At 40.5% G+C, this 60948-nt stretch overlaps 1 protein-coding gene and 2 long non-coding RNA genes across 3 annotated transcripts; 1 reads left to right on the top strand and 2 right to left on the bottom strand.

The window, feature by feature from the left end:
• Positions 1-3257: 3257 nt before the first annotated feature.
• Positions 3258-10420, bottom strand: LOC309715835. Its single transcript, XR_014279322.1, has 3 exons — positions 6894-10420; positions 6750-6808; positions 3258-6671 (listed from the first exon to the last, which is right to left on the bottom strand). It is a non-coding gene; the product is annotated as an uncharacterized lncRNA (long non-coding RNA).
• A 428-nt stretch (positions 10421-10848) lies between these two features.
• crx (cone-rod homeobox) lies at positions 10849-14327 on the top strand. Its single transcript, XM_082549260.1, has 3 exons — positions 10849-11301; positions 12190-12341; positions 12543-14327. Exons 1-3 carry the CDS (start codon positions 11205-11207, stop codon positions 13179-13181), a joined length of 888 nt encoding a protein of 295 aa, XP_082405386.1. The 5' UTR covers positions 10849-11204; the 3' UTR covers positions 13182-14327.
• LOC309715836 lies at positions 13379-18434 on the bottom strand. Its single transcript, XR_014279323.1, has 2 exons — positions 18248-18434; positions 13379-17591 (listed from the first exon to the last, which is right to left on the bottom strand). It is a non-coding gene; the product is annotated as an uncharacterized lncRNA (long non-coding RNA).
• Between the last annotated feature and the right edge of the window lie 42514 nt (positions 18435-60948).

The following is a 60948-nucleotide window of genomic DNA, read 5'->3' as shown; positions in this document are numbered from 1 at the left end:
TCAGTTTGGCATTAGCTTTTTTCACAGTGAATTTGTTCATTTTGTTGTTTGGTGCTTAGCAATGATCCCTTTCATGAGTTTCAGTATTATTTTTATTTATTTGTTTCTCCTTAAATCATTATTTGAGGAGAAACGGAAAGTTCAGAAAAGGTATTACACTGCAAATTCAACATTTTATGAAATGCTTTGTTGCGCTCACCAACTTTACCTCACTGGCTAGAACAAATACAAAGGGTTACCTGAGGACGCTTTGTTGTAACATCTAAAATTCCTTTGAAAGTCTTCATATCATTACAACGATGAACAATCTTTAAGAAGAAGACAAGGAAGAAGAAGAAACAAGCTTTATTGGTTACATACACAATCATACAGAGTACAACATGCAGAGAAATGTGTCGTTTCCAAGCTGTGGACAACTTTAAACTTTCTAATATGGATCACAAGCACTTACTGTAGGACTTAGAAATGCTTGGAAAGTAATAGTTCACAACAGAAGTATATCTGTGGGTAACTGACATCAATACACTGTTAAAGTGTCATATGGGAGAGTAGAATCACTGCATCTATAGATGAATGCCTTACTGACTTATATTGGTTTTGTTTCAGTTCTAAGTTTGGTTGCTCAGTTTGATTTCAATCTAAATGGAGAAACCCAGAAAAAAGAATCCTCAGTGACCTTTGTCTTTGTTGTCAGATCCTTGGACAGTGTGTGCTACAGTGTCCTGTGCATGTTGTGTTGAGGTGAAGCAGATGGAGGTGAGGTCCCTCATGGAGGTGGCAATGTGCTACACCCCCACTTCTCCTAATGCCACCTGCTAATCCACCTGCAGGATTACTGTCCACTGTAATCACTCATCCTTCACTGTGACACACCTCACCTCACAGTGCAACTCCTGAGTCATTAAACACACACACACACACACACACACACACACACACACACACACACACACACACACACACACACACACACAGAGGGAGACGTGTACCTTGCTTAGGATGTTTCTTATGGCTGTAGTTTTATATGGAATGTAAAACGTGTTAATCAGGTTTACCATCACTGTGTGATTTATCACTTATTGGATTTGGTTATAATAGTGACTTTCATGCACAGTACCTGGACAAACTATTAATAAGCATCGATCGCCAATATAAATATAAATTAACAAACCATTTGTGTTAGATATACAGACAAAGCAAAAACCAGAAGAGATTAACAATAAAAACATGAAGGAACAAGAAGCACTCTGAGAGCACAAACCTCTCCAAGGCAGCTCACTCTATGGGCAGTACTGTATGTACTTTTAAGGGGACAGTATCGTGTTTTCATTTTGTTTACTTTGATCTTTTTAAACATAATTTAAGAAGTTTTAGTGCAGTAAAAATCAGATAAGATTAGCGTGACAGATGTTACTTTGACCCACCAACATTATGTGGGATTCCAAGATTCTTTACTTGTCACATGCATAGTCATACAACACACAGTGAAATCTGCTCCTTGACTGTGCAAAACATTAAAAACAACAAGTCACTTTAAATAAAAAAATGGAAATTTTAAATTAAAAAACTGAAAATGTACAATGAATGTTAAATTGCTTTGTGCCATATTAGCACAGCAATGTACTGACTGAGCTTAAACTAAATGACCAAAGTCATGTAAACAGAGTGATCAGAGCAGGCGATGGATAGTAGGTGTGGATTTGTAAACAACTGGACATGAATAACTTGAGCTTATTACAGTGGGGCAAAAAAGTATTTAGTCAGCCACCGATTGTGCAAGTTCCCCCACCTAAAATGATGACAGAGGTCAGTAATTTGCACCAGAGGTACACTTCAACTGTGAGAGACAGAATGTGAAAAAAAAAAAATCCATGAATCCACATGGTAGGATTTGTAAAGAATTTATTCGTAAATCAGGGTGGAAAATAAGTATTTGGTCAATAACAAAAATACAACTCAATACTTTGTAACATAACCTTTGTTGGCAATAACAGAGGTCAAACGTTTACTATAGGTCTTTACCAGGTTTGCACACACAGTAGCTGGTATTTTGGCCCATTCCTCCATGCAGATCTTCTCGAGAGCAGTGATGTTTTGGGGCTGTCGCCGAGCAACATGGACTTTCAACTCCCGCCACAGATTTCTATGGGGTTGAGGTCTGGAGACTGGCTAGGCCACTCCAGGACTTTCAAATGCTTCTTACGGAGCCACTCCTTTGTTGCCCGGGCGGTGTGTTTTGGATCATTGTCATGTTGGAAGACCCAGCCTCGTTTCATCTTCAAAGTTCTCACTGATGGAAGGAGGTTTTGGCTCAAAATCTCACGATACATGGCCCCATTCATTCTGTCCTTAACACGGATCAGTCGTCCTGTCCCCTTGGCAGAAAAACAGCCCCATAGCATGATGTTTCCACCCCCATGCTTTACAGTAGGTATGGTGCTCTTGGGATGCAACTCAGTATTCTTCTTCCTCCAAACACGACGAGTTGAGTTTATACCAAAAAGTTCTACTTTGGTTTCATCTGACCACATGACATTCTCCCAATCCTCTGCTGTATCATCCATGTGCTCTCTGGCAAACTTCAGACGGGCCTGGACATGCACTGGCTTCAGCAGCGGAACACGTCTGGCACTGCGGGATTTGATTCCCTGCCGTTGTAGTGTGTTACTGATGGTGACCTTTGTTACTTTGGTCCCAGCTCTCTGCAGGTCATTCACCAGGTCCCCCCGTGTGGTTCTGGGATCTTTGCTCACCGTTCTCATGATCATTTTGACCCCACGGAATGAGATCTTGCGTGGAGCCCCAGATCGAGGGAGATTATCAGTGGTCTTGTATGTCTTCCATTTTCTGATGATTGCTCCCACAGTTGATTTTTTCACACCAAGCTGCTTGCCTGTTGTAGATTCACTCTTCCCAGTCTGGTGCAGGTCTACAATACTTTTCCTGGTGTCCTTCAAAAGCTCTTTGGTCTTGGCCATGGCGGAGTTTGGAGTCTGACTGTTTGAGGCTGTGGACAGGTGTCTTTTATACAGATGATGAGTTCAAACAGGTGCCATTCATACAGGTAACGAGTGGGGGACAGAAAAGCTTCTTACAGAAGACGTTACAGGTCTGTGAGAGCCAGAGATTTTCCTTGTTTGAGGTGACCAAATAATTATTTTCCACCCTGATTTACGAATAAATTCTTTACAAATCCTACCATGTGAATTCATGGATTTTTTTTTTTCACATTCTGTCTCTCACAGTTGAAGTGTACCTCTGGTGCAAATTACTGACCTCTGTCATCATTTTAGGTGGGGGAACTTGCACAATCGGTGGCTGACTAAATACTTTTTTTGCCCCACTGTATATAATTATATACTACAGTATGATATAGAATATGTGTATCCAGTATATACACATTCAAGGTTTTCTGACAATTCACAATCTTTATATATATATTTGTTTAAACAGCCAAAGACTACAGTTTCTCCAAGGAGAATGAAAACGTCAGAAAACATCAGGTAAGCAAAATATCAAAAAACTGTCTATGTTCCAAACAGCTGCAGATGCACCTGCTGGAGACAGGAACAAAAGCATCAGTACAGACCAAGACAACAAATAAACAATGAATTAATGTTCAAAAAGTCTTGTTGGAACACATTATACAGGGAAAAAATCACACAAACATCAACTTGAACATCCCAGAATGACCAGTGAAGTTCTGGGAGTCTGTTTTAGACAATTCCAGCAGTCAGACACAATTTATCCTGTTGTCACTGTGTTTTACTGTTAGAGCGCCTAGATTTGACCCTTGCAGCGGATACTGTGACATGCCGGAGCTCTTTGAAGAAGAATGGGATGCTCTCAGTGTGTAAACAGTAGCTTGGTAATAACCGACTTTTCTGTGGAGGCTATAATCCCAAACATACGCCCGGGTCAACCCAAGGAGCAAATCAATCCAATCCAGGAACAGTTTGATGGGTTGTTTCAGTCTCTAGATGTCAATCCCCTTAAAAGGTCTTTGGTGGGATTTGAGGAAACAAAATGTATATTAGTGGGATGGAAACTTTACTAAATGATGAATGGGCTGAGACTGCAAAAGAAAATCTTTTAGAATAGAGTTTGATATTTAGTGATCGCATCATTAAGATTACTAATTATATTGCCAATCTTATCATTATGCCAACACCTGGTTATCATGTTACCTGTCTTACCTTAAACCAAGTGTGCAGTGAATAATATGAAACATAACACATATGATAATAACTAATTAGTCCAGTAACATGATGTACAGTCAGAAACCTTTTGTCCGAGGTGTATTTTTGAGTTTTGTTCCTACCACAGCTTTGTCCAGTATGATATATGCTGACTTCACTGTGCTCGATTCTTCAGGCTGGGATTTTATGTCACGATCCTGGGTCTTATGACCCAGTGTTTTGAGTTTTAGTTCATTTTGATGTTTATAGTATGTTTAAGCTCATTAGGTCTCCTATGTTCATTTGCTTATTAGTTCCCCCTTGTGTTTCCAACCCATGTTAAGTCTCCCTTGCCCTTCGTGTGTTTCATGTCTGTGTCTTACGTTGTCAAGTTCTGGTTGTCATGTCTGCTTCTCATTATGTTTCCAATTTTATTTTGAAGAGATCTCGTGTTTTTATATTATGGATTATGTTTTGAGTCCTTTGTTGTACTGTTTCTTGTTTCCCTAGGTCTCAGTTATGGTTATCATAGGTTTAGTTCTTTGGCTTTGTAATATGGCTTCCCTGTGTTCCATGTTGTGTCTACTGTGACGTTTTTGTACCATGTTTCAGGTTCCTATGTTCTGTCTCCCCAGTTGCTGTTAAGTTTACATGTCTAGAGTTCAGTCAGTGTGTTTCCTGTTTTACTTTGAAGGTCCGTGTCTCATGTCAGTGTTTCTAGTTTTGCTTCCCTTGTCTCGTCCAGCCTGATTACTCCCAGCTGTGCTCTCCTTCTGTGTCTTGTTCCCTCGTTATCCCTCTGTGTATTTGAGCCCGGTGTTTCTCTTTGTCAGTGTTGTAGTCTCCCTCATGGCTGTGTTTCCCTGTGTGTCAGTTAGCCATGTCCCAGTTTAGTTTTCCCCATGCCATTCTGCAATAAAGCAGCTTTTTGAGTTTAATTTCATTGTCGTGAGTTTTGCGTTTGGGTCCTTCTCCTGCCTGTACACAGCCGAAACATGACATTTTACTCCATTTGAAGTATTTGTTCATTATTTCATTGGAAATTTTAGCTGGTTAAATGACCTTGCACTGCAGTTTCTTGTTTCAGAGGGTGAGTATTCCTCAGTTTAGGTGTAGAAAAGGAGAAAGAGACAGCGACTAAAATTTAAGCTGTTGTAACTGTATGTAAGGACAGCGCTCTCACTGATATATGAATATGCTAGATTTCTCTTTGTCTGTTTTTTATCATTTCAGTCCTATAAGTGAATTTCTACAAATCTGACTTGAATCATAACCTCATCTCAGAGTTGAACAGATTAGATGTCAGTGTTGATAGTCAGAGGCCTCAAAAACAACAAAAATAAACTGATAACATCTACATAAATTCCTTCAGAGTCTTCAGTAAATATATTAATCTATAGAAATGTGGATGCAAACTTCAGCTTGACAGGATGACATACAACACAATTTTCTGCAGAAGCATGGGACTGCATGTCAGCTGTGTTTTGTGAGTTAAACACACTTAACTTTGATAGTGTTGCCAAATTGGACAAACTGTGACTGTGTACAAATAAAATAAAACAGCTTGTGTAGATAACTACTGACTCAAGCTTGATTCTTTCTACTTTGAATATAATCTATACACAGATAGCAAATCAGCAAATGAAGTCAATGTTTCAATCCTGCATATACTGCGTTGTGAAAAAAACCCTTTCTGATTTCTTTCTTTGTTTTCTTGCATATTTGTCACACTTACATGATTCAGATTTTCAAATAAATTTTAATACTAGACAGAAATAATAAAACGAACTAAAATAATTCTTTACAGTATTGCTTTGTCTTGATACGTGCTCAATCATCCAGGTAAGTAAATCCCAAAAGGTTGATTGTGTTCATCTGGCCGTAGTGTTTTCAGTGGGAGAAACGTTTCGACTTCTTCAGTCTCAGCTAACTGCAGGTTTCCCCAATCATATAAACAGGACATTTGCATGACTGAAACCAGCTCAGCTCAGTGGACCAACACCTCAAATTCACCAGGGAGGATATGAAAAGTGGCAGGTTGGCTTCCATAGAAGCAGAAATTGGGGACATTTAAAAATTGATGTGTACCGTAAACCTACGCATACGGATCAGTATTTAAGGTTTGACTCTCATCATCCACTGGAGCATAAACTGGGTGTCATCAGGACGCTACAACACAGAGCGAACACCAGAAGAACATCACATCAAGAAGGCCCTGAGTAAATGTGGTTATCCCAGCTGGACATTTGTCAAAGCTGGGAAGGTGCCTAAAGAAAGCTCCAGCCGATCCAGGGGAGAAGGACAACTGCTGCGAAAACTAGTAGTGAACCTGTACGTGTCAGGAATATTGGAACAGTTGAGACACATTTTTTTCTAAACACCGCATCTCCGTGGCTTTTAAACCCCAAATCCTTGGTGTAACTCCGAAATGACAACACAGGCACGGCTTCTTCAAGACGGGCGCTTCGCTGCATTTATTGAACGCCGTGAAAACTACAAACATAAAACACAAAGACTTTAAGCGCTTCAGTCTATCAAAATTAACACTTGTGCTTTAACAACGAAAATTACCTCGTGGCCGCCTGCCACTTCGGAGGTCCTAGAAGAATAGCTTTACAGTCTTGTGCATTCTAAATTAAAACATAAAATAATTAGAACACCATACATTACAAATTTTTACAATATCACAATACAGTTATGGCAAATGACAAATACCTTGTACCGCTGGTAGACTAACCAGGCCTTTGCAGATAGCTCGCTGGACTCCTTAGCGTGATTATTAAACGTGGGCTCACAGCCTATACTATCACGCCCAAACCTCGTGATAATAGCGGTGTAACAAAACTTGTTCTTTCTGACAAGATAAACACACCCTTACAATATTGGCCACAGAAACGTACAAGCAAGAACATTTTAACTGCTGGAACCATCTATTAAACTTCTTTATACATAAGCCATTTCTGTGACACTTACACTTGGGGCTCCACCCCAAGGATCGGGTCCCCCGACACAAACATAGTAACATAGTGTACGCTGTTAAGTGCCAGGAGGATTGCCAGGATTTATACATCGGGGAAACCAAACAATCTCTGGTGAAGCGGATGGCACAACACAAAAGAGCTACCTCGTCAGGCCAGGACTCCGCAGTTTATGTACACCTACAGGCCACATGACACTCTTTCAATGATGAGGATGTACACATCCTGGACAGGGAGGAACGCTGGTTTGAGTCAAGGAGGCCATTTACGTGAAAAGGGAAAGACCATCTCTGAATCGAGGAGGGGGCCTAAGGGTACATCTATCACCATCTGACAATGCTGTGATTGCAGCCATTCCCCAACTCTCTGTGAATGGGACTCATGGCCATTAATCAATGATCAGTTTACCTTGATCAGTGGTTGCTGATCAGTGGTTATGACAATTTGCATGTTATTGATCAAGGACCTGACCTCACAGCCCATTGTACCATCTTTTGGAATTTACAGTACTGATTTGATTCAGCTAAACTGGACACTTTTTGCACATGAATGGTCTGTTGGACTATTTTAGGTTATACCAAAGCATCTCATCATTGTTTTAAACCCCAAAATAGCATATATCAATAAATCAGAATCATTTGGAACCAACAGTCTTTCTGCAGTTTCCATATAATCTAATATCCCCCTATATGCTAGCATGTTTACATTCAGGTAACCATGTTGTAAGAGACAGGCCTGAACGTTTAAGGCAACAAAGTGTGACTGCAGAAAATTAAATAATAGGTTCTGAGGTCGTCAGAAGACGCAATAAGAGGCACAGCTTTCCAAAGTCAGAGTGATTAAAAATAAATAGAAAAAATAAAAAACAGCAAACACTGTGGCTCAAGTAAAAAAAAAAAAAATCAAAGTTGATATGAAAAAGACTAACAGACAAAAGAGGAAAACAGCTGGAAGTCAAGAGCCAAATTCTCCCTGTAAAGAACATAAATCCATTTTCTTCAACATCTATGGGATAGTGCCAAGAAATTATAATATAGGTGACAACATCTAATAATGACAGAAGGATTTTTTTGTTCAATTATTAACACAGTTAAGATATGATATGATGAGATAAGGGATAGTGTTTTTAATATAAATTAAAAAGGTTAAAGCTCACACCTTTACCTTTAGTATTTATTTATTTATTTAAATTCAAATTTTAATTAATTAGTCTTAGCAGTGAGTCATGGAGTTCCACAGGGTTCTGTGCTGGGACCAACATCTTTCTTACTGTACATGTTTCTCTTAGGCAGTTAGTAGAACGTTTTATAACTAGAACACACAGAAGACATTTCCCCTGGTATGCAGATGAGTTATACTGAAGCCAGATGGCACAAATCAGTTAAACTATATTCATGGTAGGACATTCAAATTCACTCACTTGTAGTCATTCCCAGTACTCACTTGTGCCTCCCCTTCCTCTTGGGCACAAGTAGCCTTGCCTAAAAACCCCATCTTTGTAAACTACCATCTCTGACTGTCTGTTGCGTCGTGTCACCACATCCTATAGGGACACATCTCTTATTAATAAAATCAGGGGAAATTGACCTTAATCTCGTCATTCTGCATTTTTGAGTCACCTGTTCTTGTTGAGTTTAAAACACATCCCATGTCAGGATGATGATTTCTAACTTCCAACTCTTAGATAAGTGTAATCCCCTATTATCAGGATTAAAATCTCTATCATTGGGTTTTTATGTGTAATATTTTTTTCTTGCTGCAAGGTCTCATCTTATCTTTAGATATTTACTTTCATAGTTGCAATATATAATTAAAATTAAACAGAATTAAATTAATGTGCAACCACGAAAGAACTGGGTGAGACAAATGTCTCTGACAGTACAGTGCTCCAACGGGTGTGAGTCCCAACTTGGCTGGTAGTTGGGGGCGGGGGCTGGTGGGCTGTTTAATGGCGTTCTGTGTGGAGCTGCTGGTGGCACCTGGTTTGCACAGAGGAGATTACTAAAATGTGTGTGTGTGTGTGTGTGTGTGTGTGTGTGTGTGTGTGTGTGTGTGTGTGTGTGTGCAGGGTGAGTGATTGGTCCTGACAGCAGTCTCTGTATTGCTGGCTGGCCTGCAGATTTAGCCGACCTGTTTTAGACACTCTAATCTGGATTAACTGCAGCAGTGTGTCAGTTGGGACGAGGACCGGAGCCTCCCCCACCCCCTGCCCCTTCACCTGCTTTTCCTCTCACTTCCCCTCCATCCACCCATCCATCTGTATGTGGGTCTTTTCTCCCCGCCTTCCATCCACCTGGATACCTGGTCTCTGTCTTCTTTACCATCTTTCTGAGCTTTAAGGCCTCGTTCAGCACACAAATCAGAAAATGTTCAGTTTCATATATAGACGTTGGCTCACTTGATTCACTCTGAAAATGTCTCTGTAAGTCCTGTCTTGGGGGGAAGGGTAGGGATTAAACCAGCTCAGTCCTCTTCCCTATTTCCCTATTTGTTGTTGCAGCCGTAGGAAGAGCTGTCCCACTGATGAACAGAGAGCACATTGCAATCATCAAGCGGGCAGTGTTTGAACACCACTTCTATTTTAAACAAACATAAATCAGTCCGAAAAGATTAGCAGTGTTTAATAAAAAGAACATCACTATTCAACAACACCAACGCCCTAAAAGAAAATAAAACAGAACGATTACATAGCTAAAAGTAAAACATTACTCTTTAATAAGTCATGATTTAACAATCTAATAAAACAACAACAAAGCTCGTCGAGGCCAGAACCCTATAAGCCTGTAAAGGTGCCTGTCAGTCACACATGTACAGTATGATACACTCACTCCTGAGGATGATTCTTTCATCACTGGCAACAACCTGCTCCACAAGAACAGTTTGGGACTAACGCGACCCCAACTGTGTGTTTTTAATCCATTCCCATGTAAACCCAAGGTGCCTCCTTCAGGTGCAGCAGCTCTGAGTTCTCTGTTGTGCGCTCTCTCCTCTCCTTCCAGTGCATCTTCTTCTCTTACCTTTTTTGGTTAAGTTTACCTGCTGACCCATCCAATTCACACCCCTGCAGTGCTGCTGCTGTTGTTCCATCCCGCACCGCCACTGAACGGATTGCTCTGTCTTTCCTCTCTTTATCTGGAGATAAGATACTTACTTTTGAGATAAAGCATATTATGATAAATCAAATGAGCTTTATCGCTTTTGTGCATCTGGGTGTTTGTGTGTGTGCGTGTGCGTGTGTGTGTGTGTGTGTGTTAATACAGCTGCTTTGCAGATAGATATAATCTGTGAATCCATGAAGTGTTGCAGATGTGCCCCAGGTTCACTGATCAGGGAGGGAAAATGACTGAGCATGATCTGTGGGAACTAACTTCTTGTAGGCATCATAGTTTTTATTCTAGAAATTATTTTTTATTTTGATAAACTACACAGGTTAGGATTGTGGACTGTATGTTTAAAATATACAATCAGACTGAAAATTATATATTTAATATGGTAGATTAGAAGTTTGGGGGAGATATCTATATTATTTATACTTGGAGGACTTTCTTTGTATGTATTCAGGTTAGAATAAATTGTTCAGGCAAAGTATTGCGCGTGCCTGCCTCTGTGCGTGCGTGTGTGTGTGGGGGAGGGGTTTGTTGGAGACACTTGCTCCCTCTAATTAGCAGTCTGCGCCGGTAAAGAAACTCAGTAGAGCGACCTCACCAAGGCGCAAAGGCATCCGAAGGCCACTTCACCTGTGTGACTTTGACTGTGTGAAGTTGGACAGAGAGGCGGTCCGGATGCTCGCTGCTCTGCGGTGTGCTGCCCAGCTTAGCTGACAGTCGGTTACAGCTGAAAGAGCAGTTTAAGAAAAAAGGAAAGAGAAAGAAGAAAAAAGCACTTTGACGCTTGTCTTGTGAACTCCTGCGCGCCCCGCTTATCCGTTCAGCGCCTGGCCTCGGACGCACCGACTTGTTGCCCCGGCTGAGCTCTGAGGGGGCCACGGCTGCTGCGTTGCGTGTCCGACCTACAAGTCAGCGAGAGGACTTAAAAGGCTGCTGTAAGGATGATGTCCTACATAAAGCAACCCCATTACACCATGAACGGGTTAAACGTGCCTGCCCCTGGGATGGATGTGCTTCATACAACCGTCGCTTATCCACGTAAGTTTGAACTTTTATAGGAAAAAACAAAAAATACGCATTTCTGTCCTCACAGTTTCTAGAATCACGTTTGTCAGAATGGTGCGTAAAACGCGCAGGTTTCGATGCTTTAGCAAAGGAAAACATTCTTTTCTGTTAGTGACCGATGCTGAATATAGTCTCTAATTATTACGCTGGACTGAATAAAATTGAATATTTCGGAAGAACTCTGTAGTAAGAGATATTTTGTCCGTCGGCCTTTAAACTTCCACATTATGCGGCTCTGTGGATAAATTTATACGTGAGATTTATTTTTTAATTAAATGGAAAACTATTAGTTCTGAATTCAGATGAACATAGATTGTTGTTGTTACCGTTTTGTTAACTTTTCTTAGCGGCTTCATTAACGCTCAGATTGGTATTTTATATATTAGAAATTCTAATATATAAAATATTTGTAATAATTCTTGTTCTTCTGCAAATACAACAAGGCAGTTGGCTCTATGCACCATGAAGGGTAGACTCACAGTACTTTTAATGGAAATCCTATTTTATGAAATAAAAAGTCGCCGTTTCTGCTTTTCAAAGTAAAGGGAACTCCTCTAACAACCTCTGACTATGATACTTCATTTTGAGACTTATTCTATTTATTTTTTGTCTTTTTCGTGGGGAAAACATATTAACAACTGGCATGGCATAATACTGAGATATTTCTATTAATACTTTTTAGTATTTGTTGTCATCCACGCACATAGCTGGAAAATAAAACTGTCCAAAGAATCACTTGAGCGCTTGTTGTGTTCTTTTTCTACAAAGATGATTCAAATCACTCACATAAAAACTCATAATTCATGCCGCCCCTCTGTTGATGTTAGCACGATAATCCCCTCTCTATGTCATTTCTTTCAGCCACTCCCAGGAAGCAGCGCAGGGAGCGCACCACCTTCACCCGCACACAGCTGGACATCCTGGAGGCGCTCTTCTCAAAGACCCGCTACCCAGACATCTTCATGAGGGAGGAGGTGGCCCTCAAGATCAACCTGCCTGAGTCACGTGTCCAGGTACTGGAGAAGTAGGCTACTGCCAAGATGGAGGCCACTGTGTTCAGGCCTTGTGCGTTCCTCATAGTGTGCTGTGTTATGAACTTCTGCATAGAAGTCTATGTCTATGCCTCTGTAACCCAAACCTCTGATTATTAATACGTTATGACATGTCTGCATGACTGGTAACATGTTGAATCTATTTTGTTTTGGTGACCTCAGGTTTGGTTTAAAAACCGCCGTGCCAAGTGCCGCCAGCAGCAGCAGCAGAGCAGTGGCCAGTCCAAGCCCCGGCCTCCCAAAAAGAAGGCCTCGCCAGCGCAGGAGCCTAGCGCTCCTGATCCCGTTCCTAACCCATCTGGCTCATTCAGCCCCTCCTCAGCCCATTCTGGCCCCAGCCTGGCCCCGAGCTCCAGCACCGGAAACACTGCCGTGTCCATTTGGAGCCCAGCCATCTCACCCCTGCCAGACCCCTTGGCCTCCTCCTCGGCGCCCTGCATGCAGCGGCCCTCACCTTACCCTATGAGCTATGGCCAGCCGTCAGCCTACACCCAGGGCTATGCTAGCACAACCTCCTACTTCACTGGCCTGGACTGCAGCGCCTATCTGTCCCCCATGCATTCACAGTTGTCAGGCACCGGAGGTGCTCTCAGCCCCATTGCTGTGCCCTCTATGGGGGGCTCCTTAAGCCAGTCCCCAGCATCTCTGTCTTCACAGGGCTACAGCACTGCCTCTTCCCTGGGCTTCACCTCTGTCGACTGCCTGGACTACAAGGACCAGCAGGCCTGGAAGCTGGGCTTCACCACAATGGATTGCCTGGATCACAAGGACCAAAACTCCTGGAAGTTCCAGGTTCTCTAGAAAGGGTGTCAACATGCCACGTGCATCAGTGAATCCCATGTAAGATAGGGCAAAGCAGTTCTCCCAGAGGACTTAACATTGATTTCTCAGTTTGTCATTTGTAAGATTTTCTGTAGGAAATGCATTTGATTTAAAAGGTTTGGAGATGAACAAATGAATGAGTGTCATCGATGCTGCCTGACTGCAAATCATGTCTGTTTTCTTCTTCGTGTTATCTTAAATAAGAGAACAAACGCCTTTAAACAGTTTGAAGGAAAAGACTGGAGAAACAACACAAGCTATCTCTTTCTCTCGCACACACACACACACACACACACACACACACACACACACACACACACACACACTTTGTGTTCCATTTGCATAGAGTGAAAGGAGAGCTTTTTGTCCTGGAGGAGCTCCTGTAGGTCCTCCTTCAGGGTTACGTTATTTTGAGCTATTTATTATTATTAATATTATTATTTGAAGTTCCATTTGAATATCTAATTTGACTGCATTTAGATCTTTTTTAGCTTTCGTGTTAAGTATTACAGTGTTCACCTTTAGTGTCATCATCCTGATCTGTTTGATGGAGAAAAAAATAGATTTTCTGTTTTAAATGTGACACATTAAAGTGATCTATTCTTTACATGTTTGCACACTGATGATCTTTGGGATGAGTTCCAGTTTGAAAGTGTAGCTTTAGCGGATTTGGAAGTCACAGTTAGGGGTCAGTGTGAAGTGGACGTTGGATGTAAAGTGGCCATGTTGTAGCAGTGGGCTCTGGAGCCGCCATGTTTGTCATAAGGCCTGCATGGCTCTCACTGTTCCATCTTGGTTATTTTAGCTTATCTGATTCTGGGAGTGTTCCAATCCTCTTAGAATCCCTTCAGCAATGCCCTAAGTGAATTAGTTAGGATTATTGCCCTACCTCCCTCTGTCTGTCACCTACCTCAGCCTCTTCTTCCACTTCCATTCCCCTCTTTCTCCTGTTTCCCTCCATCTTTTCTGTCTATTCTCTCTCATCAGCTTTGCAGTATTACTTTTTCCTCCACCTCTGGCTCTTAAAGCCTTTTCAGTTTAGCTGCATCTCTGTTGTCATGCACATCTCCCAAAAACAGCTGTCTCACTGACCACAGTGCAGTTTAATAAAGTGCTTTTTGCTTACAGTTGTTTCATTAATTGTGTTAGCTCACTATCAGCTGAGCGGTTCCACTTATTTCACCGCTCCTCTGACAGTCCCAACATGATTACTGCAACACCAACTTACTGCTGACATCACATAGGAGCAGTTTGTGTGTTGCAGTAGGTTTGGTCAAATGTTTTAAATAAATTCCACGTTTTTACCCAAAAATGGAACAGTTTGCCATTTAAGCTGAGTATCACAAAAACTGTTCATGTCAGCCACACTAGCATAAAAGGTTTGATGACACATTTCTGATGCCATTCTGATATTTACAGTAATAAGTAATACCAGTTTTTGTTGCCATGCAAATGGTCTGATCACAGCCCTTGACTATGAAAATGTAGCGCAGCGAGAGTAGTGAGCGGGTAGCAACGGACATTTCAAAGCATTTTTCTGCACTCGACACTGACCTAATCCCACTCTGTGCTCTGCTTAATCCCTCTGCCCTCCCTCTCTGTGGTGCAATTGGTTAATCCCTGCATCTGTATGCCCTGATTGGTTAACCTCTCTTAGATGGAGCAGTGCACTTGTAATCTCCCCCCTCAGCACAGAGTGTTTCAGACAGACATTTGCGCTGTAATCCCACAGAGGAGCAGATGTGATGGGGGATGGACGGCACTGAGCAGACCTTGAGGAAGGTGAATACGGGAAAGCTAAAACACCACAGACAGACTGCGAAGGAAAGCTTCAGGCTCTGAAGAAGAAAGAAACCTAATCAAGAAGTTCAAGTGTTATTACAAGTAAACGTTACAGGTTAAAAACATAACAGAAACTAAATGTTAAATATCTAGAGCCTAGAGGTCAGCCGAATGTACCTTCATTTCCAGTTGGTGCGCGGACTAAACTAGGCTTAACTCGGTTGTTTTAATAGAGTGGAGAAAATACAACACAGCTAAAAGTAAAAAACAAAAATAAAGATGATGATTATTAATATCATTATTATTTTATATCCGACGTTTTTTAACTTCAAAACAGAGGTCAGATTAAAAAACATCTCCATGGTTTTATCAGGTGTCTTTAGTCCATGAACCAAGCTCACTGTGGGCAGAGGTGATATAAGAAACTCTACTCATAACCAACACATCAGATTTGTTTTCAGGGAAGTTTATAAAATGTTGGCATCACTCAAGAATTTAAGATAATCGATGTTGCTTTTGGATAGCAGTGAGGACTCTAACGGTGTCATTTCCATAGCATTGGTGGGGAACACTATCAAAGATCACATTTTTCCTGGCCAAAATATATTTCAAATATATGGTAAATATATGTTGTATTTGTGATGCTCAAAAATATATATTTTTGAAATTGAAAATATATTTTTTTCAAACCAAAATGCATTTCAAAAGATATTTCAGAGTGAAGAAAACACATTTCCAACCTTACAGTAAAATGTATATCAAAGTATCCTTTATTGAAAATGTATTTAGTGCAATAATGATGATGATAATAATAATAATAATACTAAAAGTAACAACATGTTTTATGTTCATCTGCAAAAAACAGTTGGATTAAAAAAAAACAGAATCAAAGGTTTAGCAAGAATTAGACAGTTTATTTATTTGCTTACAGTATTTCACATTACACAATATCTCACTATAATGTAGCGTTCACTTGACTTTGAAATTATCTGTCAGTGATACAGTAAACAAGATACAACAACTGCTATGTACGCTTTAGTTTGTGACAATATATACAACATAGTACTTAAAGGAACACACTCCACTTTATTTTGGAAATAGGCTCATTCTCCATCTCCCTCAGAGTTAAAAATGCAGCGTCTTCTTTCTAGATCCGTACGTTAATAGGGCTCTGGAGCGTGATCTTACTGGATGGGCGTAGCCAGGATTTTTGGTTGAGGCGCCATATTAGCAGGCCAAACAAATGCTTGCTGTGTGGTCGGTTGTAATGTTAGATTGCACTACCGGCAAGGGAATAAGCTTGAAAACAGGCTCTCTTTTCATTGTTTCCTCACCTGGAAGCATCATGAGGGAGCTTATGTGTTGGATGTTACCAAAAGAAGGCGTCTAGCCTGGATAGCAGCTGTGAGACGAGCTGATATTCAGATCTCTACCAGCCACAGATATCTGTTGGTGTGTTTCAGTAGTTTCATTCTGGTAAGTTCTAAATAAGTTCATATTACTCTTTTTATTTTCAATGCGCTCTGAGGTCATAGCAAATTAGAACAAACATGCAGAACTACCTTTATTTCTAAAGTTGCTAATTATTTGGCATTATTGCAGGCAAACCAGCCTATGAAATGAATGAAACAAATCCTGACTGGGTTCCAACACTACACATGGGGCACTACGAAATCTTTGTACATGCTACATACCATGCTACATACATACTACATGCTACATACCACCATGCCAATCAGATTACTTCTTCCATGTGAGGGTGAAAAGGTGACCCTCCTGGATAAGATGGCAAAGGTTTGCTGCGTTTTGGTGAACATGTGCCCCAGTGTGGTAGTAAAACCAGGGAAAATGCTCTTGTTAAATACTCTTAAAAGTCTTGTGCTGTTTATGCAGTGATACATTTTCAAAAGAGACAGTAAATTACAGAATTACAGAAATTGGGTGATATTATATAAATGCTGTCATGATTTTATGTAAACATTTTGTCATTTGTAAACTATACATGACATTGACTCTACATTGTAACTGATGTGATGTTCTATAAAGTGGTTTTAATTAAAAATAGGTAAACATTTGTTTGTTTCTTTATTCAACTTTTGAACAGTGGTAATTAGTAAGTACATAATCAGTAAATGCAAATTATTTACAGGCCCCCCTAAATTAAAACATTATGGGCTATTCAGAACAGAACTATGCTTGGAAAAATATTTTTCCCATCAGTTGATCCAACTCCTCCACAGTAGCAGGTGGAATTTTTCTGTTTTGAGGACGGCTTCTTTTACCTGTCACTACAGATGGTCTGTTTATGTTTTGATTGAGAGCCTTTTTTTGGGCAGCTGAAGAGGAGAAGTCTATCTTATGGCCAACCTCTGGCTGTATCTTGGTCATATTACCCAGCAAAATCAAGTATGCAGGTTCATCTGTAACAGTCCTTGTGCCACAGATCCACACTGTTGCTTCTACTTTAAACAGAAGAGCAGAGACATGGGTGCAGGTCTCCGCGACTCTGGCCATACAGCTGCAGTGGGCGGCTTCAACCTTCCCTGTGATGCTCACAATGACCCATGGCTGCAATGCTGGTTGATTCAGTCTTTGAGAGTGCAGTACCTGAAACACACACAGGCAAAGTTCAAGACACGAACTTTAATAAGCCAATAAGCCGACACAAATGTGTTGTGTCTACGTTCAAATACATTAATCATAAATGTAACAAATAAATTGTTTTTATGTATCCATATATAGAAAGCTGCATGTTATATTTTAAATCTGCATGTTTCTTTTTAGAAACCTATCAGCAAAAAACTTAAGTATGTAATGCAAGGATGTAATCACTTTCAAGAGTGAGAAAGCATAAAGTTCGACTTTAAGTGACAATTGTGGACACTTAATATGATAAGGCGATTCTGCAGGTCATTAATCAATGTATAAAACTAAAATAAAATGTGTCACTAAAATGTATTTAGTGACACAGCACACAAACACGGAAGCAAGATGTGTAATTAGGATTATTTATAATAAATATGAATTAATTAGTGTAATTTCATTAACCATAGAGAATAACTAAATCCTTCAGGACAATGTCACATCAGTGCACTGAACTCACTATGGCATCCATCTAACAGAGCTTCCACATGTTCTCACTGTAATTTCCCCTCATGAATGAATTTATGCTGCACTAATCTGAATGTTCGGAGGGAAATCAAACGCATTTTACTCGTAGTACTCAAGCTGACTTCACTTGGTTTGAATGACGGCGTACTCACAATTGCACCCAGTCCTTGGTGAATTGGATGTGCGCCTCCAGAGATTTATGACGGCGAAACTGGTGCGCCGTGTATGCGCTGACTTTACAGACAAGGTACGAGAACAGATCATGCTAAGTCAACAGCGGTTTGGTCTTCAGGGTTTCTACTAGCGGACGAACTCTCCTTTCCAGCACCCTGGCATAGACTTTCCCAGGGAGGCTGAGGAGTGTGATCCCCCTTTAGTTGGAACACACCCTCCGGTCCCCCTTCTTAAAGATGGGGACCACCTCCCCGGTCTGCCAGTGCACAGTGATTTTAAAAATAAAGATAAAATGAAAAGTAATTAATAAAAAGTAAACATTTAAACATTCCTACAAATGTGCAATGAACGTGTAAAAATTCTGTTTAGTAGTTGTTGCTGTTTCTTTCTTTCTTTCTTTTTCTTTTTTCTTTTTGAAAAATAACGACGTCTCTGAGGCGCGAATTACTACGTGAAAAATGGCGTCATCTTGTGGCCCCTTTCTGTCACTATAATTCATTCAAGGCTTTGTGGGAAATGCTTCTCCTGTAAAAGTTTCAGTCACCGGCGACATTTTTTCATCAGCAGAACGTTGACCGTCATCACAATGAACCAAATTCGATGACGTCACAAAAGTCAGCTCAAAGCACAACCAATCAAAATCTTGACTTTGATCTGAAAATCCTTAAATAGCCGTTAGTTCGCAGTGTTCCTCACAGCAATCAGTTGCGATTAGTTCACATTTGCTTCGTGTTTTTAAACAGTTTCCTAAAGAGATTTAAACTCTTTTTCAAGGACATTTTAAAAGTTCTGTACCAATCAGCTAAAGTTTGACAGCTGTACCGACCAGTTTCCTCCAGTCTATTAAAGCAGACTGTTTTCAAAAAATGGATAGAGGAGACGGCTCACAAAACCATGACGATGGTGAACAAAACCATGTTGGTGTAGGACTAGCAGTCAATGAGCTGCTTTTGGCACTGCTGCAACAGGGAAATCTTAGAGCAGTTGACAGGATGTTCCCCTGGATTGAAATCAATCAGTTGCGTGGTTTAGTTGATAATCAACTGCCACAACAAGAGGAGGCAGTTGATGTTCCGGTAGGAGGCATCGAAATAAATCCTCCCCAGGAAATAGCAGGACCCTGGGAAAATTTTAGAGCAGAGATGGGAGTAGGCGATGGCATTGAAAGAAATCTACCCCAACAAATAGAACAACCCTTGGTCATTAATGGAGCAGAGATGGGAGTAGGAGATAACATAGAAAGAAATCCACCCCAACAGATAGAACGACCATTGGTCATTAATAGAGCAGAGATGGGAGCAGGAGATTACACAGAAAGAAATCCACCTCTAGAAATAGAACAACCCGTGTACAATAATGTAGCAGAAGAAGATCCAATTATTGATGAAATCAGGTGGTGGGAAGATGAGGGATCTGAGAGCGACACTGAAAGTGTTCCTGATAGTGACACAGATGACGATGGAGACAATGGCCAGGATGCTCCTGTGCTATTGCCCCCCAACCCAGTACCAGGCGGTTCGAGGAGGAGACCAAGGGAGGAGGAGGATGAAGAAGAAGAAGATGGGAGAGCTAGGAAAATGTCTAAACACTGAATTTTGAGCTGAGCTGGACAGTCAATGTTGCACCCATCTTCCAAAGCTACATGTGTCCTACATCACTCTACGGCCTAGAGCGTCCTGGTGCCACGTGCACTTATGGACACTCTTATGTTCGAACAGGGTTGCTGCTGCTGGTTTGGTCAATATTGTTTGGAGAGAGATCAAACTAACAGCTTTAGAATCAGTGCAAAAAAGACGTAAACACAAAGCGCGGACCCGCCGAAACATCAGAATCAGCGAGCTGTCAGCTTTCAGCCCCGACCGTGTCCGTGCGGTCGGGTGAGAAAGGCCACATCTCACTGATTCTGATCTGCGGGTCGCGCTTTGTGTTTACGTCTTTGTGCAGAAGCCGTGTACCTGCTCTCATTTACTGTTTTAAATGTTTGGTGGTCGTCAAAATTTTGTGACGTTTCACCTGAGATTCTGGAATTTTGGGCAAAATACATTTATATAAAAAAATCGATTCAGGATTTTAATGAATCAATGTCACGTTATCCAATCCAGAATCGATTTTAATCGATGAATCGATTATTAAAACCCACCCCTACTTCCTATCACCATTGTGCTAACGTAATTATACAATAGCATTTACAACACCACCATCTTCAAATAGAAAAACACATTATGGAATGCTATCAGTTGTGTATTGGCCTCCCCAAACCCTGGACCTCAACATTAGTGAATAGTGGGATCATCTTGACAGAGAAGGGAAGGAAAGGCAGCCAACATCCAAAGAAGAGCTTTGAATGCATGTCTTTATCCTGTCTTCCTTCTCACCCCAACCGGTCGCAGCAGATGACCGCCCCTCCCTGAGCCTGGTTCTGCCGGAGGTTTCTTCCTGTTAAAAGGGAGTTTTTCCTTCCCACTGTTGCCAAAGTGCTTGCTCATAGGGGGTCATATTGTTGATTGTTGGGTTTTTCTCTGTATCTATTATTGTACGATCTACTGTACAATATAAAGCTCTGTGAGGCGACTGTTGTTGTGATTTGGTGCAATATAAATAAAATTGAATTGAATTGAATTGAATTGAATTGAATTGAATGTCCTTCAAGAAGCCTGGAGAACTTTTCCTGAAGACTACTTTCGCTATAATAAAAAAAGGAAAAATTAAAGCAAAGGTAATGACTAGTTTGGGTGTTGTAGTCCTTTAATAATCAAGGAAAAGTAGTAAATCCACAATTTAAAAAAAAATTCTTTTATTATAAATAATCCTGGTGTGGATTAGTTACTTACACATCAAACCAATGTTTTACAGGCAGAACATTGCTCATCTGAGTTTTTACAGACCCAGAGTGAAATTCACACAAGTTCAGCTTTCATTACCTGATCAGTGCGCCACTGAAGCAGACCCACTCTGCTCTGTCTTTGAAGATTCACCATGAGAAATTGGCATTCCTTGCTCTAACTGTCCACAATATGAAAGTCACAGGAAAAACCGACATGTCTTTTTTTTATGTTTGTTTGTTTGTTTTAACCCACTATGGTGCCACTTAAAATCCCTGTGTTTGAACAGTACACTTCAATTCTGCTTTAACAGCAATCCTTGATGTGCAGGGAAACATCAGGGTTAGCAAACTCACAACGCGAGTCTTCTTTCTCTGGGCCACATGTGTAATATTTATGTTTTTGTCCATCGAGCCACTCCATAGAGCTTCACTGCAAGTCATGTTTAATTGCAGCAGAGAATAAACACCAGCCTTCAGACCAGCTGCAAAACAGAAAAATAAACACGTGGACAAAATGCATAAATTTGCTGTAATGTAAGTTAATAAAGTAAGTTACATACCGCAAAAGCCAATAGCTCCTCCAGTCACACAACCACTGTACACAGCGTTCTTCCAGTCAGATATGCCTCTGTGCTGTAAGTGAAAATCAGGTACAAAAAAAGACAGTTATTACAAAACACTTTCAGTTATCACACAGAAAGTGTTTTGTTTTTCATCTGCATGGCAGGAGGTAGTAATGGCAGATAATCAATTAATCATTAATCAGCATATATCTGTAAAAGTATTCTCATATAAATTACCATCACTTTGTTCGGTACTTCTAACGATTTGTTAACCTATCCTTTAACCACTTCTGCAAACAGCCTGTGCCTGACTTTATCATAATACATTACATGGTGACAATTGAACAAAGCATATACAGTGGGGCAAAAAAGTATTTAGTCAGCCACCGATTGTGCAAGTTCCCCCACCTAAAATGATGACAGAGGTCAGTAATTTGCACCAGAGGTACACTTCAACTGTGAGAGACAGAATGTGAAAAAAAAATCCATGAATCCACATGGTAGGATTTGTAAAGAATTTATTCTTAAATCAGGGTGGAAAATAAGTATTTGGTCACCTCAAACAAGGAAAATCTCTGGCTCTCACTGGCCCCACTGTAATTACAAAAACAGGTAGCAGTGGGAATGTGAGCATGATTTTGGAAGAAATCATAGAATTCTAGGAAAAAAGGATGGAAAAATGTTAGCAGCTGTTTCTGTCTTCATTCCAGCTGTGTCCATTTGTTGGTGACAAATGTTGCTGGATAGTGATGTGGACATAAGCATACCTAACTGAGTGTGTGAGGCAACATTTCCAGCAGTGCTTGCAGTTGTAAAAATACTATATGCAATGCTAGATGAATATTATAACTGTTACTGTTTTAGGAGCAATAGATTATTATTTTTACTCCTGTTTTTTGTTTCCTGATTAAAACTAAATAAAGAAAATGTTGGACTTTGATTTGTGGGGAATATATTGTAGTGTTATGGCTAAATATCTATTTTAACGTCCATCCCCCTTAAAAAAATAAGCAAAATGCTCTCATTTTGTCTGTCTATGCTTTAAGAACTGCAATAGTCCTGTATTCCTAGAAATATGAGTATAATATTTTAACTAGGGGCAGCACGCCCATACGGTAAAAGAACTGGCTGAGTAGCAGCATATCACTGAAAATAAAAGCGAACCGAGCCCTGAGGAACGCCACAAAAAACATAGACAACACGGACGCAAGTGTTATCTCTGTCTGCAGAAAAGGTAGCCATTAGCTTACCCAGGGATCTTTTAATTCAAACCCAGTGTAGTGGCAATTCCTTTACTTTTGTATGATCAAACGTCCCACAACTTAAAGTCCACAAGCCACTGCTGCACTGAGGTAATATTTCGTACGCAGGCAAAAGAAGTCCATTGTCCAAACCTTTTAGTTGAGAGTTTTGATTTTGGTTTATTTATCCATTTGGCAAGCAATAACAAGATCCTTCCTACTGCTTCTCCTGCTCTGGTAAAAAAAAAACCATAGGCCCACCCCAATGCATGCTGGTCCTATACCAGTCTCTTTATTTATAGAAACAAAATGGCCCTACAGCTCTTACTGACTAATTTAACAAAATAACAACAAACAAACAAATCATTTAAAACAAAATATTAACCGACAAATAAACCCCAAAATATAAATAAACTAACAAACTTTAACTAATTTCAAAATAATAAAAAATAAAGAACAAATAGCTCCAACACTCCGGCCCCTAATTGTGCATACTATCACAATTACTTTAAAGTCCCAAAAGGAGGAGCTATTCCCTTAAACAAATCCTTACTTTTCATTGATGATTTTCTTCACGATGAGGCTTCCAGTAGCAAAATAAGTTTTGTCACTGGCCTTTCCAAAACACTGGTCCTTGTTTGTAGTCTCACAGAACGCACCAAGCCTTTTGCATCCTGGTTTACATTTAAGACTTTCGCCATCATCCATGATCCTCTTGGAGCTGTAGCGTCTGCAATTAAAACAACATCTCCAGGTATAAGACATCTTTTAGTCCTCATCCATTTTTGTCTTTCTTGCATCAAAGGTAGGTACTCAGAAAGCCATCTCTTCCAGAACAACTCTGCCATGTACTGTACCTGTTTCCACCTTTTCCTGACATGCAAATCACTTGGATGAAACAGTCCTGGTGGAAAAACTGGTTTATTTTTCAGCAACAACAAGTGATTGGGTGTCAGTGCTTCAAGATCATTTGAGTCATCTGAAACTTTAGTAATGGGTCTGTCGTTCATTATAGCTTCAACCTCACAGAAGACTGTGTGGAGTCCTTCATCATCCAGAACTTGCTCCTTAAGAACTGAGGCTAAAATATTCTTTACTGAACGAATGAGACGCTCCCACACACCGCCTTGGTGAGAAGCTGCTGGGATGTTGAAGTTCCATTTCATGCCATCCTGAACAAAAGCCTTTTGAATTTTGGCATGGTCCAGCTCAGTCAAACTTTCTTTCAACTCTCGATTCGCCCCAACAAAATTTGTAGCATTATCAGATCTGATGGTCGAAACTGGGCCTCGTCTACAGATGAACCTCCTCACAGCATTTATACAAGAGTCTGTATCAAGTGTACATGCAATCTCCAGATGTACTGCACGACTGGTGAAACAAGTAAAAAGAACTCCATACCTTTTAAGGAGACTTCGTCCTCTTTTAACACTTATAGGTCCAAAATAGTCCACTCCAACATTTGTGAATGGGGCTATGTCTGGCAGGACTCTCTCTTCAGGCAGATCCGCCATCTTTTGTTCAACAAACTTTCCTCTGTTGCGTCTACACGTGACACAACGAGAGATGATTTTCCTGGCAGCAGAATTTGCATTTAGTATCCAGTAATTTTGTCTTAGTTTTGACAGCATGTGTGCTCTTCCTGCATGTCCCAACCTTTGATGGATATGGCGTAAAATCAGTGTTGACACATGCATATCTTTTGTCAAAATTACAGGATGCTTTAATTCCATAGGCATGGCTGCTTTATTCAATCGGCCACCCACTCTGAGGATTCCTGCATCCAACACTGGATCAAGTTTATAGAGACAATTTCCCTTAGAGACTCCTTTGAGGCCATTGCGGATTAAAGCCATTTCAGTCGTAAATTTCTGTTGTTGTGCATATTGAAGAATAGCTTGTTCTGCCTTTGCCAAGTCTTCTGGAGTGAGATTTCCTTTCTTCAAAGTGGTCTTAAATCTTTCCATTCTTATCTCCACTTCTTTCTGACCTTCCGGATCATTCTTATTCAAACCTGCAGCAAGCAACTCTTTCCTCTTCTGTGCCAACAACACCAAGACCTCTTTCATCTTTAAAAGCCAGGCTACAGAGATTTTAAGTTTTGCCCAAGACGAGAAGTAGAGGATAAAATAGCTGGTAGGATTTTGTAATTCTCTCACAATGGCATTCATTGTCAGGTCCCTTTTGACCTCTGGGTCATCTGCAGAAATTACACTGTACTCCACATCCAGTTTAGGCCATTCCTTTTCTGACTCATAGAGAAATTCTGGCCCTTTTATCCATCTCCTACATTTGAGGAGATCCCCAGCTCTCATACCTCTGGATGCGTCATCTGCAGGATTCTCCTTAGAAGAAACGTATCTCCACTGATTCACATCTGTTGCTTCCCGAATAACAGCAATTCTGTTTGCAACAAAAGTATTGAATCTTCTGGTTTCATTGGAGATGTATTTCAGTACTGTTGTGCTATCAGTCCAAAAAACTGATTTTTCCAACCTGACTTGCAGCTCCTTTTGCAGAAGCCTGTCCACCCGAACTGCAAGAACTGCAGCCGTCAATTCCAACCTGGGAATTGTAGTTTGCTTGAGAGGAGCAACTCTAGCCTTTCCCAGGATAAAAGCAACATGCGTGACGTTATTCTTTTCCAACTTTAAATATGACACCGTTCCATACCCATCTTGACTTGCATCAGAAAAATGATGAAGTTGTGCCCTATCTGGTCTTCCAAAGCAATTTGGTTTAATGCAACGTTCCACTTTAAACTTTGAAATCAGCTGGAGATCCTCCAGCCAATCACGCCACCGCTGGGAAAGAGAGTGGGGAATAACTTCATCCCACTTCAAATTTTGTCGGCAAAGCTCTTGTAGCAACAGTTTAGCTGGCATACTGAAGGGAGACAAGATTCCCAAAGGATCATACAGTGAGCTGACCACAGACAAAATTCCCCTTCTGGTTGTTGGACGGTCCTGCAGGGAGGTTCTGAACTGGAACTTGTCTGTTACTATGCACCACTGTAAACCCAGTGCTCTCTCAACTGGAAGTTGATCTGTGTCCAAATCCAGATCCTTAATTTCCTTTGCTCTTCTTTCCTCTGGGATTGACATGAGCACTGTGCGACTGTTGCTGATCCATTTTGAAAGCTTAAATCCTCCTTTAGCGCAGATATCTGTCAGCCTCTTCACCATGTGCACTGCCTCCTCTTCTGAAGCAACAGATTTCAAACAATCATCCACATAAAAGTTTCTTTTGACTGTATCAACCACTTCAGCTGGAAACTGTTGTGCATTATCATCTGCAGTTCTCTGTAGAGCATAATTTGCACAACTTGGCGAAGATACAGCTCCAAACAAATGCACTTTCATCCTGCATTCCTGTGCAGACCTTGAAGTGTTGCCATGTTGCCACCACAGGAAACGGAGAAAGTTGACATGTTTTTCTGAGACGTGAACTTGGTGAAACATGGAATCAATGTCCGCCATTAATGCAACAGGCTCTTGTCTAAATCTGATCAGAACCCCAACCAGCGAGTTTGTGAGATCAGGTCCCTGTAGAAGCTGACTGTTCAATGATGCTCCTTTATAAGTTGTTCCACAGTCAAATACAACTCTTAATTTGCCCTTTGTGGGATGATACACTCCATGATGAGGGATGTACCACACCTTTCCATCATCTTTGTGCAACTCATCTACAGGCACAAACTCGGCATATCCTCGTTCAAGCATGTTGTTTACACATTTAGTGTATTCATCCTTATAATGAGTATCCTTTTCAAATCTCCGTCTGAGACTCTGGAGACGCTGCTCCGCGACACAGAGGTTATTTGGCAAACTGGAACCTTCTCTCCTGAAAGGCAAATCAATGTGATAATGATTTCCAATAAGCTTTATTGAACTACTAACAATATCCATGAAACACAGATCCTCTCTAGACATTTCAGTCTGCTCCTCTGATGATCTTTCATTAAAATCATGATTGTACTGTTTAATCAACATGTCTTCAAGACGCTCAACAGAAATCCTATTGGCTGTTACAGCAGTGCAGTTGGTTTTATTTCCACTGTTACTTCCAGTGCGCAGGGGACCATTTATGACCCAGCCAACTTTTGTTTTTACAGCATAAGGTCCACCTCCCACACTGTTTATCACCTTCCATGGCTCCAAAACATTGGAAGCATCAGTGCCTATCAGTAGCTCCACATCTGCATTAACGTTGTACAGTTTAACAGGTTTAAGATGAGGCCACTGATCGATGTCGCTTTGCTGGGGAATATTAACTGTAGAAACTGGCATAGTCTTTTGAGTCAAAACATCTGGCAATGGCATGAAATCATTTGCTTCCAAACCAGACACTTCCAAACCAGACAGAACTTGTGTACTAACAATCCTATCTTGACTCATTGTTCTCAAAAAGATATTGGTCTTTTTACCTTTTACATTCAGTCTTTTTGCCAGAGTTTCTGTACAGAATGTACCTGAACTTCCAGGATCCAAAAACGCATAGGTTTGCACAATTTTATTGCTCTTTTGGCTCTTAACTTGAACTGGAACTATAGAAAAAATTGCATCAACTTCATGACCAGCCCCAATATACCCACATGTCTGAGTGGTTGCAGTTGAAAAGTTGACATTAGAGTTTGTCCTCTGTTGAGTTTGTTCCGAAGACGCACCTGGATCCTTTCGCTCTATATGAAGAACCCCTGGGTGCCTTTGGTGACACACGTCGCAATCCAAACGACTCCTACAGTCTTTGCTTGTGTGACCAACTTTTAAACAACCAAAACAAATTCCCCTTTCCTTGATAAAAGTCAACTTATCCTGATGCGTTTTAGCTTTAAACTGCTTACAATTCTCTAGTAAATGGTTGCTGTGTGAACAAAACAAACAACTACGCAGAACAACGGAAGTTGTTCTGCTTCCAGTTGATTGAGCTTTGATTCCTGGCACTGTACTGACATTAGTGGCAAAACTACTTCCTTTTCTCCTTTGCTTGGTAGAACTTGAAGCTTTAAAGCTGCTTCCAGATTGTGAGTCTTGGATGTTGCCAAACACTGGATCTGATGCTACTTTTACCTGTTTTATTATAAAGGTAACCAGATCAGTGAATACTGCTCTGTAACCATTTTGTTCCTGCAGTTCATAGGCAACAACTCTCCATTTTTCCCTCAATTTGTATGGAAGTTTCATAACAACCATTCTCATATTTGAGGGCAAATCCAACTCCTTCATATAAACAACTTGCTGCATTAGATTCGAACATCCTTGAAGAAAAAGAGAGAATGACTGTAGACCTTTCACATCCTCACTTTTAATAGGTACCCAACTCACAATCCTCTCCATATATGCAGAGGCAATTTTATTTTCGTTCCCAAAATGTTCTTCAAGAAGATCTTTGGCTGTGGAATAGCCCTGCTCAGGTGGTAAGTGCTGACAACTATGCACCAAATCTCTAGGCTGCCCCCTAGTGAACTGCTCTAGAAAATGCAAACAGTCGCTCCAGTTATCAGTTTTAGCTTCCACTCCATTTTCAAAGGCATTCATAAATGATCTGTACTGTAAAGGGTCTCCATCAAACACAGGGATGTTTCTGGCGGGGAGGACAGAAGATAAGTTTTGTTTTACAAGCAAAGTAGTGATGTCATTTTGTTTTTGCAGAATATTTACAATCTCCTTCGTGCAGTTCCCAGTCAAAGTAGGAGACTGAGGCTGTGTTTGCTGCGTCACTTGAGCTGAATCATCAACCTGATGTTGGGTTTGACTTTGTCTAGGTACGATTACTTGTGATTCAGATGCAGAATTTATACCAGAGTAATCTCTTGATGTTGGAACAAATGTATCGGCACAAGGATTTAAACTAGGCGCTTCTTGTACGTGCCCTCTTTCAAAATAAGAGTTCATTCCATCACAATGCTCAGAGCTACAAACTGAATTTATTTTTAAGACACGAAGCTTTGCATTAGTGGCTGCCAGCTCTGTTTCCAAGGATAATGTCTCCTTTTCTTTTCTCAGTTTCTCCTTTTCTTTTCTCAGTTTTTCCTCTTGCGCTTCGATAGAATGTTTTTTCTTTAATGCAGCCAGTCGCTCCATGAGCGCTGCCTTGTCAGCCGCAGCTTTAATGCGTGCGGAAGATGTTGATGAAATTCGACTTTGCTGTGACAAGGTTTTTGAAGGTGGTTTTACACTTGAGATATTAGAGACACTGTCTTCAGGTTTTATTTCATCCAAACTTTCAACAGCTTTATCATTGCGAACAGTATTGTTTTGTTCAGTATACGGCTCGCCCGCCTCCTCCTATGGAACGCCAGGACTGCCATAATGAATTAATTAAATACACCATTAAATAATTAATTAAATGTGTCAATAATTAATTAAAATTGGAATTAATTAATTAAATAAATAGTTATGACACATGTAATTAATTAATTATTGACACATTTAATTAATTATTTATGTATTTCACATTTTAATTAATTATTGACACATTTAATTAATTAATTATTGACACATTTAATTAATTATTTATGTATTTCACATTTTAATTAATTATTGACACATTTCATTAATTATTGACACATTTAATTAATTATTTAATGATATATTTATTTATTTCATTTTGGCAGTCCTGACGCCTGGCTCTCGTCATGAAATAATTTTATCTGTCAGCCTCACCCATCAAACTCAGGGGGCGGGGTTAACGCTGCCCATGCAGCTTCTCTAACATTTGATTGGTTGCCGTGCAAAGTAAGTCAAAACAGGTCGATCCTAGAAAATCGATTGCTTGTGTAGACTTGGGGCAGCCAGTTATCCCAGAATGCAGATCAAATCACAGGCAGCAATGGTGGTGGTGTAGTTTTAAAATACCCCGTTTTTCTGTCACCAGCTACACTTTTAACAGTGTTTTAGCCGCGAATGTCGCGCCGTATGTCTGGTCAGGTTGTCAACATAGAACATGTTTGCAAAAGTGCTCAGATGTTTTCAGAGATTTCACTAGCTCTGCTAACAGTTAGCATGCAGAGTGCACCCAGGGGTTACGTTAACCGGTTTGTTTACATATTCCACTCTCCGTGTTCCACATGTTGCATTCGCAGATTCTCATTTTCACCGAACGATCGTCTCTTTCCGCCTGGTCTTGTGTCTCTGTGCTTCTGTAACATAAAGAACGAGCTGACATTTTTCTCACGAAACCAGCGATCAGCTCAACAGACCCTCAGTTTACCTGCATGCATCCTCCTCCTCATCTGTCAGCTGTTTAACACCTGCTGCTAATTCAAGAAACACGCCTAGTTACCTGGTGATAGTCACAGTTTAACTGGGCAGCCGGTGCTCGATATAACGCAATGTCAGCGCATTTTTCTGCACAAGATAAGTAAATATAGTGTTTTCCCCGAGCGCAGAGCTGCTGGAGCTCGTTTCCTTACAGAGCACTTGTGGACGGCATCCGCAATCACGCCCGCCGTGTTAAAACACGGGGACTCAGGGGTTGGTGGTGGTGTGGTGTGACGTGAATCAAATAAAGTTGGCTCTGAACGTCGCTCCGTGGTCCCGCCGTGCCTTAGTCATGCCACATTGGTGCCGAAACCCAGGAGGCGGCATGGCGGGTACCTACCAGAGCCAGGAAAGGAAAGAGCTGGCCGAGAGGGTGGCCGAAATAGCGGCCACCCAGCGGAAGCAGGCGGCGGAGGTGCGTCGCCAACAGGAAGAGCTGCGGAAGGAGAGCGAACGCCACCTGGGGAAGATGGCAGAGCTGGCAGCGCTGCTCTGGGCCTGGGCGCCACCCCCACAAGTGTGTCCCGAGGACAGTGAAGCGGTGGAGGAGCCGTGTGGGTCACCTCGGCAGCCGGAGGTGGTGGACGAGCCACGCGGGGGTCCGAGCCTGCCGGAGGAGGAGGAGCAGCCGGGTGAAGGGCTGCTCCTGCCGGGAGCGGTGGAGGAGCCGCTCCAATCGGAGGCCGAGGACGAGGCGGGCGAGGGTCTACACCTGCCGGAGGCAATGGCGTGTCCAGCGGGGTGGCCTGGGGGGGCACAGGCCACCCCCCAAACCAGACTGGCCACCCCAGGTGCCACCCCAAAGGCAAAACAATAAAATTCAATCAAATATCAAATGTCCGATTATGTTTTCACGGTGACGCTCAGATATCCGAGTGTAAGTGAATGCAGCATCGCTTCTGCGCTATGCGCATCACGTTAGCAAAGGTAGGAGAGCCAAGCGCGAAAGATGGCACTGCAGGAAACAATTTTTCGGTGAAAGAAAATGAGGACAGAATAAATGTCCCGGTAAGTAATATCAAGTTTGTTGAGTTTAGTAAACTTCGGTGAAATTAGAATACCAAGGAAAAAATAACACTTAAAGAATTATTGCAGCCGTGGAATATTTCAGACAGTATGCTACAGAGGGGAGCTAACATAAGAGTTATGAGTTATAAGATATAATCTAAGTCGTAACATTGCTGTATGGAGCTGCAAATTTGGTTGCAGGTTAACATAGCTGGACTGGCCATCGGGCATACCGGGCATATCCCCAGTGACTTATTTATTTATTTATTTTTAATGGCATGAACAATGAGAGGTGGTGGATTGGCCAGATGCAGGTCGATGTGTAGAAATAACTCCGTTGTTTGGTGGTGGCTATGACGGGGCTTCCACAGAGGCAACAGGTGGATGAGGGAAGGGGAGGCAGGAGGAGAGACCCGAAGCAGCCGCCAGTCCGAGTGTCAGGTGAACTGAACTTCAGGTAAGAAGTTATGACCTGCAGTCTATCTGGGTCAGATATAAACCAAGTTTAGGTGGAGTTTATTTTCATGTTGCTGACTTTTTACTGTCAGTTGCAATAACTCATACTGCGTTCTAGCCAGTTTGACGGAGTTTTTATACAGCTGGGTGGGTGCTATGATGTTACTGATAGTGAACTTTATTTTATTCATAAGGTTAGTAGAGTTGCCAACGGCTCCTTAAAAAAATGGAATGGTCCCTCATTCAGAGAAAATATTACGCGTTTCGTATTGAGCTGAGAAGAGACGCAGTTTGTCCCGGACTTTAGCTAGAATGGAAAAAAGACACAAAACTGGATTTATTCTGTCTTTATGCTGCACAGCTGCCTCTTCTCTCATTCTCTCCCCCTCCCTCTCCTGTTGCTACTTCAATCATGAAACTGATCAATGATCAGCTGATCGTCTCTCTTGTTTGTTTATCGCCCACTTTGCGCCAGAAAGAGGAAACCAGCAGATATTGCGCTAAACAACAGCAGCACGTTTAAGCTTGATCAGCTGTTGTTAGAATGTATTTAATATTAATTTCTAGTATCAGCTGATGTTTGCTGGAGCCACAGCTGTAAAGCTGCTGGTCATGATGTCTGTTTAGATATGTGGTGAGAGGGAAACATGAAGATGAAACCAGGAGATGTCCTTACTGAATCATCAGAGCTGAACAGGTGATGGAGAAACAGGTTTACCTTTTAGGTGACATGAATGAGTTGAAGTTATCAACTGTTTCTGAGAGATAAATAACACCAGGATCCTTTTTTATGTAGCTGACAGCTGGTAACTGTGCAGGGGCGGGTCTAGCAAAGTTTTGCCAGGGGGCCAGGTAGGGCATTAACAGGGAAAGGTGGGCACAAAGAAATACTTTTCTTTCTTATTCTCATTTAAAATATCTAGTTTTTATTAAATAATTATCTAAATCTTACAACCAAAGTTTTTATCTGACGTAAAATGTATAGAAATCATACATATACCAACAAGACTGTACATCACTGTCACAACAGCATTTGTTTTCATTCAAAGTCTTTATGGCTTTACTACCTGGTGGGTCGGTCTGTAGTAAAAATGCCCAATTTTTTTGTCCCAGTCCAGCCCTGCAGGTTAATACTGGCAGTGTCACCATGCCAGCTGACTGTATTTCATCATCAGCCAGTGTTGTTCTTTATCAATATTACCAAAGTTTACCATAAGGCAGCATAGAAAGTATTTACTTGCTTTCAGGTTTTATTCAAATGTTAGTCTTTTCATTTGTTTCCCCACTTTTTTCCTGTTTCAAAATCAAACACCAGTTTGTGAGAAGATTATCTTCTTTTTATAACAGGCAGATAAAGTTTTGCATTGGCATTGGCTAATTTGTCAATTGTTTGTTACAAATGTTCGTATTTTAATTTTCAAAAATGTTTTTGCCCAAAACATATGTGCACTATATGTCAGTAAAAATACTATGCAAATATTGATGTCCTTGATTGCTGAGTAAACACTGACAAAGCACTGATTGTATCTCTTGTACTTTATCAACGCAGTATCTAAAAACTTTGCACCGTAGTGGTTAAAATCTCATTCTAATAAGAGTTAAAAGTGCATTTGGTTATTAGGTTTATAGGATTATTGAATTATGGTTAATGGTTGGTAGAATTCTTTTTTTAAACATTATCTGCCAATTAAATCTGCCACCCTTCTCCAAATCTGTGCCCCTACCTGCCCCCCCCAACAAAAATTTTCTAGACACGCCACTGGCCGGAGGCAGAGGAGTCGCTCCACCCAGAGGTGGGCGAGGGGCTGTGCCTGCTGGGGGCGGAGGCGCAGTGCGGGGAGCCGCTCCAAACGGGAGTGGCGGAGGCGGTGGCGGAGCAGCTGTGCGGGGAGACGGAGGTCCCTGCTCCAGGGCAGCCTGTGCAGCCGGAGTTGGAGGCAGAGGAGCGGGACAGCCCCGCTAGGCCGGGGATCGGCGGGCTGGCTAGTCCAGCCTCGCTGCCACCAGTCGATTCTACGCGCCTGACGTCTGCCCAGCCGCCTGTGTGCAGGAGCGCACGGCCATGCCTGTGGGGCCGTGTCCGCTTGCTACGCGGCCGACCTCCGGACCAGCTTCGCCGTTGCCGCTGGATGCGCGGGCGGCCACCAGAACGGACGCGTCCCCGTCGCTTGGTCAGGGGCTGGGGCGCCGATGTGTAGGGGCCGAGTCTCGCCCCAGTTCGCGGGGGGGGGGGGAGTAGGTTCGGCCAGATTGCTCCCCGGCCTCAATCGGGCGATGGGGGTATGTGGTGGGGCGTGGTCTGCGGGGCCGTGCGGACGCACCTGCACGGCATCCGCAATCACGCCCGCCGTGTTAAAACACGGACTCAGGGGTTGGTGGTGGTGTGGTGTGACGTGAATCAAATAAAGTTGGCTCTGAACGTCGCTCCGTGGTCCCGCCGTGCCTTATTCATGCCACAGCACTTTATAGGCGAACAGCTTTATCAGCGGCTGATGTCCAATCACCGGCACACAGCTTTCAAACCTCAGCTGAGTTTTAGCTCTCAGTGGTTAAACGCTGGACTTCATTCACTCAGGTTCTGTCTGTCGGGTCACGTTTACTTCGCTGTTTTATTTACAACTGAGCAAATCGGTTTGGCTGAGGTTAAAGTTACGTTTCATAACTGCATAGTTTCACAGACGTTTAATGGTTCACTGGCACATGTGTTAGACTGAACTATGATCTAAATATCATCTGTTTTTTAATAGTTATTCAACTGTATTCTAAGCACCAGCTGTCTGTTAGAATGTGATTTTTTTTCTCTCTCTGTTGGCAGAGGTATAAAAATGCGCAGGAAAATCTGACGTGCATGGCAAACTTCACCGACGATATTTAGGGAGGAATAAACACACATCAAACATAAATGAACCATTTGCCTGTCTCCATAATTGAGAGAATTTTCTCTTCTTATGTCAACACTCTCTCTCTTTTTTTTTTTTTTTGCTTTTTCGGTCATGTTATGTTTACCTGTCAAAGGCTTGTTACAAACTATGAAACACATCGTGCAGACTTCTGGATGTTAGAAGAAAACTAATACTGCTCATGAATGAGACTAAAGGCAGGAAGGTGTCCTTTAAAACTAAACATGTTAATAGGACCTCCCTGTTTATATCATAGTTTATGATATAGCACGTGTATTTCAGTAATAGCCTGCTGAGGCCACTATACGTGCTGGCCTCATATCAAATGTGAAGGCAGACTGAGTCTATGTTTGACGTTTTTTATATCTAATCTTCCTTTTCAAACATTTAAACAGCAGCGAGTCTGCAGCTGAGGGAATACAAATTCAAATTGTCGGAACAGGTTTGCTCGTTTCTTGGATTCGTGATTTATTAAATGTATAACTGTTATTCTAATCTGCTGCTGAGTCTCTTACACTTTTCTTTATGCTGTATATTTTCAGGTCTCTGGAATAGTTGGCAGTTAGATAGTCAGCTGGGAAACTTTGTGTTAACTCATGGAGCTGAGGATATCGTGGATATGCTGACCTCGCTGCGTGGTGTACAGAGCGAGGTCAGCATGATTAATATTCACAATAAAAATATTAGCCGAACATCATGAAGTCTGTATGTGTTTCATAGTGTCGAACAACCTTTGTACAGTTAAAGCCAGCAGTTACTACATGACGGAAACACCAACGTTATCTCTTTTATGTGTTTATACACAGGTCACGCTGATTACTGAACAAAAACCCAAAGATCAGATGTTAAACAGATTTATTTGCTCTCTCTCCTCCTTAAACATGTTTTTAATGTTAGTTATAATTCAGAATTGGCGACTGAAACACGTAGGACACATAAGAACATCAGGAAATAAAACATCGATAAATATAACCTCAGTAAAAGAAGTCAGCGGGGGTTACTACAGCTGTGTACCGGGGCCTGCGCTTTGTCGGTGGGATTGCTTGCGAGGCGAGCGGGTCTATCCCACGCTTTGCCGTGAGACTGGGCAGACATCTCCGAAATCATCGAAACACTTTTGCAAAGAGGCTGTATCTTGACAAACCGACCAGAAAAAATATTAAAACGGTATTTGGTGACACACAAACAGGGTTTTTCAAAGTTCAGTTCTGTTAGTTTCAACATGCCGGTTGTTGTGTGCTAGAAACAATGGCCACCAGGCCAAAGCAATGGTTTTGACTCGATCAGCGTTAACCCCGCCCCCTGAGTTTGATGGGTGAGGCTGACAGATAAAATTATTTCATGACGAGAGCCAGGCGTCAGGACTGCCAAAATGAAATAAATAAATATATCATTAAATAATTAATTAAATGTGTCAATAATTAATGAAATGTGTCAATAATTAATTAAAATGTGAAATACATAAATAATTAATTAAATGTGTCAATAATTAATTACTTAAATGTGTCAATAATTAATTAAAATGTGAAATACATAAATAATTAATTAAATGTGTCAATAATTAATTAATTACATGTGTCATAACTATTTATTTAATTAATTAATTCCAATTTTAATTAATTATTGCCACATTTAATTAATTATTTAATGGTGTATTTAATTAATTCATTATGGCAGTCCTGGCGTTCCATATCCTGCAACCAAACCTTTACTTTGTCCATAAAAACAGAGAATGCTGTCACCTTCGACTGAAAATGTGCAACTTGCCTTTTCACTTCATCTTCTGGCAGTGGCAAACTTAAAAAGGATTCTTGCAAAGCGTTTGCATCTTGATAGCATTTAATAAACTTCCCAAATTCAGAAGACACTTCCTTAACGTTTTCATGTGAGGTCATTAAAGCGGAAATTTTCCCCATGTACTTAGATGCTTGCTTACACATTGAACTGCGCTTTTCTTGGCATGTCTTTATATACAAATCCAAACCTTTTGGCGTAAATTTAACACTTCTTTTCTCTGCTTGCATCTCAGTGTCATCCTCTCGTTTACTCTTAATATCCGACATTTTTATTGTCTTCTTGGATTATTTCAAACTTTATAAAGATGCACAGCACACTGAGAATCCATAGCCTAAAGTACAAACATGACATCCATTTACCTGCCTTTTGCAGCGAACAAACATTTCCACAGAGGGCGTTGGCATGTTTCAATTAGCGATCCAATTTTGCACCAATAGTACGTCAAAACTCAGTCTTTGTAGTGAAATAATGTCTTTAAACTCCAATAGCTTCACCGTTTTCCTTTACGGCTTAAACAATATTATCACTCACCAGCTTTGACGAACGAGTGACATGTTGATCCAGGCTTCAACATCAAATCCGTCTGGATTACTCACCAGACGATCCAATAACTTTTATTCGAGTTCGACGGTGATCCTTGAAATCCTTATATCCATTAATGAAGAATTATTCCTTTGTCCACGGGAAGGTTTTTTACTTTGTGTAGTGGCAATTCCTTTACTTTTGTATGATCAAACGTCCCACAACTTAAAGTCCACAAGCCACTGCTGCACTGAGGTAATATTTCGTACGCAGGCAAAAGAAGTCCATTGTCCAAACCTTTTAGTTGAGAGTTTTGATTTTGGTTTATTTATCCATTTGGCAAGCAATAACAAGATCCTTCCTACTGCTTCTCCTGCTCTGGTAAAAAACCATAGGCCCACCCCAATGCATGCTGGTCCTATACCAGTCTCTTTATTTATAGAAACAAAATGGCCCTACAGCTCTTACTGACTAATTTAACAAAATAACAACAAACAAACAAATCATTTAAAACAAAATATTAACCGACAAATAAACCCCAAAATATAAATAAACTAACAAACTTTAACTAATTTCAAAATAATAAAAAATAAAGAACAAATAGCTCCAACACTCAGGTTTCGAGATGATCCAGAGAGTGTATTGCTCAACGTTTGCGACAGAGTTGCTCAGTTTTAGTGCTTTTAAATGTGCTTTCTCTGTTAAAGCATAATAATGATACTCATAAAATACATTAAGTAAAATGAAACTGAAATCTCTTTCTCCAGTACCTTAGATTTCTTAGATAACCTTTTCAGTAACTGAGGATCTAGTTTTTCTGCATCTATAGATTAGTTTAATTTACTATCATTTACTATATTCTACTATAATAGATTAATTTACTATAATAAACAAATCATTTTATGTTCAGTAATTTTTTTATATTATCATATTCTGAGAAGAAACTTAGTAGAGTAAAAATATAATGAAATATGAAGTAGATGAGAATATTTTATTCCAGATACACCAGATATGGGTGGGAAGGAAATAGTAAATGGTCAGGATATACAGTAGAAACATGTGTCGGGAAGCGTGGATTGCATTCCCTCTGTATACATGTAGATTTTCTCCAGTGGAGATTCAAAGAATGAATGTTTACAGCTTCATGCTGACAACAGAGGGACCTGCAGGCGATTCTGCAGGTCATTAATCAATGTATAAAACTAAAATAAAATGTGTCACTAAAATGTATTTAGTGACACAGCACACAAACACGGAAGCAAGATGTGTAATTAGGATTATTTATAATAAATATGAATTAATTAGTGTAATTTCATTAACCATAGAGAATAACTAAATCCTTCAGGACAATGTCACATCAGTGCACTGAACTCACTATGGCATCCATCTAACAGAGCTTCCACACGTTCTCACTGTAATTTCCCCTCATGAATGAATTTATGCTGCACTAATCTGAATGTTCGGAGGGAAATCAAACGCATTTTACTCAAGCTGACTTCACTTGGTTTGAATGACGGCGTACTCACAATTGCACCCAGTCCTTGGTGAATTGGATGTGCGCCTCCAGAGATTTATAACGGCGAAACTGGTGCGCCGTGTATGCGCTGACTTTACAGACAAGGTACGAGAACAGATCATGCTAAGTCAACAGCGGTTTGGTCTTCAGGGTTTCTACTAGCGGACGAACTCTCCTTTCCAGCACCCTGGCATAGACTTTCCCAGGGAGGCTGAGGAGTGTGATCCCCCTTTAGTTGGAACACACCCTCCGGTCCCCCTTCTTAAAGATGGGGACCACCTCCCCGGTCTGCCAGTGCACAGTGATTTTAAAAATAAAGATAAAGTGAAAAGTAATTAATAAAAAGTAAATATTTAAACATTCCTACAAATGTGCAATGAACGTGTAAAAATTCTGTTTAGTAGTTGTTGCTGTTTCTTTCTTTCTTTCTTTTTCTTTTTTCTTTTTGAAAAATAACGACGTCTCTGAGGCGCGAATTACTACGTGAAAAATGGCGTCATCTTGTGGCCCCTTTCTGTCACTATAATTCATTCAAGGCTTTGTGGGAAATGCTTCTCCTGTAAAAGTTTCAGTCACCGGCGACATTTTTTCATCAGCAGAACGTTGACCGTCATCACAATGAACCAAATTCGATGACGTCACAAAAGTCAGCTCAAAGCACAACCAATCAAAATCTTGACTTTGATCTGAAAATCCTTAAATAGCCGTTAGTTCGCAGTGTTCCTCACAGCAATCAGTTGCGATTAGTTCACATTTGCTTCGTGTTTTTAAACAGTTTCCTAAAGAGATTTAAACTCTTTTTCAAGGACATTTTAAAAGTTCTGTACCAATCAGCTAAAGTTTGACAGCTGTACCGACCAGTTTCCTCCAGTCTATTAAAGCAGACTGTTTTCAAAAAATGGATAGAGGAGACGGCTCACAAAACCATGACGATGGTGAACAAAACCATGTTGGTGTAGGACTAGCAGTCAATGAGCTGCTTTTGGCACTGCTGCAACAGGGAAATCTTAGAGCAGTTGACAGGATGTTCCCCTGGATTGAAATCAATCAGTTGCGTGGTTTAGTTGATAATCAACTGCCACAACAAGAGGAGGCAGTTGATGTTCCGGCAGGAGGCATCGAAATAAATCCTCCCCAGGAAATAGCAGGACCCTGGGAAAATTTTAGAGCAGAGATGGGAGTAGGCGATGGCATTGAAAGAAATCCACCCCAGGAAATAGAAGGACCCTTGGTCATTAATGGAGCAGAGATGGGAGTAGGAGATAACATAGAAAGAAATCCACCCCAACAGATAGAACGACCATTGGTCATTAATAGAGCAGAGATGGGAGCAGGAGATTACACAGAAAGAAATCCACCTCTAGAAATAGAACAACCCGTGTACAATAATGTAGCAGAAGAAGATCCAATTATTGATGAAATCAGGTGGTGGGAAGATGAGGGATCTGAGAGCGACACTGAAAGTGTTCCTGATAGTGACACAGATGACGATGGAGACAATGGCCAGGATGCTCCTGTGCTATTGCCCCCCAACCCAGTACCAGGCGGTTCGAGGAGGAGACCAAGGGAGGAGGAGGATGAAGAAGAAGAAGATGGGAGAGCTAGGAAAATGTCTAAACACTGAATTTTGAGCTGAGCTGGACAGTCAGTGTTGCACCCATCTTCCAAAGCTACATGTGTCCTACATCACTCTACGGCCTAGAGCGTCCTGGTGCCACGTGCACTTATGGACACTCTTATGTTCGAACAGGGTTGCTGCTGCTGGTTTGGTCAATATTGTTTGGAGAGAGATCAAACTAACAGCTTTAGAATCAGTGCAAAAAGACGTAAACACAAAGCGCGGACCCGCCGAAACATCAGAATCAGCGAGCTGTCAGCTTTCAGCCCCGACCGTGTCCGTGCGGTCGGGTGAGAAAGGCCACATCTCACTGATTCTGATCCGCGGTCCGCTTTGTGTTTACGTCTTTGTGCAGAAGCCGTGTTCCTGCTCTCATTTACTGTTTTAAATGTTTGGTGGTCGTCAAAATTTTGTGACGTTTCACCTGAGATTCTGGAATTTTGGGCAAAATACATTTATATAAAAAAATCGATTCAGGATTTTAATGAATCAATGTCACGTTATCCAATCCAGAATCGATTTTAATCGATGAATCGATTATTAAAACCCACCCCTACTTCCTATCACCATTGTGCTAACGTAATTATACAATAGCATTTACAACACCACCATCTTCAAATAGAAAAACACATTATGGAATGCTATCAGTTGTGTATTGGCCTCCCCAAACCCTGGACCTCAACATTAGTGAATAGTGGGATCATCTTGACAGAGAAGGGAAGGAAAGGCAGCCAACATCCAAAGAAGAGCTTTGAATGCATGTCTTTATCCTGTCTTCCTTCTCACCCCAACCGGTCGCAGCAGATGACCGCCCCTCCCTGAGCCTGGTTCTGCCGGAGGTTTCTTCCTGTTAAAAGGGAGTTTTTCCTTCCCACTGTTGCCAAAGTGCTTGCTCATAGGGGGTCATATTGTTGATTGTTGGGTTTTTCTCTGTATCTATTATTGTACGATCTACTGTACAATATAAAGCTCTGTGAGGCGACTGTTGTTGTGATTTGGTGCAATATAAATAAAATTGAATTGAATTGAATTGAATTGAATTGAATTGAATGTCCTTCAAGAAGCCTGGAGAACTTTTCCTGAAGACTACTTTCGCTATAATAAAAAAAAGGAAAAATTAAAGCAAAGGTAATGACTAGTTTGGGTGTTGTAGTCCTTTAATAATCAAGGAAAAGTAGTAAATCCACAATTTAAAAAAAAATTCTTTTATTATAAATAATCCTGGTGTGGATTAGTTACTTACACATCAAACCAATGTTTTACAGGCAGAACATTGCTCATCTGAGTTTTGACCCAGAGTGAAATTCACACAAGTTCAGCTTTCATTACCTGATCAGTGCGCCACTGAAGCAGACCCACTCTGCTCTGTCTTTGAAGATTCACCATGAGAAATTGGCATTCCTTGCTCTAACTGTCCACAATATGAAAGTCACAGGAAAAACCGACATGTCTTTTTTTTATGTTTGTTTGTTTGTTTTAACCCACTATGGTGCCACTTAAAATCCCTGTGTTTGAACAGTACACTTCAATTCTGCTTTAACAGCAATCCTTGATGTGCAGGGAAACATCAGGGTTAGCAAACTCACAACGCGAGTCTTCTTTCTCTGGGCCACATGTGTAATATTTATGTTTTTGTCCATCGAGCCACTCCATAGAGCTTCACTGCAAGTCATGTTTAATTGCAGCAGAGAATAAACACCAGCCTTCAGACCAGCTGCAAAACAGAAAAATAAACACGTGGACAAAATGCATAAATTTGCTGTAATGTAAGTTAATAAAGTAAGTTACATACCGCAAAAGCCAATAGCTCCTCCAGTCACACAACCACTGTACACAGCGTTCTTCCAGTCAGATATGCCTCTGTGCTGTAAGTGAAAATCAGGTACAAAAAAAGACAGTTATTACAAAACACTTTCAGTTATCACACAGAAAGTGTTTTGTTTTTCATCTGCATGGCAGGAGGTAGTAATGGCAGATAATCAATTAATCATTAATCAGCATATATCTGTAAAAGTATTCTCATATAAATTACCATCACTTTGTTCGGTACTTCTAACGATTTGTTAACCTATCCTTTAACCACTTCTGCAAACAGCCTGTGCCTGACTTTATCATAATACATTACATGGTGACAATTGAACAAAGCCTATACTGTAATTACAAAAACAGGTAGCAGTGGGAATGTGAGCATGATTTTGGAAGAAATCATAGAATTCTAGGAAAAAAGGATGGAAAAATGTTAGCAGCTGTTTCTGTCTTCATTCCAGCTGTGTCCATTTGTTGGTGACAAATGTTGCTGGATAGTGATGTGGACATAAGCATACCTAACTGAGTGTGTGAGGCAACATTTCCAGCAGTGCTTGCAGTTGTAAAAATACTATATGCAATGCTAGATGAATATTATAACTGTTACTGTTTTAGGAGCAATAGATTATTATTTTTACTCCTGTTTTTTGTTTCCTGATTAAAACTAAATAAAGAAAATGTTGGACTTTGATTTGTGGGGAATATATTGTAGTGTTATGGCTAAATATCTATTTTAACGTCCATCCCCCTTAAAAAAATAAGCAAAATGCTCTCATTTTGTCTGTCTATGCTTTAAGAACTGCAATAGTCCTGTATTCCTAGAAATATGAGTATAATATTTTAACTAGGGGCAGCACGCCCATACGGTAAAAGAACTGGCTGAGTAGCAGCATATCACTGAAAATAAAAGCGAACCGAGCCCTGAGGAACGCCACAAAAAACATAGACAACACGGACGCAAGTGTTATCTCTGTCTGCAGAAAAGGTAGCCATTAGCTTACCCAGGGATCTTTTAATTCAAACCCAGGTTTCGAGATGATCCAGAGAGTGTATTGCTCAACGTTTGCGACAGAGTTGCTCAGTTTTAGTGCTTTTAAATGTGCTTTCTCTGTTAAAGCATAATAATGATACTCATAAAATACATTAAGTAAAATGAAACTGAAATCTCTTTCTCCAGTACCTTAGATTTCTTAGATAACCTTTTCAGTAACTGAGGATCTAGTTTTTCTGCATCTATAGATTAGTTTAATTTACTATCATTTACTATATTCTACTATAATAGATTAATTTACTATAATAAACAAATCATTTTATGTTCAGTAATTTTTTTATATTATCATATTCTGAGAAGAAACTTAGTAGAATAAAAATATAATGAAATATGAAGTAGATGAGAATATTTTATTCCAAATACACCAGATATGGGTGGGAAGGAAATAGTAAATGGTCAGGATATACAGTAGAAACATGTGTCGGGAAGCGTGGATTGCATTCCCTCTGTATACATGTAGATTTTCTCCAGTGGAGATTCAAAGAATGAATGTTTACAGCTTCATGCTGACAACAGAGGGACCTGCAGGCGATTCTGCAGGTCATTAATCAATGTATAAAACTAAAATAAAATGTGTCACTAAAATGTATTTAGTGACACAGCACACAAACACGGAAGCAAGATGTGTAATTAGGATTATTTATAATAAATATGAATTAATTAGTGTAATTTCATTAACCATAGAGAGTAACTAAATCCTTCAGGACAATGTCACATCAGTGCACTGAACTCACTATGGCATCCATCTAACAGAGCTTCCACATGTTCTCACTGTAATTTCCCCTCATGAATGAATTTATGCTGCACTAATCTGAATGTTCGGAGGGAAATCAAACGCATTTTACTCGTAGTACTCAAGCTGACTTCACTTGGTTTGAATGACGGCGTACTCACAATTGCACCCAGTCCTTGGTGAATTGGATGTGCGCCTCCAGAGATTTATGACGGCGAAACTGGTGCGCCGTGTATGCGCTGACTTTACAGACAAGGTACGAGAACAGATCATGCTAAGTCAACAGCGGTTTGGTCTTCAGGGTTTCTACTAGCGGACGAACTCTCCTTTCCAGCACCCTGGCATAGACTTTCCCAGGGAGGCTGAGGAGTGTGATCCCCCTTTAGTTGGAACACACCCTCCGGTCCCCCTTCTTAAAGATGGGGACCACCTCCCCGGTCTGCCAGTGCACAGTGATTTTAAAAATAAAGATAAAATGAAAAGTAATTAATAAAAAGTAAATATTTAAACATTCCTACAAATGTGCAATGAACGTGTAAAAATTCTGTTTAGTAGTTGTTGCTGTTTCTTTCTTTCTTTCTTTTTCTTTTTTCTTTTTGAAAAATAACGACGTCTCTGAGGCGCGAATTACTACGTGAAAAATGGCGTCATCTTGTGGCCCCTTTCTGTCACTATAATTCATTCAAGGCTTTGTGGGAAATGCTTCTCCTGTAAAAGTTTCAGTCACCGGCGACATTTTTTCATCAGCAGAACGTTGACCGTCATCACAATGAACCAAATTCGATGACGTCACAAAAGTCAGCTCAAAGCACAACCAATCAAAATCTTGACTTTGATCTGAAAATCCTTAAATAGCCGTTAGTTCGCAGTGTTCCTCACAGCAATCAGTTGCGATTAGTTCACATTTGCTTCGTGTTTTTAAACAGTTTCCTAAAGAGATTTAAACTCTTTTTCAAGGACATTTTAAAAGTTCTGTACCAATCAGCTAAAGTTTGACAGCTGTACCGACCAGTTTCCTCCAGTCTATTAAAGCAGACTGTTTTCAAAAAATGGATAGAGGAGACGGCTCACAAAACCATGACGATGGTGAACAAAACCATGTTGGTGTAGGACTAGCAGTCAATGAGCTGCTTTTGGCACTGCTGCAACAGGGAAATCTTAGAGCAGTTGACAGGATGTTCCCCTGGATTGAAATCAATCAGTTGCGTGGTTTAGTTGATAATCAACTGCCACAACAAGAGGAGGCAGTTGATGTTCCGGCAGGAGGCATCGAAATAAATCCTCCCCAGGAAATAGCAGGACCCTGGGAAAATTTTAGAGCAGAGATGGGAGTAGGCGGTGGCATTGAAAGAAATCCACCCCAGGAAATAGAAGGACCCTTGGTCATTAATGGAGCAGAGATGGGAGTAGGAGATAACATAGAAAGAAATCCACCCCAACAGATAGAACGACCATTGGTCATTAATAGAGCAGAGATGGGAGCAGGAGATTACACAGAAAGAAATCCACCTCTAGAAATAGAACAACCCGTGTACAATAATGTAGCAGAAGAAGATCCAATTATTGATGAAATCAGGTGGTGGGAAGATGAGGGATCTGAGAGCGACACTGAAAGTGTTCCTGATAGTGACACAGATGACGATGGAGACAATGGCCAGGATGCTCCTGTGCTATTGCCCCCCAACCCAGTACCAGGCGGTTCGAGGAGGCGACCAAGGGAGGAGGAGGATGAAGAAGAAGAAGATGGGAGAGCTAGGAAAATGTCTAAACACTGAATTTTGAGCTGAGCTGGACAGTCAGTGTTGCACCCATCTTCCAAAGCTACATGTGTCCTACATCACTCTACGGCCTAGAGCGTCCTGGTGCCACGTGCACTTATGGACACTCTTATGTTCGAACAGGGTTGCTGCTGCTGGTTTGGTCAATATTGTTTGGAGAGAGATCAAACTAACAGCTTTAGAATCAGTGCAAAAAAGACGTAAACACAAAGCGCGGACCCGCCGAAACATCAGAATCAGCGAGCTGTCAGCTTTCAGCCCCGACCGTGTCCGTGCGGTCGGGTGAGAAAGGCCACATCTCACTGATTCTGATCCGCGGTCCGCTTTGTGTTTACGTCTTTGTGCAGAAGCCGTGTTCCTGCTCTCATTTACTGTTTTAAATGTTTGGTGGTCGTCAAAATTTTGTGACGTTTCACCTGAGATTCTGGAATTTTGGGCAAAATACATTTATATAAAAAAATCGATTCAGGATTTTAATGAATCAATGTCACGTTATCCAATCCAGAATCGATTTTAATCGATGAATCGATTATTAAAACCCACCCCTACTTCCTATCACCATTGTGCTAACGTAATTATACAATAGCATTTACAACACCACCATCTTCAAATAGAAAAACACATTATGGAATGCTATCAGTTGTGTATTGGCCTCCCCAAACCCTGGACCTCAACATTAGTGAATAGTGGGATCATCTTGACAGAGAAGGGAAGGAAAGGCAGCCAACATCCAAAGAAGAGCTTTGAATGCATGTCTTTATCCTGTCTTCCTTCTCACCCCAACCGGTCGCAGCAGATGACCGCCCCTCCCTGAGCCTGGTTCTGCCGGAGGTTTCTTCCTGTTAAAAGGGAGTTTTTCCTTCCCACTGTTGCCAAAGTGCTTGCTCATAGGGGGTCATATTGTTGATTGTTGGGTTTTTCTCTGTATCTATTATTGTACGATCTACTGTACAATATAAAGCTCTGTGAGGCGACTGTTGTTGTGATTTGGTGCAATATAAATAAAATTGAATTGAATTGAATTGAATGTCCTTCAAGAAGCCTGGAGAACTTTTCCTGAAGACTATCGCTATAATAAAAAAAGGAAAAATTAAAGCAAAGGTAATGACTAGTTTGGGTGTTGTAGTCCTTTAATAATCAAGGAAAAGTAGTAAATCCACAATTTTAAAAAAAATTCTTTTATTATAAATAATCCTGGTGTGGATTAGTTACTTACACATCAAACCAATGTTTTACAGGCAGAACATTGCTCATCTGAGTTTTTACAGACCCAGAGTGAAATTCACACAAGTTCAGCTTTCATTACCTGATCAGTGCGCCACTGAAGCAGACCCACTCTGCTCTGTCTTTGAAGATTCACCATGAGAAATTGGCATTCCTTGCTCTAACTGTCCACAATATGAAAGTCACAGGAAAAACCGACATGTCTTTTTTTTATGTTTGTTTGTTTTAACCCACTATGGTGCCACTTAAAATCCCTGTGTTTGAACAGTACACTTCAATTCTGCTTTAACAGCAATCCTTGATGTGCAGGGAAACATCAGGGTTAGCAAACTCACAACGCGAGTCTTCTTTCTCTGGGCCACATGTGTAATATTTATGTTTTTGTCCATCGAGCCACTCCACAGAGCTTCACTGCAAGTCATGTTTAATTGCAGCAGAGAATAAACACCAGCCTTCAGACCAGCTGCAAAACAGAAAAATAAACACGTGGACAAAATGCATAAATTTGCTGTAATGTAAGTTAATAAAGTAAGTTACATACCGCAAAAGCCAATAGCTCCTCCAGTCACACAACCACTGTACACAGCGTTCTTCCAGTCAGATATGCCTCTGTGCTGTAAGTGAAAATCAGGTACAAAAAAAGACAGTTATTACAAAACACTTTCAGTTATCACACAGAAAGTGTTTTGTTTTTCATCTGCATGGCAGGAGGTAGTAATGGCAGATAATCAATTAATCATTAATCAGCATATATCTGTAAAAGTATTCTCATATAAATTACCATCATTTTGTTCGGTACTTCTAACGATTTGTTAACCTATCCTTTAACCACTTCTGCAAACAGCCTGTGCCTGACTTTATCATAATACATTACATGGTGACAATTGAACAAAGCATATACAGTGGGGCAAAAAAGTATTTAGTCAGCCACCGATTGTGCAAGTTCCCCCAAATGCTTCTTACGGAGCCACTCCTTTGTTGCCCGGGCGGTGTGTTTTGGATCATTGTCATGTTGGAAGACCCAGCCTCGTTTCATCTTCAAAGTTCTCACTGATGGAAGGAGGTTTTGGCTCAAAATCTCACGATACATGGCCCCATTCATTCTGTCCTTAACACGGATCAGTCGTCCTGTCCCCTTGGCAGAAAAACAGCACCATAGCATGATGTTTCCACCCCCATGCTTTACAGTAGGTATGGTGTTCTTGGGATGCAACTCAGTATTCTTCTTCCTCCAAACACGACGAGTTGAGTTTATACCAAAAAGTTCTACTTTGGTTTCATCTGACCACATGACATTCTCCCAATCCTCTGCTGTATCATCCATGTGCTCTCTGGCAAACTTCAGATGGGCCTGGACATGCACTGGCTTCAGCAGCGGAACACGTCTGGCACTGCGGGATTTGATTCCCTGCCGTTGTAGTGTGTTACTGATGGTGACCTTTGTTACTTTGGTCCCAGCTCTCTGCAGGTCATTCACCAGGTCCCCCCGTGTGGTTCTGGGATCTTTGCTCACCGTTCTCATGATCATTTTGACCCCACGGGATGAGATCTTGCGTTGAGCCCCAGATCGAGGGAGATTATCAGTGGTCTTGTATGTCTTCCATTTTCTGATGATTGCTCCCACAGTTGATTTTTTCACACCAAGCTGCTTGCCTATTGTAGATTCACTCTTCCCAGTCTGGTGCAGGTCTACAATACTTTTCCTGGTGTCCTTCGAAAGCTCTTTGGTCTTGGCCATGGCGGAGTTTGGAGTCTGACTGTTTGAGGCTGTGGACAGGTGTCTTTTATACAGATGATGAGTTCAAACAGGTGCCATTCATACAGGTAACGAGTGGGGGACAGAAAAGCTTCTTACAGAAGACGTTACAGGTCTGTGAGAGCCAGAGATTTTCCTTGTTTGAGGTGACCAAATACTTATTTTCCACCCTAATTTACGAATCAATTCTTTACAAATCCTACCATGTGAATTCATGGATTTTTTTTTTCACATTCTGTCTCTCACAGTTGAAGTGTACCTCTGGTGCAAATTACTGACCTCTGTCATCATTTTAGGTGGGGGAACTTGCACAATCGGTGGCTGACTAAATACTTTTTTGCCCCACTGTAATTACAAAAACAGGTAGCAGTGGGAATGTGAGCATGATTTTGGAAGAAATCATAGAATTCTAGGAAAAAAGGATGGAAAAATGTTAGCAGCTGTTTCTGTCTTCATTCCAGCTGTGTCCATTTGTTGGTGACAAATGTTGCTGGATAGTGATGTGGACATAAGCATACCTAACTGAGTGTGTGAGGCAACATTTCCAGCAGTGCTTGCAGTTGTAAAAATACTATATGCAATGCTAGATGAATATTATAACTGTTACTGTTTTAGGAGCAATAGATTATTATTTTTACTCCTGTTTTTTGTTTCCTGATTAAAACTAAATAAAGAAAATGTTGGACTTTGATTTGTGGGGAATATATTGTAGTGTTATGGCTAAATATCTATTTTAACGTCCATCCCCCTTAAAAAAATAAGCAAAATGCTCTCATTTTGTCTGTCTATGCTTTAAGAACTGCAATAGTCCTGTATTCCTAGAAATATGAGTATAATATTTTAACTAGGGGCAGCACGCCCATACGGTAAAAGAACTGGCTGAGTAGCAGCATATCACTGAAAATAAAAGCGAACCGAGCCCTGAGGAACGCCACAAAAAACATAGACAACACGGACGCAAGTGTTATCTCTGTCTGCAGAAAAGGTAGCCATTAGCTTACCCAGGGATCTTTTAATTCAAACCCAGGTTTCGAGATGATCCAGAGAGTGTATTGCTCAACGTTTGCGACAGAGTTGCTCAGTTTTAGTGCTTTTAAATGTGCTTTCTCTGTTAAAGCATAATAATGATACTCATAAAATACATTAAGTAAAATGAAACTGAAATCTCTTTCTCCAGTACCTTAGATTTCTTAGATAACCTTTTCAGTAACTGAGGATCTAGTTTTTCTGCATCTATAGATTAGTTTAATTTACTATCATTTACTATATTCTACTATAATAGATTAATTTACTATAATAAACAAATCATTTTATGTTCAGTAATTTTTTTATATGATCATATTCTGAGAAGAAACTTAGTAGAATAAAAATATAATGAAATATGAAGTAGATGAGAATATTTTATTCCAAATACACCAGATATGGGTGGGAAGGAAATAGTAAATGGTCAGGATATACAGTAGAAACATGTGTCGGGAAGCGTGGATTGCATTCCCTCTGTATACATGTAGATTTTCTCCAGTGGAGATTCAAAGAATGAATGTTTACAGCTTCATGCTGACAACAGAGGGACCTGCAGGCGATTCTGCAGGTCATTAATCAATGTATAAAACTAAAATAAAATGTGTCACTAAAATGTATTTAGTGACACAGCACACAAACACGGAAGCAAGATGTGTAATTAGGATTATTTATAATAAATATGAATTAATTAGTGTAATTTCATTAACCATAGAGAGTAACTAAATCCTTCAGGACAATGTCACATCAGTGCACTGAACTCACTATGGCATCCATCTAACAGAGCTTCCACACGTTCTCACTGTAATTTCCCCTCATGAATGAATTTATGCTGCACTAATCTGAATGTTCGGAGGGAAATCAAACGCATTTTACTCGTAGTACTCAAGCTGACTTCACTTGGTTTGAATGACGGCGTACTCACAATTGCACCCAGTCCTTGGTGAATTGGATGTGCGCCTCCAGAGATTTATGACGGCGAAACTGGTGCGCCGTGTATGCGCTGACTTTACAGACAAGGTACGAGAACAGATCATGCTAAGTCAACAGCGGTTTGGTCTTCAGGGTTTCTACTAGCGGACGAACTCTCCTTTCCAGCACCCTGGCATAGACTTTCCCAGGGAGGCTGAGGAGTGTGATCCCCCTTTAGTTGGAACACACCCTCCGGTCCCCCTTCTTAAAGATGGGGACCACCTCCCCGGTCTGCCAGTGCACAGTGATTTTAAAAATAAAGATAAAATGAAAAGTAATTAATAAAAAGTAAATATTTAAACATTCCTACAAATGTGCAATGAACGTGTAAAAATTCTGTTTAGTAGTTGTTGCTGTTTCTTTCTTTCTTTCTTTTTCTTTTTTCTTTTTGAAAAATAACGACGTCTCTGAGGCGCGAATTACTACGTGAAAAATGGCGTCATCTTGTGGCCCCTTTCTGTCACTATAATTCATTCAAGGCTTCTCCTGTAAAAGTTTCAGTCACCGGCGACATTTTTTCATCAGCAGAACGTTGACCGTCATCACAATGAACCAAATTCGATGACGTCACAAAAGTCAGCTCAAAGCACAACCAATCAAAATCTTGACTTTGATCTGAAAGTCCTTAAATAGCCGTTAGTTCGCAGTGTTCCTCACAGCAATCAGTTGCGATTAGTTCACATTTGCTTCGTGTTTTTAAACAGTTTCCTAAAGAGATTTAAACTCTTTTTCAAGGACATTTTAAAAGTTCTGTACCAATCAGCTAAAGTTTGACAGCTGTACCGACCAGTTTCCTCCAGTCTATTAAAGCAGACTGTTTTCAAAAAATGGATAGAGGAGACGGCTCACAAAACCATGACGATGGTGAACAAAACCATGTTGGTGTAGGACTAGCAGTCAATGAGCTGCTTTTGGCACTGCTGCAACAGGGAAATCTTAGAGCAGTTGACAGGATGTTCCCCTGGATTGAAATCAATCAGTTGCGTGGTTTAGTTGATAATCAACTGCCACAACAAGAGGAGGCAGTTGATGTTCCGGTAGGAGGCATCGAAATAAATCCTCCCCAGGAAATAGCAGGACCCTGGGAAAATTTTAGAGCAGAGATGGGAGTAGGCGATGGCATTGAAAGAAATCCACCCCAGGAAATAGCAGGACCCTTGGTCATTAATGGAGCAGAGATGGGAGTAGGAGATAACATAGAAAGAAATCCACCCCAACAGATAGAACGACCATTGGTCATTAATAGAGCAGAGATGGGAGCAGGAGATTACACAGAAAGAAATCCACCTCTAGAAATAGAACAACCCGTGTACAATAATGTAGCAGAAGAAGATCCAATTATTGATGAAATCAGGTGGTGGGAAGATGAGGGATCTGAGAGCGACACTGAAAGTGTTCCTGATAGTGACACAGATGACGATGGAGACAATGGCCAGGATGCTCCTGTGCTATTGCCCCCCAACCCAGTACCAGGCGGTTCGAGGAGGAGACCAAGGGAGGAGGAGGATGAAGAAGAAGAAGAAGATGGGAGAGCTAGGAAAATGTCTAAACACTGAATTTTGAGCTGAGCTGGACAGTCAATGTTGCACCCATCTTCCAAAGCTACATGTGTCCTACATCACTCTACGGCCTAGAGCGTCCTGGTGCCACGTGCACTTATGGACACTCTTATGTTCGAACAGGGTTGCTGCTGCTGGTTTGGTCAATATTGTTTGGAGAGAGATCAAACTAACAGCTTTAGAATCAGTGCAAAAAAGACGTAAACACAAAGCGCGGACCCGCCGAAACATCAGAATCAGCGAGCTGTCAGCTTTCAGCCCCGACCGTGTCCGTGCGGTCGGGTGAGAAAGGCCACATCTCACTGATTCTGATCTGCGGGTCGCGCTTTGTGTTTACGTCTTTGTGCAGAAGCCGTGTACCTGCTCTCATTTACTGTTTTAAATGTTTGGTGGTCGTCAAAATTTTGTGACGTTTCACCTGAGATTCTGGAATTTTGGGCAAAATACATTTATATAAAAAAATCGATTCAGGATTTTAATGAATCAATGTCACGTTATCCAATCCAGAATCGATTTTAATCGATGAATCGATTATTAAAACCCACCCCTACTTCCTATCACCATTGTGCTAACGTAATTATACAATAGCATTTACAACACCACCATCTTCAAATAGAAAAACACATTATGGAATGCTATCAGTTGTGTATTGGCCTCCCCAAACCCTGGACCTCAACATTAGTGAATAGTGGGATCATCTTGACAGAGAAGGGAAGGAAAGGCAGCCAACATCCAAAAGAAGAGCTTTGAATGCATGTCTTTATCCTGTCTTCCTTCTCACCCCAACCGGTCGCAGCAGATGACCGCCCCTCCCTGAGCCTGGTTCTGCCGGAGGTTTCTTCCTGTTAAAAGGGAGTTTTTCCTTCCCACTGTTGCCAAAGTGCTTGCTCATAGGGGGTCATATTGTTGATTGTTGGGTTTTTCTCTGTATCTATTATTGTACGATCTACTGTACAATATAAAGCTCTGTGAGGCGACTGTTGTTGTGATTTGGTGCAATATAAATAAAATTGAATTGAATTGAATTGAATTGAATTGAATTGAATTTCCTTCAAGAAGCCTGGAGAACTTTTCCTGAAGACTATCGCTATAATAAAAAAAGGAAAAATTAAAGCAAAGGTAATGACTAGTTTGGGTGTTGTAGTCCTTTAATAATCAAGGAAAAGTAGTAAATCCACAATTTAAAAAAAAATTCTTTTATTATAAATAATCCTGGTGTGGATTAGTTACTTACACATCAAACCAATGTTTTACAGGCAGAACATTGCTCATCTGAGTTTTGACCCAGAGTGAAATTCACACAAGTTCAGCTTTCATTACCTGATCAGTGCGCCACTGAAGCAGACCCACTCTGCTCTGTCTTTGAAGATTCACCATGAGAAATTGGCATTCCTTGCTCTAACTGTCCACAATATGAAAGTCACAGGAAAAACCGACATGTCTTTTTTTTATGTTTGTTTGTTTGTTTTAACCCACTATGGTGCCACTTAAAATCCCTGTGTTTGAACAGTACACTTCAATTCTGCTTTAACAGCAATCCTTGATGTGCAGGGAAACATCAGGGTTAGCAAACTCACAACGCGAGTCTTCTTTCTCTGGGCCACATGTGTAATATTTATGTTTTTGTCCATCGAGCCACTCCATAGAGCTTCACTGCAAGTCATGTTTAATTGCAGCAGAGAATAAACACCAGCCTTCAGACCAGCTGCAAAACAGAAAAATAAACACGTGGACAAAATGCATAAATTTGCTGTAATGTAAGTTAATAAAGTAAGTTACATACCGCAAAAGCCAATAGCTCCTCCAGTCACACAACCACTGTACACAGCGTTCTTCCAGTCAGATATGCCTCTGTGCTGTAAGTGAAAATCAGGTACAAAAAAAGACAGTTATTACAAAACACTTTCAGTTATCACACAGAAAGTGTTTTGTTTTTCATCTGCATGGCAGGAGGTAGTAATGGCAGATAATCAATTAATCATTAATCAGCATATATCTGTAAAAGTATTCTCATATAAATTACCATCACTTTGTTCGGTACTTCTAACGATTTGTTAACCTATCCTTTAACCACTTCTGCAAACAGCCTGTGCCTGACTTTATCATAATACATTACATGGTGACAATTGAACAAAGCATATACAGTGGGGCAAAAAAGTATTTAGTCAGCCACCGATTGTGCAAGTTCCCCCACCTAAAATGATGACAGAGGTCAGTAATTTGCACCAGAGGTACACTTCAACTGTGAGAGACAGAATGTGAAAAAAAAATCCATGAATCCACATGGTAGGATTTGTAAAGAATTTATTCGTAAATCAGGGTGGAAAATAAGTATTTGGTCACCTCAAACAAGGAAAATCTCTGGCTCTCACTGGCCCCACTGTAATTACAAAAACAGGTAGCAGTGGGAATGTGAGCATGATTTTGGAAGAAATCATAGAATTCTAGGAAAAAAGGATGGAAAAATGTTAGCAGCTGTTTCTGTCTTCATTCCAGCTGTGTCCATTTGTTGGTGACAAATGTTGCTGGATAGTGATGTGGACATAAGCATACCTAACTGAGTGTGTGAGGCAACATTTCCAGCAGTGCTTGCAGTTGTAAAAATACTATATGCAATGCTAGATGAATATTATAACTGTTACTGTTTTAGGAGCAATAGATTATTATTTTTACTCCTGTTTTTTGTTTCCTGATTAAAACTAAATAAAGAAAATGTTGGACTTTGATTTGTGGGGAATATATTGTAGTGTTATGGCTAAATATCTATTTTAACGTCCATCCCCCTTAAAAAAATAAGCAAAATGCTCTCATTTTGTCTGTCTATGCTTTAAGAACTGCAATAGTCCTGTATTCCTAGAAATATGAGTATAATATTTTAACTAGGGGCAGCACGCCCATACGGTAAAAGAACTGGCTGAGTAGCAGCATATCACTGAAAATAAAAGCGAACCGAGCCCTGAGGAACGCCACAAAAAACATAGACAACACGGACGCAAGTGTTATCTCTGTCTGCAGAAAAGGTAGCCATTAGCTTACCCAGGGATCTTTTAATTCAAACCCAGGTTTCGAGATGATCCAGAGAGTGTATTGCTCAACGTTTGCGACAGAGTTGCTCAGTTTTAGTGCTTTTAAATGTGCTTTCTCTGTTAAAGCATAATAATGATACTCATAAAATACATTAAGTAAAATGAAACTGAAATCTCTTTCTCCAGTACCTTAGTTTTCTTAGATAACCTTTTCAGTAACTGAGGATCTAGTTTTTCTGCATCTATAGATTAGTTTAATTTACTATCATTTACTATATTCTACTATAATAGATTAATTTACTATAATAAACAAATCATTTTATGTTCAGTAATTTTTTTATATGATCATATTCTGAGAAGAAACTTAGTAGAATAAAAATATAATGAAATATGAAGTAGATGAGAATATTTTATTCCAAATACACCAGATATGGGTGGGAAGGAAATAGTAAATGGTCAGGATATACAGTAGAAACATGTGTCGGGAAGCGTGGATTGCATTCCCTCTGTATACATGTAGATTTTCTCCAGTGGAGATTCAAAGAATGAATGTTTACAGCTTCATGCTGACAACAGAGGGACCTGCAGGCGATTCTGCAGGTCATTAATCAATGTATAAAACTAAAATAAAATGTGTCACTAAAATGTATTTAGTGACACAGCACACAAACACGGAAGCAAGATGTGTAATTAGGATTATTTATAATAAATATGAATTAATTAGTGTAATTTCATTAACCATAGAGAATAACTAAATCCTTCAGGACAATGTCACATCAGTGCACTGAACTCACTATGGCATCCATCTAACAGAGCTTCCACACGTTCTCACTGTAATTTCCCCTCATGAATGAATTTATGCTGCACTAATCTGAATGTTCGGAGGGAAATCAAACGCATTTTACTCGTAGTACTCAAGCTGACTTCACTTGGTTTGAATGACGGCGTACTCACAATTGCACCCAGTCCTTGGTGAATTGGATGTGCGCCTCCAGAGATTTATGACGGCGAAACTGGTGCGCCGTGTATGCGCTGACTTTACAGACAAGGTACGAGAACAGATCATGCTAAGTCAACAGCGGTTTGGTCTTCAGGGTTTCTACTAGCGGACGAACTCTCCTTTCCAGCACCCTGGCATAGACTTTCCCAGGGAGGCTGAGGAGTGTGATCCCCCTTTAGTTGGAACACACCCTCCGGTCCCCCTTCTTAAAGATGGGGACCACCTCCCCGGTCTGCCAGTGCACAGTGATTTTAAAAATAAAGATAAAATGAAAAGTAATTAATAAAAAGTAAATATTTAAACATTCCTACAAATGTGCAATGAACGTGTAAAAATTCTGTTTAGTAGTTGTTGCTGTTTCTTTCTTTCTTTCTTTTTCTTTTTTCTTTTTGAAAAATAACGACGTCTCTGAGGCGCGAATTACTACGTGAAAAATGGCGTCATCTTGTGGCCCCTTTCTGTCACTATAATTCATTCAAGGCTTTGTGGGAAATGCTTCTCCTGTAAAAGTTTCAGTCACCGGCGACATTTTTTCATCAGCAGAACGTTGACCGTCATCACAATGAACCAAATTCGATGACGTCACAAAAGTCAGCTCAAAGCACAACCAATCAAAATCTTGACTTTGATCTGAAAATCCTTAAATAGCCGTTAGTTCGCAGTGTTCCTCACAGCAATCAGTTGCGATTAGTTCACATTTGCTTCGTGTTTTTAAACAGTTTCCTAAAGAGATTTAAACTCTTTTTCAAGGACATTTTAAAAGTTCTGTACCAATCAGCTAAAGTTTGACAGCTGTACCGACCAGTTTCCTCCAGTCTATTAAAGCAGACTGTTTTCAAAAAATGGATAGAGGAGACGGCTCACAAAACCATGACGATGGTGAACAAAACCATGTTGGTGTAGGACTAGCAGTCAATGAGCTGCTTTTGGCACTGCTGCAACAGGGAAATCTTAGAGCAGTTGACAGGATGTTCCCCTGGATTGAAATCAATCAGTTGCGTGGTTTAGTTGATAATCAACTGCCACAACAAGAGGAGGCAGTTGATGTTCCGGTAGGAGGCATCGAAATAAATCCTCCCCAGGAAATAGCAGGACCCTGGGAAAATTTTAGAGCAGAGATGGGAGTAGGCGATGGCATTGAAAGAAATCCACCCCAGGAAATAGCAGGACCCTTGGTCATTAATGGAGCAGAGATGGGAGTAGGAGATAACATAGAAAGAAATCCACCCCAACAGATAGAACGACCATTGGTCATTAATAGAGCAGAGATGGGAGCAGGAGATTACACAGAAAGAAATCCACCTCTAGAAATAGAACAACCCGTGTACAATAATGTAGCAGAAGAAGATCCAATTATTGATGAAATCAGGTGGTGGGAAGATGAGGGATCTGAGAGCGACACTGAAAGTGTTCCTGATAGTGACACAGATGACGATGGAGACAATGGCCAGGATGCTCCTGTGCTATTGCCCCCCAACCCAGTACCAGGCGGTTCGAGGAGGAGACCAAGGGAGGAGGAGGATGAAGAAGAAGAAGAAGATGGGAGAGCTAGGAAAATGTCTAAACACTGAATTTTGAGCTGAGCTGGACAGTCAATGTTGCACCCATCTTCCAAAGCTACATGTGTCCTACATCACTCTACGGCCTAGAGCGTCCTGGTGCCACGTGCACTTATGGACACTCTTATGTTCGAACAGGGTTGCTGCTGCTGGTTTGGTCAATATTGTTTGGAGAGAGATCAAACTAACAGCTTTAGAATCAGTGCAAAAAAGACGTAAACACAAAGCGCGGACCCGCCGAAACATCAGAATCAGCGAGCTGTCAGCTTTCAGCCCCGACCGTGTCCGTGCGGTCGGGTGAGAAAGGCCACATCTCACTGATTCTGATCTGCGGGTCGCGCTTTGTGTTTACGTCTTTGTGCAGAAGCCGTGTACCTGCTCTCATTTACTGTTTTAAATGTTTGGTGGTCGTCAAAATTTTGTGACGTTTCACCTGAGATTCTGGAATTTTGGGCAAAATACATTTATATAAAAAAATCGATTCAGGATTTTAATGAATCAATGTCACGTTATCCAATCCAGAATCGATTTTAATCGATGAATCGATTATTAAAACCCACCCCTACTTCCTATCACCATTGTGCTAACGTAATTATACAATAGCATTTACAACACCACCATCTTCAAATAGAAAAACACATTATGGAATGCTATCAGTTGTGTATTGGCCTCCCCAAACCCTGGACCTCAACATTAGTGAATAGTGGGATCATCTTGACAGAGAAGGGAAGGAAAGGCAGCCAACATCCAAAAGAAGAGCTTTGAATGCATGTCTTTATCCTGTCTTCCTTCTCACCCCAACCGGTCGCAGCAGATGACCGCCCCTCCCTGAGCCTGGTTCTGCCGGAGGTTTCTTCCTGTTAAAAGGGAGTTTTTCCTTCCCACTGTCGCCAAAGTGCTTGCTCATAGGGGGTCATATTGTTGATTGTTGGGTTTTTCTCTGTATCTATTATTGTACGATCTACTGTACAATATAAAGCTCTGTGAGGCGACTGTTGTTGTGATTTGGTGCAATATAAATAAAATTGAATTGAATTGAATTGAATTGAATTGAATGTCCTTCAAGAAGCCTGGAGAACTTTTCCTGAAGACTACTTTCGCTATAATAAAAAAAAAGGAAAAATTAAAGCAAAGGTAATGACTAGTTTGGGTGTTGTAGTCCTTTAATAATCAAGGAAAAGTAGTAAATCCACAATTTAAAAAAAAATTCTTTTATTATAAATAATCCTGGTGTGGATTAGTTACTTACACATCAAACCAATGTTTTACAGGCAGAACATTGCTCATCTGAGTTTTGACCCAGAGTGAAATTCACACAAGTTCAGCTTTCATTACCTGATCAGTGCGCCACTGAAGCAGACCCACTCTGCTCTGTCTTTGAAGATTCACCATGAGAAATTGGCATTCCTTGCTCTAACTGTCCACAATATGAAAGTCACAGGAAAAACCGACATGTCTTTTTTTTATGTTTGTTTGTTTGTTTGTTTTAACCCACTATGGTGCCACTTAAAATCCCTGTGTTTGAACAGTACACTTCAATTCTGCTTTAACAGCAATCCTTGATGTGCAGGGAAACATCAGGGTTAGCAAACTCACAACGCGAGTCTTCTTTTTCTGGGCCACATGTGTAATATTTATGTTTTTGTCCATCGAGCCACTCCATAGAGCTTCACTGCAAGTCATGTTTAATTGCAGCAGAGAATAAACACCAGCCTTCAGACCAGCTGCAAAACAGAAAAATAAACACGTGGACAAAATGCATAAATTTGCTGTAATGTAAGTTAATAAAGTAAGTTACATACCGCAAAAGCCAATAGCTCCTCCAGTCACACAACCACTGTACACAGCGTTCTTCCAGTCAGATATGCCTCTGTGCTGTAAGTGAAAATCAGGTACAAAAAAAGACAATTATTACAAAACACTTTCAGTTATCACACAGAAAGTGTTTTGTTTTTCATCTGCATGGCAGGAGGTAGTAATGGCAGATAATCAATTAATCATTAATCAGCATATATCTGTAAAAGTATTCTCATATAAATTACCATCACTTTGTTCGGTACTTCTAACGATTTGTTAACCTATCCTTTAACCACTTCTGCAAACAGCCTGTGCCTGACTTTATCATAATACATTACATGGTGACAATTGAACAAAGCATATACAGTGGGGCAAAAAAGTATTTAGTCAGCCACCGATTGTGCAAGTTCCCCCACCTAAAATGATGACAGAGGTCAGTAATTTGCACCAGAGGTACACTTCAACTGTGAGAGACAGAATGTGAAAAAAAAATCCATGAATCCACATGGTAGGATTTGTAAAGAATTTATTCGTAAATCAGGGTGGAAAATAAGTATTTGGTCACCTCAAACAAGGAAAATCTCTGGCTCTCACTGGCCCCACTGTAATTACAAAAACAGGTAGCAGTGGGAATGTGAGCATGATTTTGGAAGAAATCATAGAATTCTAGGAAAAAAGGATGGAAAAATGTTAGCAGCTGTTTCTGTCTTCATTCCAGCTGTGTCCATTTGTTGGTGACAAATGTTGCTGGATAGTGATGTGGACATAAGCATACCTAACTGAGTGTGTGAGGCAACATTTCCAGCAGTGCTTGCAGTTGTAAAAATACTATATGCAATGCTAGATGAATATTATAACTGTTACTGTTTTAGGAGCAATAGATTATTATTTTTACTCCTGTTTTTTGTTTCCTGATTAAAACTAAATAAAGAAAATGTTGGACTTTGATTTGTGGGGAATATATTGTAGTGTTATGGCTAAATATCTATTTTAACGTCCATCCCCCTTAAAAAAAATAAGCAAAATGCTCTCATTTTGTCTGTCTATGCTTTAAGAACTGCAATAGTCCTGTATTCCTAGAAATATGAGTATAATATTTTAACTAGGGGCAGCACGCCCATACGGTAAAAGAACTGGCTGAGTAGCAGCATATCACTGAAAATAAAAGCGAACCGAGCCCTGAGGAACGCCACAAAAAACATAGACAACACGGACGCAAGTGTTATCTCTGTCTGCAGAAAAGGTAGCCATTAGCTTACCCAGGGATCTTTTAATTCAAACCCAGGTTTCGAGATGATCCAGAGAGTGTATTGCTCAACGTTTGCGACAGAGTTGCTCAGTTTTAGTGCTTTTAAATGTGCTTTCTCTGTTAAAGCATAATAATGATACTCATAAAATACATTAAGTAAAATGAAACTGAAATCTCTTTCTCCAGTACCTTAGATTTCTTAGATAACCTTTTCAGTAACTGAGGATCTAGTTTTTCTGCATCTATAGATTAGTTTAATTTACTATCATTTACTATATTCTACTATAATAGATTAATTTACTATAATAAACAAATCATTTTATGTTCAGTAATTTTTTTATATGATCATATTCTGAGAAGAAACTTAGTAGAATAAAAATATAATGAAATATGAAGTAGATGAGAATATTTTATTCCAAATACACCAGATATGGGTGGGAAG

The sequence above is a fragment of the Aulonocara stuartgranti genome, assembly GCF_965226115.1.
Source record: "Aulonocara stuartgranti genome assembly, chromosome: 10".
Taxonomy (NCBI): Eukaryota; Metazoa; Chordata; class Actinopteri; order Cichliformes; family Cichlidae; genus Aulonocara; species Aulonocara stuartgranti.
The sequence above is the reverse complement of the archived record's forward strand: the minus strand, read 5'-3'. Positions and strand labels throughout refer to the sequence as shown.

What these genes read in the sequence shown, in the direction of transcription:
- crx (XM_082549260.1), top strand. Translation starts at nt 11,205, where the DNA reads ATGATGTCCTACATAAAGCAACCCCATTACACCATGAACGGGTTAAAC. An exon ending in TACAACCGTCGCTTATCCAC is followed by an intron (nt 11,302 to 12,189) that starts GTAAGTTTGAAC and finishes CATTTCTTTCAG; the next exon opens with CCACTCCCAGGAAGCAGCGC. An exon ending in TGCCTGAGTCACGTGTCCAG is followed by an intron (nt 12,342 to 12,542) that starts GTACTGGAGAAG and finishes TGGTGACCTCAG; the next exon opens with GTTTGGTTTAAAAACCGCCG.